At 38.4% G+C, this 64,148-nt stretch overlaps 1 pseudogene; it reads right to left on the bottom strand.

Moving 5' to 3' along the window:
- Positions 1–42,868: 42,868 nt before the first annotated feature.
- On the bottom strand, positions 42,869–43,037 carry LOC127492258 (U2 spliceosomal RNA; annotated as a pseudogene).
- Positions 43,038–64,148: the final 21,111 nt, after the last annotated feature.

The raw sequence follows: 64,148 nt of genomic DNA, 5'->3' as shown, positions 1-64,148 counted from the left end.
TTTGGTCTTTATGGTTAAGAGTTTTTTATAATTGAAGTATAATGCATATAAAGCTAAATGGACAGGGCTTAAGCATGTAATTTGAAGAGTTTAGACAAATGTCAATACCTCTGTGATCCATACCTAAGGAACATTTTGGAAAGGCATTTATTCTTCTAAAGTAGAAAAATTTGAATATTCTGGATTTGGACACTATTTGTTAGGATGTTACTTCTATTTTCTCAACCTTCAAAACATTTATTAACTTCTATAAGTGATGCATGAATTAGAGGTATGCTTAAAAATGAATCTATTATTTGAAATTTTAATTAATGATTGCTTGATAATGTATGGCCGATGCCCCTAAAATAGTGAATGAGTGATACACATGATAACTAGATGGCCACATTTTCTTTTTCAGTGTTACTATGATCTACTTCAATTTAAAGGTAATGATTTGTTCTCCTGCTTAGGATTAAGTAGTTATTAATTCGTTATTTTTATATTCATTTCTTTGTTGTATTTTTTACACCAGTCTCAGAGAAAGAAAACTAAAATGAGTGCAACCTGGTCTACAAACTCCTTGAAACTGTTCACAAAACTCTTTGGTGCAATTTGAAAAACATATTAGAAATTCTAATCTAAACGGGGAGTCAAACACTGCTTTCTTGATTGTTAATGCACATGAAACTTAGGTAAATTATTCTCAGGTCACTCAGTCATGGAAAAAAACACTATTACATCATATTTGAATAATCTTTTTTTCTAAAGAAATGAATACTTTTGTTTCATAGATTTTACAAAGCACTCACTGTAGACAAGAAATAGCAAATTCACTAGGTGTTTGGGTAATGCAGCATAGATCCTGAAAAAGTAAGACCTAAAGATGACTAGATAACTAATTATAATTGTTTCTTAATAGATTTTAAAGGAGCTAAACCCATGAGTAGTAAGGAAATTAAGTGTCCATAAACATTGAGGGACACATTCAAACCCTAGCAAAGGTCAAAACTATATACAATCTTTCCATCTGTCATGGTTGATTTTCATGATGGTTTATTCAGCATGTACCTTTAATCTCAGGAGGCTGATGCAGCAAAAAAAAAAAAAAAAAGCATGTGGAGGAAAAAACTATTCTTATGTTTAAGACAATACTATCATAGGCATTTTTAGGGAGCTGATGTTTCATATAGGGTGTAATTTATGCATTTCTCTGACTCCAATTATTTTGTTTAAGTTTCACCTTGTCCCTCCCCCTTTTTTTGGATATGCCAATGGAGGATCCTTTATGATGTGAAAGTCAAAAGTGATTGGAAAGGGAAACTTGGGGTTTTAACTATCCACTGGTGAATAAAAGAAAGATACAGTTTTTTTTTTTTTAAAGAAAAAGTTCTTTGTAGCACAGAATAGAATATGCTGGGGCCAGCATTATGACACAGCGAGTTAAGGCACTGTCTGCACTGCTGACATCCCATATGGGTGCTGGTCCAAGTATTGGTTACATATATATTATTCTGGCTTTCAAATAAATAAGTAAATAAATAAATATATAAATCATTTTTTTAAAAGAAGAAGAGAGTATGCTAGGAGATACCAAAACAAATTCCCATGGCAGGTTTTTTTCGTCTTTTAGCACTTGTGTTTAATCAATGAGATATTTATATTTCTGCTTACTCTTAATCTCTGGTGATAGAAATGTTTCTAATCAAAATCTGCTGACATTCATAGAAAATATCCAATCATACTTTGAATTTAGTTGTAGGAAAATAGTACTTCTTGAACCAAAATATAAAAGGAAACAATGGTTTCCTGAATGTTTATTTCTTGTACATTCTACAAAGAATTTTATCTCCAGTTTAATTTAAAATGACTGGCTCAGAGTTTTGTCATACCTTTGCCAAGGTAAAGGATCATTGGGGTAGCGGTGGCTTCAAAGCTGTGTCTAACTTTATAAATTGGTTTTTTGATCTTCCTTAGTGATGCATGTACAGGAAATTGCCTCTTCTCTTTTGGGCAAAACAGTTATTGCTACCTGCAGAGAAAGCAGAATGGAATGGCTTTATCAGTCACGGATTATCCATGTGAAATTACTCACATAATCTCACAGCAAATACACAGAATTGTACTGAGTGGTTCCAGGTTGGCATCAGTGAGGGAAGGAGATCCTGCCAAGGCAGCATACAGCAATAGGGAATGCAGAGTGGTTAATCATTTGAACAGATATACAGCTTATGTATTTTTATTGTAGTAGAAAGCACATAAAACTTACTATATTGACCATTTTAAGAGCACCATTCAAAAAGTGTCAAGTGTATTCATATTGTAAAGATCTCCATGCAGTATTTTTTCTTTTTGAAAATCTGAAACTCTATCCATTAAAGAATGACTCCCATTTCTCCCATCAGCAAGGCCCGACAATCACTATTTTACTTTTTGTTTCTATGAATTTGACTATGTTAGATAACTTACAAAAGTGAAATCATGCAGTATTTATCTTTCCATGACTGCCTTATTGACTTAGCATAATTTCCTCAAGATTCATCCAAAACATAACATGTAGCAGGATTTTTTTCCTTTTAAAGGCCAAATAATATTCCATTGTTTGTATGTAGCACATTTTGCTTAACCATCCAGTCATCAGTGGATGTTTGGGTTGCTTTCAACTCTTGACTATTGTGAATATTGCAAAGATGAAAATCTTTTGGCTATATATTTAGAAATGAAATTATTATATCATACAGTAGTCTTATTTTCAATTTTTTAAAATATTTATTTTATTTATTTGAAGCACATAGTTACAGAGAGAAACAGAGAGATACACAGGGAGAGAAAGAGAGAGATCAATCTTCCATCCACTGGTTCACTCCACAAATGGCTGTGGCAGCCAAGGCTGGACCAGCCTGAAGCAAGGAGCCTAGAACTCCATCCAGATTTTTCACGTGGGTGGCAGGGGCCCAAGCACTTAGGCCATCTTCTGCTGCTTTCCAAGGCACATTAGCAGGCAGTTGAATCAGAAGTGGAGAAGCCTGGACTTACCTGGCACTTGTCTGGGATGTCATCATTGTAGGTGGCAGCTTAACCAGCTGTGCCACAATACTGTCATTATTTTCAATTTTTTTGAGGAACTTTGATAGCATTTGTACCATTTTACCATAACACTGTTCATATTTCAAAGCAAACTATATTTAAGAAATTATGCAGTTTAAGAATAAACAAAAGAATAAGAATAAACAAAAACAAGAATGAACAAAAACAGGTATGGGCATTTGGTACAGGGTTTAAGTCACTACTTGGTACTTTGGTATCTCATATTGGAATGACTGCCTGGCTTGAGTCCTCCCTTTGATTCAAATTACTGCTAATGTGCACCCTGAGAGGCAGGAGATAATGGATCAAATACTTGGATCCATGCCACCCACATGGGACATGGGATTAAGTTCTAGGTTCCTTGCTTTGACCTGGCCCAGCCCTGGATGTTTTAGGCATTTTGGTGACTGAACCAGCAAATAGAAGATTTCTCTCTCTCTCTCTCTCTCTCAATGCCTTTCAAATAAAATGAAAGTAAATAAATAAAAATTAATAAAGAAAAAGATTAATAGCTAAATTATAAAATGTCATAGTATATCTATCTCTAGAGGTACTAAGACTGAAATATCTGTTTTATTTTCTCTTCCCTCTATGGTTTCTTACTCTGATACAATAGAGAGACTAATCTCTCTCTCTTTCTCTGTCTCTCTCTCTCACATACACACACACACACACTTTTATTTCTAATGTAATATTATTAGTCCTTGATGATCCTTCCCTCCAGAGCTCACATAAAAGAGGAAATCTTGCTGTTGCAATGGAAAGAATTACTGCTCAGAAAGTCCTGGGTGCGCTTGGCTTTGTAAGATGGTGCAGTGAAAGGGCTGCTGAGAGACCACAGCACTTTTCATTCTCATTACCACCCAAATACATACCCCTCTCTTTGGCTTGTTCATGACCAAAATGTCACAATAGGGAATTAATGAGCTCGTGGTCCTTTCTTGGGAACAGGCTTCGCCTACGGAGAAAGTGAAAAAAATCACCAGGATGGGAAAAGTACAGAAAAAAATGATTCCACTCAGGAGATAGGGTCCTGAAGAGGGCACTCAGATGCCAGTGTATTGGAGAGCTTTCCAGAAGTGGTGGGCACCAAATTCCAGGCAGGCATGAAGGAGACAGTAGAGGGGAATCTGATGATTGTCCATATTGGGCAGATAACATTTAGCAACTTCAAACAACAAACATCTGTTATCTCACAGTGTCTGTGGCTCAGGAACCCTGCCTCTATATATCTCATAGACTATGTTGGGGAGTCACCTGTAACTACAGTCTTTTGATGCTTGAATGGAAGACAATCTATGTTAGTTCACACAGGTGGCTTCAGAGGATGCACTTCTAAGTTCACTCCCAGGGCAGTTGACAGATGGTAGATCCTCGCTGGGCAGACGTCGGTCTCTTGCCACTTGTCTCCATAAGAGAGCTCACAATCCAGCGCCTGGCTTCCTCAAGAGCAAGCAAGAGAACATGAAAGCGCAATGTCCTATCACATTTTCCATATTTTGTTCTTTAAAAGTGAGCTGCTAGATGGGCTGCTTGCAAAAGTAGTAGATTCCACTAGGTAATCCAGGAAGTCAGGATGATTAGGAATCCATTTAGAGGTTATCTGCTAGAAATACAAGGAGGAGCTAAAGAAGGACTATTGCCAAAAAAAAAAAAAAAAAAAAAAATGGGGCTATATATGCAAGAAAAGTGAACACTGAGAAGGGTACCCCTCTCCCCAAGGCTGAGGGAGTGGCTGTGGCTCACTGGATAGTTGTGAATTTTATAGGGTGGCCATGGGCCCCAAGTTGGTCCATAGCTAGCATCCAAGGCCAGTTAGTAGAAGGTCTCCTGCTGGGGAGGTGGTGGGCTAAGGCTGACAAACAGGAAACCAAAGGCTAGCTCTGGACACCTTGGGCCAAAACTTGTAAGCAGGAAATGTTTGCTAAATTTTGACGGCAATTTCTTGAGGGCAGAAGCCACTGGTGTCCTCTGTATGTGCTGCTTGGAGTTGAGCTCTCCAAGATATGAGAGCTCACTTACTGTTGGTTAATATGGTAAATTTCATGTTATGTCTTAAGAGGCAACTCTTCTGAGTCTCAACCCCAAATGGGAGAAATTTACAAGGGCTCTCACTTATGGTGCGGCCTGGTCTGCAGTTCTTATCCTCCTAGGTCTGCAAGATTAGAAAAATGACTGTTTCTCCCTGGAACTAGATTGGGAAATTCCCGAGGGCAGAAAAGTTGCATTCACAATGATAGATTCATTTCTTTTGACTTCCTGTTTCTCTGGTAACTTGACCTAATAAATCTTTTTTTTTAATTGACAGGAAAAATTATACATATTTACCATATATAACATGGTGTTTTGAAGTGTGTGAATATTGTGGAATGACTAAATCTAGTTGATTAACATATGCACTACCTCACATGGCTTCAAGTAGATTAAAATATGAACATTCATATGTATATATGCATATAAGATATGTATCTTCAATGAAAAGATTGTGCATCATTACCTATTTCTCCACTGCTGGTAGTAGAAGTCTGAGGTTGAAGGATCCTTGGGGGAGCACTGAGCCCTCAACTCCTAGATCTGAAATTCCTAAGTTCAGAAATTCCTAAGTTGACTTAGGTTGGGGACTGGGCTCCAACTTTATCCTGCCTTTTTGTAGATGAAAGGAGACTCTGGTCAGGCCTGGGACTGCACAAGAGTATCACCAGCAGACCAACCTGGGAGTGCAAAGATCGAGGGAGTCCTTGTCTAGAAACGAGGTGTTTGAAGTGCCCTTATTTGTATGTGTATTTAATATTATACTTTACTATTATATTGCTGTATTATCAAAGCTGTTATGTTAATTACTGTCAACCACATAACCTAATCTTTGGTTGCCTTGATATACCACCAAAAAATATTCTAAGGAAATATTTTATCCCTTTTGTTTACCACTAAATAGTTTCAGTGTCGTTACCAAACAATTCATATATATATTTTTAATGATAGTGGTCCTTTTTTTTTTTTTTGGTGTAAAATTAGCTAGAGCACATTTTATTTTAAGGAGCTTTGTTTTCAAGAGGAATGTCTTTCCTGCAAATGTTTACCACTGGGGCCACTAACAATGTGTTTGGCTTAAAATTGACTCTGAAACCAACATATTTAAGTTATTAAATCTGAAATATATAAATGCAAATGGATTTGTCTGGAAAACAAAAGTGGCCTTTTCTTTTCAAATTCCAGAAATAACACAGCTTTACTGAAGTCCAGAGAAGATCAAGTCTGTGAACAGTGATATTGTTACCTTTACTCTAGAGAAAAGCTTAATTTGCTTTAGGGGTAAGAAAATAGCAAAATATCATTGTCTTACTAACACTTTCACCAAATCATTTAAGAATGTCCTATTTCTGAAATATTTCTTATGCTTAATTTAACAATAACAAAAACCACTTTCCAACCCTCAATTTTTAAATTAATTTTTGTAGTTAACACATTTACTTAAGCACTAGGCCATTAACAAAAGGCAAAATAAGGTCCAAAGCAAATCTGGTAGTAGGCATTTTCAGTTGAAAAGCTTGCATTCAAGCACACATCAGCTTTAAATCTTAGGTGCAGACATTGATGAAGGTCAAAGTGTTAGTGATTCATTTCCTGTATTTGTCACTATGCTGCTTGTTAGAACAGATTTCTGGAAGTGACTGAATAATCGTGCAAAGATTTTGTTTGTGCAGCATGAGAAAAACCATGAAGTATGATGAAGAGAAATCCGCATAGCATCTGAATAAGAGAACCAGAATGTATGGTCACAGATATGATGTAGGGGGAAGATGGTAAGGTCTAGTCATAGGAGATGGACCTTTTTATCCATATATGTGTGAGACTATTCTTTGACACTTAATGATACTATTCACATACTGACTTCAGCAGGTCTCATAATGTAACTTATGTTCTCTTAAGGTGGCCTGTATTTCACTAAAATGCATAAATTATAATAGATTTCTCCTTATGTGACTAACAGTTGCTATTAATTTTTGGATTAGGAGCTATCTACCTTAGAACAAGGAAATATTTATCTCTTAGTTCTTATGAAGGCTGGATGTTGGCTGAGACAGGCAAATATTCCTACACTTCCCTAATAAGAGCCATCCATTGAAGCCTCTGGGCTAGAAACAGGAGAATCATGCCCTTTTGCAAGGAAGAAAGTCTGGAAATAAGAGAACAGAGTGGACTCTGAATCCTAGCTATTATTTAATGGAAAAGTCTTATGTGAATCATTTTACCTCAGTATATCTCCTGAGAAAAAGGGAGACAAGAACAGTATTTCCATTGTAAGGTTTAAATTCTATAATATTTACAAAACATTCAGTATAGTGCTTGGAATAGAATGATTTCCTATGAAATATCATAGGTCATTTTTAAAATATATTTTCTTGCTCCTGGAAGGTAAATATTGAGATAGGGACATTGTGAGATTACATAATGGAGTCCCCTTAGAAAGGGTGTACTTCTAATAGCCTTGACATACTGAAGTTTGGATTTATAGCTCAGTCTGTGCAGTAACTGGCATTGATGATTGTACTGCATTGCTGTGTTTTGATGATCAACTATATAATGAACAGGAAGTGGGTGGGACTGAAATTCTCAGTGATGGGTTCATTGGTCTGTAAGGACATGGTCAAGGTCTTGATGACAATTCAACAATATCCACTTGGAAGTAAGCCAAGAAAATAAGCCAAAAAAGCCACAGAAACCAGTTCAATAAGCATGAGCTACAGAGCTGTAGATTTAGATGGCTTGTTCACTTCATTGAGCTCTTGAAATGTGTTTACATGCATGAATTGTGCTCTCAACAAGCTGCCTTCTGAGAGGGGTAATAAAGAACTGGCCTGCAATGGTATCTGTTTCAATTCTTACTTTGGAACTGTGGGGAGCAACTCGGACTACACTAAGTTACTGGAATTAAGACTTATTCTATGCATCTGCTCTCCCACAATATGGCACTGGGAGAGGAGTAAAAACAACTTTTACACAGCTGCCTCCAGTTCAACCAGTAACCTGCAGGAGCTGATCCCGCTCCTGATTGGAGGAGAGCAGCGTGCTCGGCGTGTGGGTAGCAGAGTTGGGATTGGTGGAAGAGGACTATAAAGGAGGAGAGAGACAACATGCACCAGGAACATCTATCTGAAGGAACACCTGAGCAGCCCCCGAGAGAGCCGGCCGGCGGTGTGCCGCTCCCCCGCGGAAGTGGGGAAAGTGGCAGGGGGAACCGCCCTTCCACGGAGGTGGAAGGGTCGGTAGCCAACCCGGGAAGAACCAGCAGCAAACCCAGGAAGGGCCTTGCAGACAAAAGAACAGCGCAGGGTCCTGTGTCGTTCCTCCACGAAGAGGGGGAGCGACAGGAACATCTCTTTTTTATTTTGTATTTAATACTGTTAAACATCTGTAACTTGGTATTTCAAATTAGCATGACTGATTTTTTTCATTTTTGGATGCATATTCTCAAGAAGACAATACTGTTAAGATGCAGAAAGTTGTTGGACTGGAAACATCTACAATGGTGGACACAAACCAATCGCATCAGTGTGGATCTCAGACCTCCATTATATCAGAGGGTTTTTTTTTTTTGATTGTAACTTATTCACTTTTCAAAGGTACATACAAAAAGCTTTTTTAAAATTGAGCTCTTATTGATACATCTGTTACATGCCAAAATAGAACTTTTAGCAACTCAAAGATCCTCTCACAAGTAGTGACACTTGGCTAAATGCACGCAGTGCCTTAAGTTTGGTTTTTGAAAAGTTTAAGATGCACAGCTGGATCTTATTATTGGTGCCAGTGGAATTTGTAGCACTATCTATTTTATGACAGTTCCACACCTACTTTTACCTTATAAGGTAAAGACACCAAAGCTTAATGTGTATTATACATATGCTTATTTTTAGCAGCAAAAATCATGATTTTTGCAAGCCAAAGAGAAACAGGAATCCAGATGCTGTTTTTGAAAAAGGAGCATCTAAATAGTTTTTGCCCAGTGTCATGATAATGTTGTTGACTAAGATAGTTTCTGCCCATTTCCCTAAAACCATCATGTAAAGCCAGAGTTCGATTTTTAATATGACATCTAAAGTACATACATGCATAGTTGAGACTAAAATAAAATGAAACTTCAAGTACTATAAGGACATTGATGAAGTGGCAAGTTTTATTAGAGTTTATATTTAAAGTCATGCATCCAAATCTGCCTCTCTTCACATTGTTGAGGAATTTCTCAACTTCTATATAAAAAGCCACATTGGAAAAAACAAAATTGTAATTAATCTGCTTATAGCTGACACTCTTGGAAAAGATTCTTCACATTTTGATTTTTCTTGTTTTCTTGGAACCATCCTGGCCAAAGGATTGGATCCTCCATCCACCCTGAATGACTATTTTTATGCCATGAGGCTCAGCCTTTACTAACGTTAACTAATTGGGAGCATGGATACCCAACTTAAGCTGCCTTATCAAAACCCTTCTTTGAATCTCTTGTTGGTGTGGTTGGTGTGGTGTTTGTTTTAAAATAGACTAGGGATTTAAAATAGATCAGCAATTTTTCATCAAAGACGTTGGTGTTCTCCATCAAATGTCAGGGGCAAGTGCACAACTACTAAGTGAGTAGGCAACTCAGTTAGAGAATGGGGAAAAACTCCTAAGACTTTGAACTCATTCCCCTAGCCTTTTTGAGGACCAACTCAAACCCCACTTTTCCTTAGGCTTGGGATGGTGGAGTAGGGGCCTGGTGCTGTGGCCTGCAGTGTCAGCATCCCAATAAAGCAGAGGTTAGCGTCTTGGGATGCTGACACTGACATGTTAGCTCTCTGCTAACATGCCTAGGAAAGCAGCAGAAGATGGCCCAAGTGCGTGGATCCCTTACCCATATGGGAACCCAGAAGAAGCTCCTAGCCCCTGGCTTCGGCCTGACCCAGCCATAGCCATTGCAGCCATCTGGGGAGTGAAATAGCAGGTGGAAGATCTCTCTCTCTCTCCACCTATCTCGGTCCCTGCCTCCCTCACTCCCGCTTTTCTTCTCTCTCTGTATCTCTGCCTTTAAATAAATAAATCTTAAGAACTCAGAGGGCTTCCATAGCCTTGGAAACTCATGACTGGAGCATAGGGAGATTACTGATGCCATAGACAGGAGTGTCAATTGGTAAAGTCAACAACAGGAGTCACTGTGCACTTACTCCTCATGTAGGATCTCTATCCTTAATGTGCTGTACATTGAGATTTAATGCTATAACGAGTACTCAAACAATATATTTCACTTTGTGTTTCTATGGGGGTGCAAACTGTTGAAATCTTTACTTAATGCATACTAAACTGATCCTCTGTAAAAAAAAAAAAAAAAAAAAAAAAAAAAAAAAAAAAAAAAAGAAAAAGAAATTATCAACTCCCAACTTGACTCTCACTGGGATTAAACATGACAATAGGTCTGCTCTGATTTCATCATCATTTAAAAAAATCATCTATTATTTTTCACTTTATGTTTCTGTGTGGGAGCAAACTGTTGAAATCCATACTTAATGTATACTAAGCTGATCTTCTGTATATTAAGATAATCGAAAATGAATCTTGATGTGAATGGAAGGGGAGAGGGAGTGGGAAAGGGGAGGGTTGTGGGTGGGAGGGACGGTATGGGGGGAAGCCATTGTAATCCATAAGTCGTACTTTGGAAATTTATATGCATTAAATAAAAGTTTAAAAAAAAAATAGGTAGCGTAAAAAAATGCACCTCTTGCCAAATGATTTTCAGTAAGGCATCTTTCAGTGGGTATAGCAATCTAAATAGTAATGGAAGATAAGAACCATGCTGATTGGCTATCTATCTAAAAGAAATACTACTCCATCACTCTCCCTATTACTACAACAAAGTATACACTTTTCTATGATTTGTCTAGTTCACCCCATTAAAATATAAACCTATAAGACCCAGTATTTGCCTTGTGAGATTAGATAGAAAGTATCTTCTCTTTTTTCTCTCTCATCACGTGATCTGAGGAAAGCCAGGTGCTGGGTCATGAATGTCCCAGTAAAGATGCCATCTCTGGGAAGGAACTGGGGTCTCTGGCCAACAGCCAATAGGAAACAAGGCCTAATGACAGCCATGAGCATGAACTTGAAACTGGATCCTTCAGACTCAGTGGATCTTCCGGTGACAAAATACCCAGTCACTGGCTGACTATATCCTGATTAGACCCTGAGCCAGTTACACTGTTCCTGCTATTTACCTCAAAGATTGTATGATATAAAAGATGTTTGATGTTTTACACTGCTGCATTTAGATGAATTTAGATGAATCTGTTTGCAGGAATAGATTACAAATACAATTGCTTAGTAAACATTGAAGGAATACCTAAATTACATTTGATTCCATAGTATATCTAAATGTTTACAAAGAAAAAATACACTTAAAATTATTTATCTTATTGCAGCTTTATGTCAATATGTGTGGTCTCAGCTGTGGCTATGAGAAACAAATCTCCCAGAGTGTTCAAGAAGTATATTAACATCGCAAGTTTTGATACCAGGCTTGAAAGGGTTAGTGGTGCTGTTAGACTCTTGTTTATAAAGTTGACATGATCTGAGCTAAATTCAAAGAAAATCCTTTCTTTTTTGTAAAGTGGTTTATTTTTCACATAGCCATATCTATATACAAGTATATACTCACATGTATGTATACACACATAGAGGTACACATATTTGACAGGCTATTAAAATTATAATGTTTAAAACTAAATGTAAGCTAAAGTCTGAATTACATAAACAACAAGAAGTATTACATATTAATGTTTGCTTTCTCATTAGGAAATAATACACAAGAATGCTTTGCTATACCTTTTATTTGTGATTTTTCCTTCACTCCATAAAATAATTCTTTGGGGGCTTAGATTCCAAATAAAAATTTTTGTTGGGTCACATACAATTTATGCATTCATTTTACTCATTCATTCATCAAGCCTGCAAGTATTTTTGTAGCTGTTCCTAGATGGTACTTCTTTTCCTGTTTCCTTTCACATCCTTCAATCTATTCTAGGTTGGAGGATATGGAGCAACATTAGAAGTAATCCTTTCCTCACCCCAGGAAAAATCAGTTTTCAAGGGCATCTAAGTACTTTTTACAATCACATCCTAAAGCAAAACTTAAAATAAAAGTAAATGCCAGAATTCTATGTTTTGGATTAGGCAACTAAAAAAGGGTTAAGCAAACACAAAACTCATTACAAAGCTCTTAAACAGGTACTAATAAACATTCACAAATAAAAGATTTTAAAAATCACTCTATTCTCTGGACTTTGGCAATATTTCACTAGTCAGCAGCTGGATGCACTTCTCTCAGACCCTTTCTCCCTATGTCCTTGTTTTATTTATGTGTTCTGTAAACATATTAACCATCCACAAGCACAGGAGAAATAAACACTATCCCAGGCATCATGTCTGGAAGAGTGTATGATACAGCTCTGTTCATGTGTCCTAGGTTGCTTCCTCATAATAATGTTGACATTTTGTGTTGCTTCATTCTTGGTTAGGGATTTGGAGACTTCCAGCACCTAGCACTTTTTTCATTTCCTAGATTTCACAAAGATTTTGCTGTCTCCTACTACTTGCTGCAAGATTTTAGTACATTGTTGGGTTAGGTGATTTTTCTTCCAGACATGAATTCTTTCTCTCTCTCTTTCTCTCTCTCTCTCCCACCATGTGTGTGTGTATGTGCTGTTGAAAAAAATCAATCCAATTTTGAGTGAATTTATTTGAAGAAAACCAATTATCCTTGTATCTGGGAACATATTTGTGATGGTTAGAATTTTTCCTTGCTTAAATTTTGAAAGTTTTATCTATATTTTCCTCTTTCTTTTCTTGTGATGGAAAATCATGTCAAATCACAATTTAGTGTCTTTTTAAAAAAGTTATTTAAAGGCAGTGTTCCAGAGAGGCAGAGGCAGAGGTAGACAGAGAGAAGTCTTCCATCCTATAGTTCACTCCCCAAATGGCCTCAACTGCTGGAGCTGTGCTGATTGGAAGCCAGGAGCCAGGAGCTTCTTCTGGGTCTCCCATGTGGGTGCAGGGGCCCAAGGATTTGGGACATCTTCCACTGCCTTCACAGGCCACAGCAGAGAGCTGAATTGGAAGTGGAGCAGCTGGGACTCCAACTGGTGCCCATATAGGTTGTCTGCACTGCAGCTGGCAGCTTTACCTGCTATGCCACAGTGCCAGCCTCATTTGGTGTCTTTTATCAGTCTGTCTAGTGCAGTAGGTGGTTATGTTTATGATGTCCTGAGGAGACAGAGTTCTGATTTGCTGTGATGTATGGTATGAATGATATAAAGAGAGTTATAGCCTGCAAGAGTGATACTGAGAATTTCATTGTTAGGGAACTCTTATAATAATTCCTAGAAATGCTTGTAGGAAGTAATTTTCATATAGAAATTTTCTTTATCATCTTACAAGTTGATTTTGTATTCTCAACATATACTCCATAGGTTCTGTGACCTACAACACAAGGAGTTGTATTGTAATAGAAAGTAAAATTTATTATTTTCTTTTGTATACAAAAATTGAGAATGAAGTCACAAATGAGAATTTCTTTGTACAATGTAAGCATTCCATGATACTTGCATTAAAAGATTGCCGTGCACTGGCAAGCATGTCATGTAGCAGTTAAGACATTGCTTCAAATGGCTCTATCCCTATTGGAGTACCTGGATTTGAGTCCACACTCTGCTTGCCATCCAGCTTCCTCCTCCTAATGCACACCTTGGAGGACAGCAGGGATAGCTAATATAGTTGCATTCCTGCCACTCGTGTGGGAGACCTTGATGGGGCTCTGGGCTCCTGGGTTCAATTCAACCCAATCCCAGCTTTTGCAGGCATTTGGGACATAAACCAGTAGATGGGAGTACTCTTTCTCTCTCTTTATAATTAAAAAAAATAAAAGCAATAAAAATGGCCATGCAAATTAAATAAGATAATGATGTGATAGGATTTGAACATTATGAACACTCAAGAAATGTGTGCAACTATCTTCCCTAGGTTCTTTCATATTATGACAGGACTTTGGACTTAAGATTTTTATGTACAGACACATGATCTTATTGAATTCATGTCATATTGATAATCACCATGTCTACAGCTATTCATTCATTCATGTTTACATACATATACATACAAGTACTTGTTAATTAACCGCTGGATTCCAAAAAATATACTGGGCATGGAACATTGACTATATGGAGGAAAATCAGATATAATCATCACCACAGAAAAGATTCATTGAAAGCATATAATAACGGTATTTATGGAAAGGACAAAGATAAGTCACAAATGAGGAAATCATTAAATACAACCTTAGGTGTTCAGCAATTTTTATGGAGTTGATCATACTGGATCTGAACTGTAAAGTTGTATAGATGCTCTCTAGGGAAAAAAAAAGGCTAGGAACCTCAGAAAAATGAAGCAGCTTACTGAAGTTCTCAGAGATAGAAATTCCCCCAACATTTGCAGGGAGCTTTGATCTCAGCTTAGCTGCAATAGAGGGTAGAAGAGGGACTTTCTGGGTAATAGGTCTGGGAAGGTAGACGTGGATGATCTTGGAAGGCAGATCATAGAGGTTCTGATACACTAATCCAAGATAATTGTGGCTTATCTCAGGCGTGAAAGGCATTTGAACTCATGGTGGACATGGTGAGCAGGTTAGTTTATCAGAGATATTTCATTCAAAGCCAAGTTAGCTATGAATTTGGTGTGTGTGTGTCAGGGATGGGGTAAATTGTGATGCAGAGAAAGCAGTTGGGTAAAGTTGTCATAGACCTACAAGAAGATGAAGATATTTTGATTTAGGGTATTTGTAGGAATGGCTGAATGAAGGTTGAGAATATTATTTATGACAATTCACAATAAGATTCAATAAGACATGGTTCCTGTGTGAGTTGAGGAAAATGAAAAGAGTGGTTGTGATGCTGTTTTGGCATGGGTGTGTAATCGATATTATTTATTAAGAGAAGAAGCCCAAAAATTCTGGGCTGAACATGGCAATTTCATATTTGGAACAGTTTATGATGCATTGGAGATATCCAGGAATGATGTCTGGTTGAAAACTAGAGGTATGAGTTCTAAACTGAGGATGAAGTTTTTAGCCACAAATACATTTTAGGGTGTTAATCGATTAAGTTGGAAGCTATGACCAGATTAGGTATGTGGAGTGAGTGTAGAATTAACCCCACAAAAAGGCTGAAAAAGAACAATCAAAGAGGGGGGAGGAGAATCAGAGAAGCCAAGGGAGGAATAGACTTGGGAAGCATTGCAGAGGCTTAACATAATGTGAACTAAGCCCATTGAAAGAATCTTTAATTCCCAATAGATATTCATATTTATTCTAGAAGTCTTCTTAGAAAGAAAGAGGTGGTACAGTTTGTATATTCCCTGTTTTGAGTAAAACTAATACATCTATTTGTTTCATGAGGAACCAGTTGTTTGAATTACACTATATCATAACTGGTTGCCCTTTTGCATATATAATGCCAACATTACTCTAGTGTTGCATCAAAGAGCGAGCACTTGTATAATATGACAAGATCTTTCCCATTTGCTAGCCTATTTGTCTTACAACAACCTCATATCTGTTTTATAAATGAGGAAGTTTCTCTTAAATAGGTTAAATGAAATGCTACAAATCACCATATTGAGGTAGGAAAACAGAGACAGAAGTATGGTTTGAATTAAAAAGTAAAACACACAAGAGACATTGGTGATTGGAATCTTTTAATATGGATGGAGGAACTGGGACAATTGTTTTATACCCCAGAGTCTGTATGGCACATAATAAATGCTCAATCATTGTTTCTTGAACTAATGCTCAAATAATGCAAAATCCTTGCTGAAAATATCAAGATTGTTAAATATAATACTATTTGTAATAAAGGATTATAGAGCAAGTTTAATATTATGCTGTAATTTTAAAAATAGCAATAAAGAGATAGAGAGAAGTATAGAAGGCTTTGCCAATAAAATGATGCAAACTGATACAATTTTAAGATCATTGTATTGCATAACATATATTTGTTAAGCGTTATATTTAACAAAACCTTGTTTCTGTTGCTTTGTATTACTTCATTTTATCTTAAGAATAGCTCTAAGAGATGGCTAATACTGTTTAGACATGTCAACAGACTTTTCATAGTATTTCTCTTTTTCTTTGATTAGATCACATTACACATATAAACAAAGGGAATGTTGTGAATAATTTTCAAAAATATTTATAGCAAATCAAAGCCAATTCATGTATTCATACAAAGAATTAATAGCAGATCTGACCTTAGAAGTGACTAGAGTTACCCATATCTTATGTCATCATAAAAACTAAAATATCAGTGAGTTTTTATCTACGAATTGCAAAAAATCTGTATGATAAGCAAAATGCTGAGTCAAGTCAATGGAAAAAGGAAATTAAAAGCATTTTCAAAAACATTGTTTTTGATTAATCATTATTTGGTTTACAAATTATATAAGCTTTTTCTCAATAGATTCAGTTATGCTTAAGTTACTTTACATATTACTTAGAGTAATGCATTAATGTTGGTTCAGTGAACATTATATCTTTGCAACGATTTGCCTAACATATAACAAATTAGTATTGCAAGAATAAAAATTCTTTCTTTAATAGAAATGGTTAGCCTGCATTTAAGTGACATCAGTCTAAAATGGAAACCAATTATTGACTTATGCAATTGGTCTGTAGTTGTAATTATTATATTCTAGTCAAATAGTCTTATCATCTTTGTTTTCTACAACGACTATTCTTCAATCAACCTGAAAATGTATAAAACCCTATCCTGGAGAGCGATATTTCATTGTGTGGATATCATAATTGGGAACATTGCCATATCTAATTATCTATGGTACATAGATAGACTTGATTAGATTCTATGGATCTCATTGGATTAAGTGTGGGCTCTCAATACTTGTGAAACGCATGGTATTAAAGAAGTCTAAAGGTCAGGTGGAATCTCCACAACAAGAGAAGCTGCTTGCATACTGATGCTATTCATCTCTCACTTTAGAATCCACAGAGCTCATCTATGCTTTACTGAAACTCTGCGTCAGCCTATTTAACTTTTCTTGTGGCCTAACCTATTAGGGCCACCATTTTGTAAGTTTAAACAATTCATAAGTAGTACAACTTTTGATTTCAATCTCATTTTTTTTTAAAGATTTTATTTATTTATTTATTTGAGAGACAGAGTTACAGACAGTGAGAGGGAGAGAGGAAGAGACAGAATCCATTGGTTCACTCCCCAGGTGGCCGCAATGGCTGGAGCTGTGCCGATTCAAAGCCAAGAGCCAGGTGCTTCTTCCTGATCTCCCATGCGGGTACAGGGGCCAAAGCACTTGGGCCATCTTCCACTGGTTTCCCAGGCCACAGCAGAGAGCTGGATTTGAAGAGAAACAGCCAGGACTAGAACTGGAGCCCTTATGGGATGTTGGTGCAGCAGGCGGAGGAGCAACCGGGACAGAATCCGGTGCCCTGACCGGGACTAGAACCTGGTGTGCCGGCGCCGCTAGGCAGAGGATTAGCCTGTTGAGCCGCAGCGCCGGCCAGAATGATCTGTCTTATTTCATACTGAACTCAACTGTATGAAGGAGAGACTACAAAATGAATTTTTAGAACTTAAAAGTCCATGATCTTTTGGGCTCTCTGATGCCAATCTTGTAGAAGATTTACAAAGTTGTATGATTGTACAGAAAGATGGCCAATGAGTCTCAGAGTGAGCAATGATTCTAAGTGAAATACTGCTCAGAGTTTCAGCCTCTAACCTAGGGTCTAGCCAGCTGTAGAACTTACTCCCTGGATATGTAAATCTAATGTACTGCTGTGAATCTGTCATTGCTGACAGCTCTGAGACATTAACTGTGTAATTCCATGAACTTTATAAACTCACTATTTCCAGCACAAATTTAATCTCCCTCAATTTATTAGATGGAAAACTTCACATATGTAAAGCATCCTAGATAAGCTATATCTTAAAATAATTCTGATGTCACTAACTAGAGGAGATAAAGTAGGTAGACCGAAATTTAAACAAAAGTTAGACAATCATAAGTGTATAACAGAGGCATAAATAAAGGTCTGTGTAGTTCAAAGAAAGAAATTTTACATACAGTTGAATAGATTCATGAATTGTTATCATTAATTAAAAGATGAACAGGCTATCAAAAGGCAGAGTGAAGGCAATGGTATTTTCAGGCAGCATAAATAGCATGAATAAAGGTGCCAAGGTGTATTTCAGGAACAATATGTCATCTATTTTACCTGGCTTATAGAGAACTAGTACTAGTTAGATGGACGCCAATGCCAGAGGCCAAGATGAATCTCATCTAACTTCTAGGTCAGTGGACTATATTTTAAAAGCTGACAATAAACTGTTTTGCTATGGTTGCCTGTGCTGAAAAAAAGAGTTCGTAGGTAGGTAGTAGGCAAATTTTTTTCCAGTATGTGGGGAATATTTTATTCAAATATTCCAATCCAAATTTCATAAAAATAATATGATGCATGTTTCTTAATTTCCTGGCATATAGACAAATTTATCAAAATTAAATGATTTAAAATCAAATCCAAGTGTGAAATTATGGAGAGGGCATAGCTATGGAATTATTGAGTGAATATCTTGCAATTATTGTGAATTCAATGCCTTTTTTTTTTTTTTTTTTTTTGACAGAGTTAGACAGTGAGATAGAGAGAGAGACAGAAAGGTCTTCCTTTTTTCGTTGGTTCACCCCCCCAAGTAGCTGCCACGGCCGGCGCACTGCGCCGATCCGAAGCCAGGAGCCAGAAGCTTCCTCCTGGTCTCCCATGCGGATGCAGGGCCTAAGTACTTGGGCCATCCTCCACTGCCTTCCTGGGCCACAGCAGAGAGCTGGACTGAAAGAGGAGCAACCAGGACAGAATCCAGCGCCCCGACTGGGACTAGAATCCGGTGTGCCGGCGCCACAGGCAAAGGATTAGCCTATTGAGCTGTGGTGCTAGCCAACTCAATGCCTTTTGTTTTAGAAAGGTGTTGGATTTACAATTGGTGTGATCAATTGTCACACCAATTGTAAAAGGTATGACCTTCCTGAGTTGAGACCTTGTGTCTCAGGAACATGTGGCTTTATTGACATGTATGTGCATTTTATGTTTTGTATAGGTAATTTTTGTTTTTATAATTTACTTACTTGGGAAGGGGAGGAGAGAGAGGGAGAGTAAATGAACAAGTTAGAGTGAAAACCCATCTGTTGGTGTACTCCCCAGTGCCTAAAATGACCAGGTCTGAACAAGAAGCCAAGAACCAAGAACACAATCCATTTCTCCTACACCAGTGGCAGAAACCCAATCCCTTATGCCATTGTTATTGTCTTCCAGGATCTGCATTGGCCGGAATCTGGAGTCTGGAGCCAAAGCCAAGAATTAAACTCAGGTACATCCATATGGTACACAGAGGCCTTAACCACTAGGGTAAACCCTTGCTCTCTGATTTTTATTTTCAGCTTTGAAATTATATAAAAACTTCTTATAATTGCTTTAAGAAACCTCCAAGAAACAAAAAGCAATTTTTTTTTTTTTTTTTTTGGACAGGCAGAGTGGACAGTGAGAGAGAGAGAAAGAGAGAAAGGTCTTCCTTTGCCGTTGGTTCACCCTCCAATGGCCGCCGCGGCCGGCGTGCTGCGCCTCATGCACCGCGCTGATCCGATGGCAGGAGCCAGGTACTTATCCTGGTCTCCCATGCGGGTGCAGGGCCCAAGTACTTGGGCCATCCTCCACTGCACTCCCTGGCCACAGCAGAGAGCTGGCCTGGAAGAGGGGCAACTGGGACAGAATCCGGAGCCCCGACTGTGACTAGAACCCAGTGTGGCGGCGCCGCAAGGCGGAGGATTAGCCTAGTGAGCCGCGGCGCCAGCAAAAAGCAAAATTTAAACTGAAACTTTAGGAAGATCTTGGGGCAATCACCTTTTTTTTTTTTTAATTAAATGAATAAACAAACAAACCTGTTTGTTACTTGCCAAGTCAATAGTGTAGACATCCTGTTTCAACTCCAGTATTTTGTAGAGAGCTTGGAAGTCATCAACCCCAATCCTTACAAACTGAAAATCAGCAACTTTTTAAAAAAGATTTATTTGAGGGAGAGTGACAGATAGAGAGAGAGAGAGTCTTCTATATGTTAGTTCACCCCTCAAATGCCCACAAGAGCCAAGGCTAGTCCAGGCTTAAGCCAGAAGCCAGAACGTTCATCCAGGTCTCCCACGTAGGTGGCAGGAACTCAGATATTTGAGCCATTATCCACTGCTCCCCAAGTATATTAGCAGGGAACTGGATTGGGAGCAGAGTAACCAGGTCTTGAATTGGCACTCTAATATGGCATTATGCCTGCCCTTAAAACTTTTTTTTTTTATCTATTAGAGAGCTGATATCACAAGGCAAACTGTCACAACAGAATTTACACATAAAGGCAAATCCAGAGAGTCATAGCTGTTATCAATTTATCTGGCACAGAAGCCACATAAACAGGATTATAGTTGGGAAAGCTGCAAGATTCAATCTTTCATTTAGGGATTATACTCAAGGAAAACCCATATCTTTGACAAAACCAAGAATACTATAAGAATTAATAGCTTCTGTAAACCATTGCCACAGCAAATATTAAACACAATACAATTCCTAGATTAAAATAAAATCTCACACAAAAGACCTCTTTTCCTTGCTTCCTATTATCTTACATGTTATATACATTTTTCAACAAAATGCTGCAAGACATTTGGCTAGGAACGAAGCCAGGATACAATCTGAAGAGACAAGGCAGACATGGGAATCAGACTTGCATGTGACATACATGTTGCAGTTATCAGACTAGACAACCATGCTTTGAGACTATTAGTGGTCCCGTGAGAGATTTGCTATGCCACAAATCCTGCTCATATTTGAAGCATTGATAACTGCAAAATGAGACCCCAGACAAGCCACAAGTATATGAATGATTGAGTACATGTAGAAACATCACAGAAACCCAAATCAGGAATACTGCAGAGAAATTGCACACCTGCTTCCCTATAGAATAGTTAATTAAGGGGAAAGCCAGAAGTGTCCCAAGATAAGCCAGTTGTAGTGCCTAATCTTGCAGTTTGCTGTCTTCAGCGTTTTCCTCAAATGCTGGTATAGGGGGAGGTGAGGATGGAGGGGAGAAAGGGAAGGAAATGATGCATTTGGCATGTTGTGCAGCTAGATATGTCATCACTTTCAGTGGTTTAAAAACTTGAAACAAAAACGGTTATCAACACATAGGAAAGAGTTTATATTTAATATTGTTTCCTTTGGAAATCTCCAGTTTTCCAGCTAAGATTTGTCCTATTGCTCAGTTGTTTGTGGTTCACTCTGATTTATTGCTGAGCTCATGAATCATTTGCCGCTCCTGTTCTAAGGAAAAAAAAATCCCCTTTCCATTTATTTCAACCCTATTTCAGTAGCCGAGTGTGACACACTAGATGATAACCTCGGCCATAGCCCCTAAGTGTGAGATTACAGAACTGATGTACAGAGCACAATGGCAGGAATTCAAGTGAGCATGTAACAGAGTTTTTATTTCCCAAGAGATAGTCCTGTGGAAGACACGGGAAATACGCTGACGTTATTAGTGATGTATTTATAACAGTTGGTACTCCCGCCCTCGCTTCCATTGTTGACCTGCCATTGTTATTTCCATAAAAATCACACTAGGCGGTTTCAAGTTTATACAAATAACTTATTTCCACACTTTCAAGGGTGAGAAATGGTTCTTTAAAGCAAGCACATGCTTGAGAGAGATGTCAAACAAGTCCTGTGGGGACAGAGGATGAAGGATGTGGTTTAAATTTGTTCTTAAGAACCCTTCCCACAATTAAGCAGACTTTTCTAAATAAAAAGATTGACATTGTATTGAGGTTAATGGTGCTCACAACTCCTGGCGTAACAGTGCATTCAAACTGAGCTCTTAGTTCTGACAACCACGTAGTAACTAACGTTGGTGATCACTGCAGGGATTTCATACTGTTTTATATTCTTGTAAAACTGAAAGCTTGTTTTTTTGGATTTCCCACAGGATGATCACTTCAAGTTTCTAAAGGTAAATTTAACTCATTTTTTTCCTTTAAAAATTATTTTTTAAAGATTTATTTATTTGAAAGACAGAGTTACAGAGAGAGGTAGAGTCACAGAGAGAGGTTTTCCATCTGCTGATCCACAACAGCCGGAGCTGTGGTGATCGGAAGCCAGGAGCCAGGAACTTCCTCCGGGTCTCCCATGTGGGTATAGGGGCCCAAGGACTTGGGCCATCCTCTACTGCTTTCCCAGGCCATAGCAGAGAGCTCGATCAGAAGAGGAGCAGCTGGGACTAGAACCGGTGTCCATATGGGATGCTGGCACTTCAGGCCAGGGCTTTAACCCGCTGCACCACAGCACCAGCTCCTCCATTATAGAAATTTTTTAAATATGACAGTCAAATGTATCTAGTGAAATTCTAACTTTCTTAATAGAAATTATAAAGGAGTGGTACAGATTGTGAAAAAAAAATTACCTAGCTGCCTAATCCTTAACTAGACTACATAAAGCTATCTTTAGAATCATATTCAACCAGCATTACCTTCAAGGGTCAACTGGTCCAATTCTTCCAAAAGCCTGATTTTCTAGACAAAAATCTTCTAGAATGGTAGAAGTGATTGACTTATAATTTTTTTAGGTTCAAATAAGCTTTCTAAAGCTAGAGACAGTGGTGTTGTAGGGATAATATGCTTGTGTTAGGGAGTAAAACAAAGTTGTCTTCAGTTCTTTGTGTTAAAATTGGGACAAGGATTTGGACACTCACATAACCTCCCTGAGGTCCATGCCTTATCTGAGCTTGGTAGGAACTGCACAGTGTGGTGCCTGGCATATGGTAAGAGCCCAACATCTGCTACTTCTGAAGCTCTCCATGCCTTCACATATGATTTTTAAGGGACTTTTCAAATGGGTGACAGACAAATAGGGGATGTGAAGGAGTCCACTTGAAGTGGCTTCTACTTTTCCAATGAAATTGAAACTTATCGAAGTGCTTGTATACATTGAAAGAGAGAAAGGTTTAGAATATATGTTGTGTCCCTGTCTATATGCACTTCACATCTTTATTATAAGAATATTGATATTCTGGTTTCCTTTTTCAAACTCATGATTACAGCAATCATATCTCTACTTTTTATTGCTAAAAAAAGGCCACGAATAGTTGGTGAGATTAAATGAATACAAGAGTAGGAAATATGCTTTCTTTGTAGTTTATGTTTTTACAAAGTTAAAGAAAATACTCGTAGGGAGGCTGGCATGTGGCCTAGTGGGTAAAGTCCTCCCACTGCAGTGCCGGCATCCATATGGACGTAGGTTAAAGTCTCCACTGCCCCACTTCTAATTCAGTTCCCTGCTAATGTCATTGGGAAGGCAGAGGAGGATGACAGAAGTTCTTGGGCCCCTGCACCCATGCCGGAAATCTGGCAGAAGCTCCTGGCTTCGGTCTGCCCAGCTCCAGCCATTGTAGCCATTTGGGGAGTGAACCAGTGGTTGGAAGACCTCTCTCTCTCTTTCTCTCTCTCTCTCTCTCTCTCTCAATAAAGATAAATAAAAAAAAGAGAGATTTATTAAAAAACATTGTCTAAAAAATACTTGTAGGAGTAATACATAATATTTTATTATACTGCTTTCTTTTTAAATATTTATTTATTTGAGAGGGAGAGATAGAAATAGAGATAAATAGGAGGAGAAAGAGTGGGAGAGAGAGAGAGATTTTTCTCTTCTGGTTTACTCCTCAAATGCTTGAACAACCAGGACTGCAGGGAACCAGGGACTCAATGTAGAGAGCCCACATCTGTGGCAGGGACCGATTTATTTGAGTCATGCAGGGTGCACATTAGCTGGAGTCTGCAACCTGAGCAGAGCCGGTCCTATATGGGAGTGTGAGCATCCTAACCAGAGGCTTTACTGCTGAGCCAAACACCCTGCACTTAACTATACTGTTTTTCATTGTATTTTTTATTCACTCATGTATTTTGTAAGCGCTGAGCATCTCTCTGAGAATTTGAAGATAAAACACAATAACGTTTTTTCATGTCCAAAATGAACAAATATTTTTTTATTTCTTTTTTATTTTTTCATTTTAGCTTACACATACAAGGGAGAACATGATGTATTTGTCTTTCTGGTTCCAGCTTATTTCACTCAACATGATGCCCTCTAGTTGTATCCATTTTGCTGCAAGTGGTAGAATTTCATCATTTTTATAGTTGAATAATATTCTGTTGTCAAAATGAACAAATATTTAAAAATTTATTTTTTTATTTAAAAATTATATTTATTTTAAGGCACTTATTGTAGGAAAGAAAACAGCAAGTGACATCTGTGATACTGCATGGTTTGCAGCCATACTTTTGTGTTACTCAGATTTCTCTTGGAGAGAAAACCTGTAATAAGGAGGGAATTGTAGCAACTGCAAGGTCTGTTGTAGTGTTTCAGCCAATGGTAAGTTGTCTTGGGCGCACCACCAATGACTGAACATAGCGGGGTGAATAGGGCCTGGTTGCTGCCCAGTGCTAGGCTCTTCTATGGCCATCTGCAATGGAATTATCTGTTGGGCCCATTTAGATTTTCCACTGGCATTTGAGACCCTCCCTGATCAGTTTACCTTCCTTCTCCCTCTCCCATATCAGTTTTAGACTTGCTTCACAGGCTAAAGCCCCTCCCTGCCTCCCCCAGCACTTCCTGCTCTTATCTTCCAGAGACTTTTGTCCCAGTAAATCTCTTCCACTTCCACTGGGTCTTAGACCTGAATTGACACCCTAGGTTCGGTGGGAACATGGAAATCAACGTCTCTCTCCCGGCTTGCGGAAGTTAAAAAAAAAGTTATTGAAATAGTGCTTGAAGTCTTGAGGATCAAGCACAGAGTGACCCTGCTGACAAGCGGGAGATGGTATTCCAGGCAATTGGGACAGCAGGGTAAAGGGCCAAATACAGAACTCAGCATCTGTGGGTAATTACAGGTAGCTTGGGGTATCAGAAAATAGTGGTTACTTTGGACTAGCAACAGCAGATGAAGTCAAAAGGAGGCAGAAGCTGGAGATGAACTTTAACAGCCACGCTGAAAAGTTGAAAACTAATCCAGCATGTGAGGAAAGCCTTTTTGAGAAGCCTTTTAAAAAAAATGTTGTCCATGGCTATTCTTAGACATTGGTTGTTTCCAGTTTCTCGTGATTTTTATACCGCCATACAGAACTTTATGCATACTTTATGTTATATTTTTAGGAACAAAATACAATTTAGCTGTGGGAAATTTGTACACTACAGAAGAGAATAAGATAAATCATAAAAATCACCACTATCTCAGCCATTTAGTGGAAACCCCTATTCAGTTTTTGCTCTAATTCTCTTCATTTTTAAAATAAACATTTATATTTACCCATGCCCTTTGAAACTTTTTTAACTTTCTTTCCTACAGTCATGGTGCTTTCCTTATTAATTTGCAGGAGCTAGTTATATATTGTGGATGGTTCAAGAGGGTCTTTTTTTTTTAATATTCCTCTGTTTTTTATTTGCTTTTTAGTTTTGTTTTATTTTTGCTTGAACTACATAAATTATAGACTTTATTCAATTAAATATTTCAACATTTTCTATAAAAATTTAAATTAATTCTCTATTTAACTAACCCTTTCAAAAATGTAAGTATTCACTAAATTTCCCATTTTCTTCTGTTTTTAATTGTTTATATATCTTCCTAATTGCATTTGGGATTAATTTCAGTGACTTTAAAGAAACAAAGATGTAGCTTAATTTTCTATTGAATAATATATTTCTAATGAACCTTTTTGAAAGAAAATTAAGAATGAGTTACAATAGAACTGATAAAAAGAAAAGACCCCACAAAAACCAGACAAAGTAAAAGAGGTTCTCTTCCTAGGAAAAAGACCATGGCATGAAAATTACAGTTAGTGACTAGGTAGGGCAGGAGTAAAAGGGAGTGGAGCCCCAACTATGAAGGATGCTGGAATTTGAATATTACACAGAAAATTATGGGGAACTATTTTCAGTATGTGCAAAGTTTTGGATCTAATTCCCATTTCATAGTATTCACCCTGCTAGTAATCATAAAGATAGGAGAGGTAAGTGTTAAACCTAGGCAAATTATATGAAGCTGTTACAATAGTCTGGGACACTTTGATATCACAGGGGATTGTCAGAAAAGAGGAACTAACCAAGGAAAGGAAGCCTATGATAGGGTGGAGGAATTGCCAATGACAAGGTAACAATACTGTATCATGCAGAGAGAGGCCACTGTAAAAACTGGGGGTGGGGGACCAGTGCTGAGGCCTGGGTGGGGAGGGGTGGAGGGTTGCTGCCTGTAGTGTTGGCATCCCATATGGGCACCAGTTCAAGACCCAGCTGTTCCACTTCCAATTCAGCTCTTCACCTATGGCCTGGGAAAACAGTGGAGGATGACCCAAGTCCTTGGGCCCCTGCACCTGCGTGGGGGACTTGGAGGATGCACCTGGCTCCTGGCTTCGGATTGGCACAGCTCCAGCTGTTGTAGTCATCTGGAGAGTGAACCAGTGGATGGAGGACCTCTTTATCTCTCTCTACTTCTCTTTCTCTCTGTGTGTAACTCTGACTTCCAAATAAATAAATAAATCTTTAAAAAAAAAGTAGGGGGCAGGTGTGATGCCAATGATCAATGGTAAATAAGAACCGCTGTATGTTAAGGGAAGAAAGTTTCTACTTTATCTGGTACTGTGGAAGTAATATTGCCCACATGGGGAACCTTTCAGTTGAGTGCTAGGAGGGAAGACCCGATTTCAGTGTGGGTTGTTCTAGTTTTTGCCCGGGTCATTATCAGTATTTCCTTCATCCTTGTTCTTGTAACTGCCACCATTCACATGGTTACTTAAGGCTGCTCTAACAGTGTATGACCTCTTCTCTGATCTCAGTTGCTTGGCCCTGTGTGCCGGCCTGCAGCACAATGAACTGGGTTTTCCTGAAACAGAGAGTGGGAATGCGGGGACAAGGACGCAAAGAATGGAGCCAAGACAAGTCCTGATCAAGGCTCCTTTATTGAATAAATCCAGTAGTATTTAAACATGACCAGTTGTTTACAAGAAGGAGCACAAAAGATTTACATATCAAAAAGGCTCTTAAGGTTACAAAGAGTTCCCAATAAGGTTCTTAATTCTTGATTACAAGGGTACAATAAAACACTTAGGTGATAAATGCAGGTTACAAGTGTGACTGATTATCTGTATCATCTCTTGTGAAAGGTTTAGGTTCTTCCTGCCTCTTCCCAGAATCTCCCCTAGCCCAATTGTCTGTGCCGGAAAGTCTCCATTCATATGTTTAAGTGTAAACAAAGGGAGTGACTACCTGTGGCTGCCCACAGCCCTGAGCAATTGGACTCATTTCCGCCCATGGGTCAATGCTTTATCATGTTAAGCAACAGGGCCACACTAAGCTAATGGAATATGGTTGTTGATGTTGTTGTTGTTTCCAGTGAATTTAATGTGAGATTCAGAGAACAAAGGTTGGTCCCCCCCTGCAGTCAGAAGTGGCTATGGATTAAATATTAGTGTCCTCCCCTCCCCCACTCCTATACATATATGTTGAAATCTAATCCCTAATGTGACTCTGTCAGGATGTGTGGTGTTTGGGAGGTGATTAGGTCATGAGGGTTGAGCCCTAATGAATGTGATTTGATGCCCTTTATGGTCTGAATAGATCAAGGTTCTTTCCTGCAGCCATATGAAGACACTGAAAATGGACAGCAGTCCATGAACCAGGAAGTGAGTCCTCATTAGACATCGAATCTCCTGCACTTGGACTTGCCAGTCTATACAACTATGAGGAGTAATTTCTGTTGTTTGTAAGTCACACAATTTATAGTATGTATAGGTCATAGCAGTATACACAGACCAAGAAAAAAGCTATACATTATACAGTTTAGGAACCTGATTTCCACCCAGTAGGGAAAGCTCACCTACATTGAGAATAATGAAGCCAACATGCAGAGAGGTATAGAGGCAAGACTTGAAAGAGAATCGAAGCAAGAGTCTACTTGTTCCTCAGTCTTGGCTCTGTTCCTATCCTTCTCACACCTTGGTGGTTCACCATTTGCTTGGGTGGCAGGAGCAATTAAATTCTCCCTGTTGTCTGAGGCAATTCAAGTTGGGTTTCTTTTACTTGCAATTAGAATGTCCTAATCCTTACAACCAAACTTTGCTCATAGCTTTTCAGTAAACAGTAAGAGAGGTGGGGTCAATAGGTTGTTTCCTTTGATGTGGGACAGATCTGAGTGTGTCTATGCCAAGAGGGAAAGCCAGCTGAGGGAGAGCAGGACTAAGACCACAGTAGTCTGAATGATGGGTCAGGGCCACGGTGATCAAAGGGGATTGACTCCAAGATATTTGACTTTGGGCAGAGAGATGGTCCCTTCTTTCATGCAGGTGGAAGGTCTGGGTTTGGGATAGTGACTTAGGGAATGGGAATAGATACATGTTTGTAGATGGTGAGAAAGGAAGTTGATGAAGGTATTACGTATTAATCTTCATTTTCTCAGGCATTATTGTTTTGTAATGGATATGGTTAAATAGGAAATTTCAAGAGGTCACTTTGGCTTATTTGTGGAGAAGAAAGCAAAAGGAAGGTAATCAGGGATGTAGACCTACACTGGTACACTGTGGGCATGATGCAAGTATCTACAGGTACCATAGGCAGGCTGTTCTGTTCTTTCAGCAGTGCTAAGCAGCCCTCAGCTGCACTGGTCCAGCTTGATCATTTTTCATTTTTATAAAATTTTAATTAATAGATTTTTTTTAGAGCAGTTCATGCCAAAATTGAGTGGAAAGTTCAGAAAGTTCCCAGATTCTACATCCCCTGCTCCTGACCACAAGCTTCTTTTGCCATAAACATTTTGCCTCAGAGTTACACATTTGTTACAATTGATAGACTACATTAACACATAGTTGCCACCCACAGTTTATAGTTTACTTCGGGATTACCTCTTGCTGTTGTTCATTCAGAGTAGTTGCACTGCCTTAAAATTTCCCTGTAGTTCACCTATAGGGCCTTCATTCCCTCCTATTCCCTAGAAATAATTAATATTTTTATTGTCTCCACAGTTTCACCTGTTCCAGAATGTCATATATTATTCAGCCTTTACATACTGACTTCTTTTATATACCAATCTATACTTAAGTTTCTCTCATGTATTTTCATGGCTTTATGGTTTATTTCTGTTAATCATAAATATTTATCCACTATACACAGTTTGTCCATGTACCTGTTGGAGGAGATCTTTGAGTAATTATGAATTGAGTTGCTCCAAATATCTGTTTAGATGTTTATTTAATGAAAGCTTTAGTTCATTTGGATCAATAACAAGGAGCAAGATTTCTGGGTAAAATGGCCAGAATATGTTTAATTTTGTAAGAACTTTCCAAATTGTTTTAAAATGTAACTGTAGCATTTTGCCTTTCCACCAGCAAGCAACGAGAATTTTCCACTGTTGCATGTCTTTGTCACAGGAGATGAAGCTAGGCTAGAGCTTACTGAGAGAAAATGAGTGCTTCATAACTGGATAAACTGGAAAAGTAACTGAAAGTAAACACCCATTAGACAGTTTATTAAGCATATACTATAGACTATATTCTGGAGAATCAACATAAATGGATAGAAGTTTGAAATCTAAGAGATTAGGAGGAGAACAAGAAGAACACTGTCAAAATTACCAAGGGAAGAATTTATCAAAACAAAAATTGGGGGATGACTTAACAATATTCATTAGATTTCTTGTAGAAGTCAATCTATGGGGACCAGCATTGTGGTATAACAGGTTAAGCCAATGCCTTCAATGGTGGCCTCCCATTGGAGCGCCTGTTCATGTTTTGGCTGCTTCACTTTTGACCCAGCTCTCTGCCAAAATCTACAAAGAACAACAGAAAATGGCCCAAATTCTTGGGCCCCTGTCACTCATGAGGGAGACCCAGATAAAGGTCCTGGCTCCTGCTTTCAGCCTGCCAAACCCTGGCCACTGCAGAGAACCAGCAGATGGAAGATTTCTCTCTCCTTCTCCCTCCTCCTCCTCCTCCCCACTCCCTTCCCCTCCCCCTCTCCTCCTCCTCCTCCCCACTCCCTTCCCCTCCCCCTCCCCTTCTCCTTCCCCTCCCCCTCTCCTTCCCCTCCCCCTCCCCTCCTTCTTTCCCTCCCCCTCTCCCTCTCTGTAGGTAACTCTGACTTTCAAAATAAATAAATAAATAAATAAATCTTAAAAAAAAAAAAGTCTGTGACTACTCAGAGGTTTCAAAGTAACCTATTTATACGTAGATTCCAAGGTTGTTCATGAATTCACTTACATTTTTCCTAGTAGCCAAGTTCTCAAGAAAAGCAAAAACACCAATATAGCTCTTATTCAAAAATGTAATTTAACCCAACAGAGTTAAATTTAAGTACTACAAAGTTTATTGTTTTCAGATTAAAATTGTGGGTGAAGAAACATTTTAATGGGGACAGATACCCTCTGGTAAATAATGTAAACATGTTTTTAAGTAGAAATACACCCTTAATCTCATGATGCCCTGGACTGAAGATGTTTATTCTATTAAGGGGCCCTTCTATGCTCTGTGGGTCGATATGGTATACCCTGCTACATTGCTGGCTTTCATGGATGTGCTGTAGAAGGCTTGGCCTCAGGCAAACTGCATTCCTTTGAGGTTAGCACCAGTAGGCTTAATGGAAAGCATTGTACAAGGGACAATGGCCCCAAAATAAATGCTTAGAGATAGCCTGTTCACCACTTTCTAGGAAGCTTTAATCCTCAGCAGCCAAAGGTGTCTCAAAAGACACTGAAATCCAAACTATGTGAGAAAGAAAGTGCACCCATCTTATATTTTTCAACTTCTTCATTCAGTTGTTTATTCTTATAGATACTTTGAAACAATCAAAAACTAAACCAATAGCAACACCTCAGAATGGTAAAATTTTCAAGTCTGGTATTAGATTTAATGCCAAACCTAGCTTGAAAGACACTATCCTTTCATGTTGAATTATTAATTGACACTAAGTTGGTTCAATTAAGTAAATAGCATAGACCTATTAAAATGAAATATATGAATATTATGTTTTAATGTTTAAATATATACATATACACCTTTTATAATCCTTTTATTTCACTATCCTAAAATCAATTATTCAGAGAAGTGAAGCAATCTTTTTAAATTTTAAATTTTTTTATTATTTATTTATTTATTTATTTTTGACAGGCAGAGTGGACAGTGAGAGAGAGAGACAGAGAGAAAGGTCTTCGTTTGCCGTTGGTTCAGCCTCCAATGGCTGCCGCGGCTGGCACGCTGCAGCCGGTGCACCGCGCTGATCCGATGGCAGGAGCCAGGTACTTATCCTGGTGATCCATGGGGTGCAGGGCCCAAGTACTTGAGCCATCCTCCACTACACTCCCTGGCCACAGCAGAAAGCTGGCCTGGAAGAGGGGCAACCGGGACAGAATCCGGTGCCCCGACCAGGACTAGAACCCGGTGTGCCAGCGCCGCTAGGCGGAGGATTAGCCTAGTGAGCCGCGGCGCCGGCAATTTTAATTTTTTAAAATTTGGATTGACATGTAATATTTACAGGGAAACAGTTTAATGTTTCAACACATACATACATAAATAGTGTAAGCTTATCAAAACAGGCAACTAGCCTATTTCCTTATCTTTCCTTTGTGACTGGAGCCTACAAGCTCCTCTACAAGCTCCATTTCTTTGTGTAGTATATAACGCATTGTTGTGAGCTATAGCCACCCTAACATGCTATGGAACTCTAGAATTTGTTACTTCCGTCCAACTCCATTTAGTTAGCCTTTATCCACCATCACCTTATCTCCCCACCCCTCACCTTTTCCACCTGTAGTAACCACTATTCTTTTGCTTTTTTTTTTTTTTTAAAGATTCATTTATTTGTTTGAAAATCAGAATAACCAAGACAGAGAGAGAGATAGAGTGAGAAATGTCTTCTATCCACTGGTTCACTCCCCAGGTGGCTGCAATGTTCAGCACTGGGCCAGGCTGAAGTCAGTAGCCAGGAGCTACTTCTGAGTCTCCCACATGGGTGGCAGGGGCCCAAACTCTTGGGCCGTCTTCCACTGCTTTTTCCAGACCATTAGCATGGAGCTGGATCAGTGCCCATATAAGATGCCAGTGTTGCAGGAAGTGGCTATTCCCAATATGCCACATTGCTGGCCCCCAGTAAGTTCTGTTTAACTGTTTTATTAACTTCCACATATGAGAAAGAACATATGGTATTTGTCTTTCTGTTCCTGGCTTATTGCATTTAACCCAGTGATCTCTAGTTCCATCTATTTTGCTGCAAATGTCAGAATTTTATTCCTTATTATGGCTGAATAATATTCCATTGTATATATAATGAAAAATTTGTATAGCAAATTTTCTTTGTCCATTCATCCATTGATGGACACCTAGGTTGATTCCATATCTTGGCTTAAATACTAATAGCATTGCAATGCATGGAGAAGAGAAGGTTTGTCAATTTATAACAAAAGTGAACGTGGTATTAGGACCTTCTAGTATCTATTGGGTAGAAAAGAGTAAAGTAAATGATTTGGGCCAGGGGATGGAAATCTTTAGATGTCTGGCAGATGAATTTATGTACAGAATGCCTGTGGATTGTATACACCAGTTGGTTTTGGCATAAAGATTAAAGTGGTAGTGTTAAAAGGGGTGTATTTAAGGAGATATTGAGATTTTTCAGAAATGTGGGTGTAAAGTAAAGAACATCTGAATGAACGTGTCTGTGACAGGGAAAATGAAAAGGAGAGGACAGATAAAATAATCAATTCATAGGAAAAGATTAGTTGCTTTCAACTTTCCTTTACCATTGCTACAAGTATAGGGGTACCATTGTGGTACAGTGGATTAAGTCATTGCTTGAGACAACTATAAAATATTAGCATGATAATTTGAGTCCTGGCTGCTCTGTTTCTGATCCAGCTTCCTGCTAATGTGCCTGGGAAGGCAGGGGAAGATAGTCCAAGTACTTGAGGCCCTGCCACCCATATAGGAGACCAGGATGGAATCCTGGCTCCTGGTTTTGGCCTTGTCAAGCCTTGGCTATTGTCATCATTTTGGTAGTGAATCAGCATATAGAAGATATCAATCTCCCTCTCTTTCTGTGTGTGTGTTTGTGTGTGTGTCTTTCTATCACTCTGCCTTATAAATAACTACAATTTTAATAAAAATTAATGGCAAGTATAGAAGATATGGTCACTCTTCATAATCTGTAGTATTTTTAAACTTTATTTTATTGAGAAATTCACACATAAACAGAAACAGATATTGTAATGAACTCCAATACATTCAAATTCAACATGCAGGCAATGCTGCCCCTATCCGTTTCCTCATATATCTCCTTTATTCCCATATATGTAATACATATAATATTTATCTATCCATATATATCTATATATATATATATATACTCTGCCATTCCAATATTATATCCTTTTGTTTTGTGGTAACACATTGAATATGAGATATACCCTCTTAATTCATTTTTAAGTAGAAAATATATTATTATTAAACTGTAGGCAATACAACAGATCTCTGGAACTTACCTTGTATAACTATAACTTTATAGTTACTGAAAAAATTCTCCATATCTTCCTACCTTCATCCATTAATAATAGTATTCTACTTTGTGTTTCTATCCTTTCAGATAGGTTAGAAGCTTCATATAAGATGAATCATGTAATATCTGTTCTTTTGTGACTAAATTCACTTAGCGCAATGGCTTCCAAATCTATCAACATAGTCATAAATTGAATAATACCTTTTTGAATGGATATATCATATTTGCTTTATTCATTCATTTGTGGTGGACATTTATGCTTTTCTGTATCTTGGCTCGTATGTAATGAACATAAAAGTGCAGATAGCTTTTCAAGACTCTGATTTCAATTGTTTTGGATATATATCCAGAAGTGGGCCTTCTAGTTCATACAGTTCTAGTTTTTATTGTTTGAGTAAGTGCCATGCTTACTTGTTGGCTGATGATTTTACTTTCTTACCCACCGTGTACAAGGACCCTAATTTCCCTACATCCTTGTCAATGGCTCACTATTTTTTGTTTTATTTTTCTTTCTTTCTTTTTTAAAATTATTTTATTAGTTTAGGGATCTGATGTTGCAGTGTAGGGGGTAAAGCTGCTGCCTGCAACACCAACATCCCATAAGGGCATGGGTTGATGCCCAGGCTGTTCCACTTCTGATCCAGCTCCTTGCTTATGGCCTGGGAAATGCAGCAGAAGATGGCTCAAGTGTGTAGGCCCCTGATACCCACATGGGAGACCTGGAAGAAGCTCCTGGTTCCTGACTTCAGCCTGTTCAGCCCTAGCCATTACTCTCTCTCTCTCTCTTTCTCTCTCTCTCACACACACACACATACACACACACATACTCTGACTTTCAAATAAATGTTGAAAAGAATGCAATGGCTGGGTTTGGGCCAGGCCAAAGCCAAGACACTGGAACTCCATCTGGGTCTCCCACGTGTGTATAAAGGACCCAAGCATTTGGGCCATCCTCTGCTGCTTTCCAAATCACATTAGCAGGAAGTTGTATCAGAGGCCGAACAGCTGGGACTTGAACTGGCTCTCTGATAGGGATGCCAGTGGTGCAGGCATTAGCTTAACCTGCTCTACTACAATGCTGGCCTCTTTTTTTCCTTGATAGTAGCCATCCTAATGGGTATGAGGTGATATACATTGTGGTTTCAATTTGTATTTCCTTGATGATTAGTGAATTTGCCACTTTGTCACATATCTGTTAGCCATTTATATATCTTCTTTGGATAAGTGTCTATTCAAGTCTTTTGCCCATTTTCAAATTGGATTATTTTCTTGATAGTGAGTTTTAGGAGTTTAATATATATTTTGGATACTAACACTTTAACAGATATATATTTTTCAAATATTTTCTCCTATTATGTAAGTTGCCTTTTTATTTTGTTTCTTATTTCATTTGTTATGTAGAAGCTTTTCAGTTTGGTGCAACCTACTTGTCTATTTTCACTTTTGTTACCTATGCTTTTGGTGTTGTACCCAATAAATCATGACTCATTATCAAGAAGATTTTTCCTGTTTTATTCTAAGAGTTTTATAGTTTCAGATTTTAAATTTAAGTCTTTAAACCAGCTTGAATTTCTCTTTGTCTATAGTAGAAGATAAGGACTCAAGTTCTTTCTTTTACATGTGGATATCCAGTTTCCCTAGCATCATTTATTGTTTGGCTCTTTGGAGTCTTTTGTGGTATATATGAATTTTAGGGATTTTTATTTCTATTTCTGTAGGGAAATACCACTGGGATGTTTTTCAGGGATTGCACTGAAACTTTAGATCACTTTGGATAGTATGGACATTTTAACAGTATTAATATTTCTAATCCATGTATACAAGAGGTTCTTCTACTTATTTGTATCTACTCTAATATCTTTTATCAGTGTTTTATAATTTTCGATGTTCAGGTCTTTCACATCCTTTGTTAGATTTATCCCTCAATAGTTTTTCCTTTTGATTCTGTTATAAATGGGATTGTTTTCTTAATTTCCTTTTCAGATGCATCATTGTCTGTTATGAAAACTCAACTGATTTTTGTAGGTTGATTTTGATGTTGTAACTTTACTGAATTGGTTTATTAATTTAACAATTTTATATGGAGTCTTTCTACACATAACATCATGTATTCTACAAACATAGTTACTTTACTTTTTGCTTTCTCATTTATATGCCTTCTATTTCTTGTATTGGCCTAATTCATCTAGCTATGACTCTACTGAATATAAGAGGCAAGAGTGGGAATGCTTGCTTTGTGTTAGTTTTTTATTGCTGGTGTAACACATTATAAAAGAAGTGGCTGGAAGCTGCACAAATGTGTTGTTTTGCAATTGGTCAGATGATGACTCGTGAACTCCAATTGCTGTGTCAGAAGGGTTCTGCTCTTTCCCGGAGGCTCTAAGAGGAAGTAAGTTCTATGCTTTTACCTGCTTCTACAGGCTTCCTGCATTCTTCGACTTGTGCCCCCTTCCTCCATCTTTAAAATCAGCAAAACTGGTTTGACTCTTATCAAACCACATCACTCTAACACCATCTTCTGCTTCTTTTCCTGCTTTAAAGGACTCATGTAATTAGGCTGGACTCATCCAGAAAACTTAAGAAAATCACTTATCTTAAGGTACATAGTTTTAGTTACATCTACAATGTCACTTTAGTTATGTAAAGTACCATATTCACAAGTACTAGGGAACAGATAATGGGAATCTTTGGGAAGGCAATCCAATTTATGTTGACAAATTTAGTGCATAGTTGGGAAGCACCTGTTATTCATACAAAAAACCCAATAAAGAGTCAGCAAGTATGTTAAACCTTAAAGACAAAATTATTTGATTTTTTCTTATACTTTTTGAAGAAGATATTCCATTTCTAAATTCAATTTGGGCTGGCCCTTTTTAGTCATTTTTTTATTAAGATTTATTTATTTATTTATTTGAAAGGCAGAGGTACAGAGAAAAAAGGAAAAAGAGAGAGAGAGAGAGAGAGAGAGAATGAATCTTCCATCCACTGGTTCATTCCCAAATGACTGAAGGCAGGAACCAGGAGTTTCTTCCAGGTCTCCCACATGGGTTTCATGGGCCCCAAGAACTTGAACCATCTTCTGCTGCTTTCCCAATCACATTAGCAGTGAGCTGGATTGGAAGCAGAGCAACCAAGACTTGAACTGGCTTTGCAGGCAGTGCAGGCAGTGCAGGCAGTAGTTTAACCAGTTGTATCACAATGCTGACCCTGTTTATGGAGCTTTAAAATGTACCCAAGATAGTTTGTGGTAGTCAAAGTCATGGAATTTGTTGATCATAAATGATTTTTGTAGGAATCAATTATTCTGGACACAGGGATTTCCCACTTTCTTGTAGGAATTCTATGTTTGCTCAGTTAGGTGGCATTGAAGTGGTGTTCTTCCCTGTGCTCCTCAAAATCATGCAGTCCTTTTTGTTTGTTACAGATTATGGGATCTCAACATCAAATACTTGTCTTACTGTCATACTACAGAGTGAGCTTCCCTTTGTACTTACCCTGGGTGTAAGGCAGAGCTTGATAAATGTAAGGCAGTGCTCAATAAATGCATCTGATGAGCAAAACTTGATTGATCCGAACTGGATTTAATGACAAAATACAACTGATTCTAGAAGGTATTTTTCAGAATGATGTTACTCTGAATGCATAAAATGACTAAAGTCTTAAGCAGTGAAATGCTAATTTTAAATAAAAACGTGGGAGAAATGTCCAATGGATATCCTTTTGCATGCCTTTTCTCATAGTCTCCTAAAAATAAAATTTGGAACTTCTTTTACGCAATTGGTCTTTCAACATAGATAAGCATAAATTTGGCTGGGCTTCTTACAGCAGTAAAATTATTTTTCAGTCTCTCATATTTATATTTTCTTCTGAGAATGTCTAGCTGAAATGGTGACATTTGTGCAGTTTGTTAACAGTCAGCTACATATGTATTGGAATATTGTTATGTAACCCTAAATAGTTTGAATCCCCAAAGGGACAGCAAAAAATTTTTTGGATGACATGTCGTATTTTCAAGGCTCTTAGGAAATCCTCTAAAATAGTCCATCCACTGACAACTGTGGCTTAAAATCCTACTTTGTATTTTTTTCCTTTCTAATGAAGAGCTTAATTAAAATTTTAACATTAAAAAATACAAAACAACCTATGTGGAAACTATTCATGATAAAATTTGCTAAAGAGGTGGTAAAGTGACCTTAAAAAAAAGGTATGGTTTCTCCTTTTGAGGATGCTTCAGTGTAATTTTGGAGTCAGATACACAAACAAAAACATACACAGCAATTGCAAACTGAAATGTAAGATATTTTATAGTTATTTGTCCAATCTTGCTTTCCGACTCCAAGCCATTTTCCTCTTTCCTTTTCTGTAGAAGTAATATTTTCCTTGCCTTTAAAAGTTTTATGTATTTATTTTCATTTTTATTTAAAAGTGAGAGGGGTAAAGAAAGAGGGAGAGAGAAGGAGAGAGGAAGAGAGAGAGAGAGAGAGAGAGAGAGTTGGAGAGACAGAGAGACAAAGTTAGTTTTTCTGCGCTGGTTCATTCACCAAATGTTTACAACAGCCAGGGCTGGGCTAGGCAAAAGCCTACAGCCTACTTCTCAATCCAGGTCTCCCCTGTGAGTGGCAGTGACCCATGCATTTAAGCTATCATGTGCTGCCTTCCAGCATACATGTTTGTAGGAAGCTGGAACCAGGACTGGAGCCAGCACTCATATGCAGGAACTCTGATAAGGGATGTGAGGATCCCAAATGGCTTCTTAACCTTTGTCCCAAATGCCTTTCCTCCTGGCCCTTTTTGCAACCAAGAATGTCAGAGGCCTCACTGAAGATTGGCTACTGGGATCTGAGCAGAACTTCAGAGTGAACTTTTCAGTAACACCATTGCATTTTTTTCTTTAAACCTTGGGTTCCCAATGAGGCGACACTTTTCTTACAATCATGAGTGGAAGGCAAAGAGAACCACAGAGATTACAGTCTGAGTATTTCAGTCCATTACGTTATTACCTGCAGTCAGCTACCGTTAGATTGCTTCCCACAAAAATATCTCCTTGTTAATAAATCACTGCAAATTAAAATCTTTGCTGCTTGAAGCTTAATTCATTCCTAACTGGTATAGCCATCTCAAAAGTACAATCTAGTCTGGGGTTTGGGCATAGTAGTTAAGATTGCTCTACTTGGGACACCTGTATCATATCTGGAAGTCCTTGGGTTTGAGTCTTGGCTCCACTTTCCATTCTTTCCTGATAAAGAAGACCCTGGGAGACAGAAGACGATGGCCCAAGTAGTTGGGTCCTTCCGACTCATGTGGGAGACCTGGACTGAATGTCTGACTTCTGGCTTCTGCCTGGCCCAAACCTGGCGGTTGCAGCCATTTTCGGAGTGAACAATATATGGAAAATTTCTCTTTCTCTGTGTGTTTCTCTGTCTCAGATAAAATAAATATATACTTTTTAAAAAAGTGCAACCTACTTCATTAGATAAATCTATCTTCTATATTAATAAAACTTCTAAAACTTTAAAAAAATAATAAGTGTATTTTAAATTTCTATTGAGAAGTCTAGCTTGTTTTTATTATTGGTTGATAAACCTGGATTTTCTGTCCTTGCTCAGTCCTTCTGCCTCTCCCAAAAGTTATGCAGATGCCTATTGGGTATTACAATCAGACCCATGTCTTAGGTGAGCTGTCACTGCTGAAAGCCATCCTCTCTCCTCTTTGCTGCACTTGCAAGGCTCCCCTTCAGCCTTATGTGGGAATCTCCAATGACAATGTGGGAATCTCCAATGACAATGGCCTCCAAGTTTATTTTGCACATGAGATGCAGATGGTATGCCATGAGCAGTTCAAATTTATTCCCTAAATTCATGAAGCATTATCAAAACTCAGATAAAATATTGCCATGTAAATTGTACTATACAAAATCAGTTCTGGTATTAAAGAAAAGAATATAGAATTTTCTACCATACATGTACACCCTAGAATAAAATTATCTAATTTTAAAATGTGGAAGTTAGTTCATAGATTGGAAACTTGTCTGATGTCTCTGGTTATTAAGCAACATTGATAATAATTACTGCTTGAATATAGAAGAATATATGGTGTTTTCTCTGGAGTTAGAAGACAGTTGTGCAGGATATATGAAAACACCTACTTCTTTTAACTCTACACTTTAATGTATGAAGTTATTCAATATTTTTAAAGTATATTGTGAAGTAGGTAGTATTTCCCCAAATTCATGATTGAGAAAAATGAGTCTAAAGACTCATTCATTCATTCAACAGATATTTACTAAATGTTTATTTTGTTTAAGTGCCAGGTCTGGGAAATAGAATGTTAATAAGACAAGTTTTCTTCTCTCATATAATTCATACTTTAATGATAGAATCAGTTAATAAGCAAGAAAATTATTATAAATTTTATGAAGTGTCAAAAAGGAAATAAAGGGAATCATGTTAGGACTTAAGGGGTAGGCAATAATTTTTTTTTTTTTTTTGTATAAGACCACAGAAGTACAGGTAACAAAAGCAAAACTAGATAAATGGGATTCTATCAAACTCAGAAGTTTCTGTGCAGCAAAGGAAACAATCGCGTGAAGAGATATTTGACAAAATGGAAGAAAATATTTGCAGACAGAGAATATTCTTCAGTGGCCAATTAGCAGCAGACTTGAGTCACAGTGTCGGCTGGTCATTGATGCAGCAGACCATGCTCAAGCCTTCTGCCTCCTGGGGTGGTGCTGTGTCAATTCTTTATACTATACGTGGACACAATTATGTACTACCTCTAAAAAAGAAGTTAGGCCTTTTGAGAAATGGCAGAGACTTTTCTCAGGTCTCAGATTGCTCTTGAAGCTGGATGACAGAGCACAAGTACGAGAGGCTGATTTCTGTCCCCTTCCTCCACTTGGGAGATTGTTACAGTTATTCCAACACTTGGTGATGTGGAAAGACCTCTCTCACTGGTCCCTAAAGCAGGAGTGTTTGAAAACTGCTTTATGAAAAGCAGTAAGTTTTATTTCATCTGTGTGGTACCAGTGTTCCTGGTAGTTGTATAGCAGCAAATTAAATGAGTCTTGTGTCATTACCTCTCTTTTTATGTTTTAAATTGGACTAGGCATTTTTCATATAACAAAAATATTTTCAGGTGAGAAGAAAAAGTATTTATTACAAAGGCCAATTGTGTAGCTAGGTCTATGGCTAAACTAAAGCTCAAAGCAAAATTTGCAAGCCTAAGATCACAGTTTGCAAAGGCCATTTGTTCTTTACCAACAGAGCAGGGAAAGCAGCTGAGCAAAATGGAATTCCAGTCTTTCGGGAGGGTTGTTATAACGACAGGAGTTTGGTATAATAATGTCTATGTGCTCATCCCGATGCTGGGTTACCTCCCTTGTGACCCTGTGGAGCCTGAGGTAATGCATTCTGCACGGTAGCTTGGGTATGAGAAGGTTCTAAGAACTTGCTGACAATTGTGCATTGTGTTTCATTATTCATCATACTGGGGTAATGTGAGTCTCTCTGATGTCCACTGCAGGCTGATCTGAGGCTGCTATTCACAAGGAAAGTCATGAGGAACCCTAATCCTACTTTCAAAGCCCTTCCCGCTGCCACCATTTATTTTCATTTCATTCAGTAGGGGATAATAGCTTGTAACTCCAAACTGCCATCTTGCTTTCTAGAGCTTGGCTCTGTTTTAATCTCGTGTGTTTGTTGTACATAAAGCACCTCATGTTATCAGTGGTTTGGGATATTGGCTCTGGAAAACTTGAACAACTTCAAAGTGTAACTGAGCAGCCAGAAATGGTTCTATGAGGTCAGCTGCATTCCACCAACACCAGAAGCCTGCAAGTATCTGGTCTTGTAAACAAATAAGGGACATCATGTTTGAGAAACAGTTTTTCTCGACCTGTGCAAAATTGATTGGAATGTTTCTGCAATATTCCCACTCGCCTTTTCCATCTGTAGATTAAGGAAAAATTCCAAGACTTTTCAGGAACTGATGCCTTCATTTTCTGATGGGTCTGTGCAACTCATTAAGATTGGTTGATGAGTTACACTAGGAAAGAACATTTGTTAACAACATTTCTAAAATTGGTAATCATACAAAATTGAATTTATATGCATACTGATTCAAGTTTCAGTGATTTCAATTACAGGGAACTTAAATTCTAGACCCAGCTAACAGGATTTAAAAAAAATTATTATTTTTTATTTATTGAAAGGCAGAGTGACACAGAGAAAAATGGGTAGGGAGCTTATTGAAGAGAATTTTATTACAGGGAGTTCTTTAGTCTTTGCAAAACTTTAAATTCTTTAATTACAAGTGTTATTGACAGATTATAGAAAAATAACATACACAAATATGACCTGAATATAAAATCACTTGATCATGTAATGGAAAATCAAGAGTTCTGAAACCTGGAAACTTGGGTTTGGATTTCAGAACTATCACTTGCTTGTTGTTGAAGTATGAGGCACATACAAAATCAAATAAAAGATCAGTGACTTTTTATAAATGATACATATACATATAACCAGCATTTCTGAAATAAAGAATCCGAATTCTAGAAACATCTCAGAAAACACTCTGGTATTCCTTTTGTGTTACTGACCTTTAAGTGTAACTGTTCTTTCCATCTCTAACATCGCACATTTAGTTTTTGACTGCCTCATCATCTTTTTATTTATTTATTTATTTATTTATTTTGACAGGCAGACTTAGACAGTGAGAGAGAGAGACAGAGAGAAAGGTCTTCCTTTTCCATTGGTTCACCCCCCAAATAGCTACTACGGCCAGCACTGCGCTTATCTGAAGCCAGGAGCCGGTGCCTCCTCCTGGTCTCCCATGTGGGTGCAGGGCCCAAGCACTTGGGCCATCCTCCACTGCCCTCCCAGGCCACAGCAGAGGGCTGGACTGGAAGAGGAGCAGCCGGGACAGAATCTGGTGCCCCAATTGGGACTAGAATCCAGGGTGCCGGTGCTACAGGTGGAGGATTAGCCAAGTGAGCCGCAGTGCCGACTACCGCCTCATCATCTTTTCATATGAACATTTATTATGTATTCCTTTATGCTAGTTTATTTTGCTTAATGTTGTGTTTGTGTGATACATTCATGTTGCTGTGTCTAGCATCAATCCATTGGTTTCCATTGCCTACTTGTATTCTATTATACAAATTACCTCCATAAATATACTTGATAGACATCTGGACTGTCTCTAGGTTTTGGTTATTCTTCACTTGATACTACACTTGAGCTTAGCCAAAAGGCCGAGAAGCGATAGGTTTTGGTTATTCTTAATAGTGTTTCTAGAAACATTCTTCTACAAGGCTTTTTGGGAACGTCTGAATGCATTTGTGATTCTGTTTTGATTTTCATAACAAAGTAGCAGATACTGGGTAGTTTAAACAAGAGCAGTTCATTTTCTTACCATTCTGGAGGCTGAACATTACAGACAGGCATCTTCTCATTGTGCCTTCACCATCTCCGCTATGTGCACATTCCTGCTGTCTCTGTCTCAAAGGACAATCTAGCCATTGAATTAGGGACCTGTTTTTATTCCTTCAGTTAATATTAATTACCTCTTTGAAGGCCAGATCTCTAAAAACTGCCACACTGGGTGTTAGGACTTTAACCGATGAATTTTGAAGAGATATAACAGCATTTCTGTGGATTATTTACATATGAATAAATGCTGGGTCATTCTGTGTGAGCCCATTCAGCCTTAATAGACATTGTCAGTTTCTGCATTGGTTGAACCAAGTTGTATTCTCAACAGCAGTAAATGAGAGTTCCAGTTGCTTCATGGTCTTGAGAAATATGATACTGTCTTTTTCATTTTAGCCATTCTGTGTGGGCATGTAAATGGTATAACACTGATTTAATCAGCATTTCCCTGGTAATACTGGAATTTAATACTTTTCATGTGTTTCTTAGCCACTGTGTAAGGAAAGAGTGGCAGGACAAAGAGGAGACAGAACACAGCCACACAGCCAGAACAGATTTTTTCAAAAACCTGAGGTAGCCAATTGCTGGCCTGTGCATAGGTTGAACATGGCAGAAGGCAAGAACTCTCCCGCAGGCCAGCTTGTTATTTCCTTCTATCCTCATAATCATAGCACTTTTATTTCTGCCATGTTTAATTAATGTAGCTCAAAAGTTCTCACAGGAATGAATGAGTGCTATATCCTGAGCCATCTTAAAGGAACATGACAAAACTACTCGTCCTCGGTCCACCTGATCCAGAGTATGGATGCCCCATCCCGCATCAATGCCTTTCAGCAGCAGGAAGCAGCCAGAAAGATACTGGTGCACAATCTCCCTATCTAAACTCAGAGTCAGGATTGATTGGGCAAGGACAAACAGTATTCCCTTGCATTCTTAGCCAGCTCAACCTCACCCTCTGCATTTATCTTCCTAAGCCAGGTTGGTTATGATACACCCTACCTATGTGGCTGAGAGCCCTCAAAAAGCCTATGCAAACCAGCTTAGCTCCACCCAATGCCCTCTCCCTTGTGGCCCTCAGCTGCCTTATGTTTAATAAAACCTGGCCTGAGGGAGAATTCTTGCTTTCTGCCACGTGTTTGTTCTATGTACAAACTGGCAGTTAGCACCCCTCAGGTCTTTGAATAAACCTGTTCTGGCTGTGAGTCTGTGTTCTGTTTCCTCTTTGTCCTGCACCTCTTTCCTTACAATTTGTCCTCATTTGTGAGATGTCTGTTCAAGACTTTTAACCATTTTAAAATTTCATTATCTGCTATTTTTTAAATTGAAGTATAGGAGTTTTCAAGTATACCAGAAATAAAATACTTGCTGTTGAATATATGTCTAACAAATATGGTCTTCCAGTTTATATATTGCCTTTTCAGTCTTTAACCATATTTTGTTTAATATAAATTCTTAATTTTAACAGAAAAATTCACTTTATAACTTTTTTCTTTTATGACTAGTACATTTTTTTTTTATCACAGTTAACTAATCTTTGCTTGGATTAAGGTCATCATGATTTTTGTTTTTGAAACGATTTTGTGATTTTACATATTTAGATCTCTGATATGTCTAAAACTCATCTAGTGTACAATGTGGTTAGTGAGGGGGTCAGGAGTCACCACTGCCATATTCAACTGACTCCAAACCATTTACATTAAATGTTAAAAAAAAAATCTTTCTTATCTGCACTGCAGGGTTGCCTTTGTCAAACATCAGGTGATGTTGCTAATCACAGGTTGATTTTTGAAAATGCTCTCCTTTTCCACTGCTATATAATTGTACATCTATTCTTAAGAGAATCGTACATAGTTTTAAATGTGACATCTTCACAATAAGGCTGGGCTTCTTATAGCAATCATTTGCAATTGCAAACATATTTAAGGATTAGTTTATCAATTTCCCTAAAATACCAGGATTTTTAAAAATTTGTTTTTTATGTTTTGACAGGCAGAGTGGACAGTTAGAGAGAGAGAGACAGAGAGAAAGGTCTTCCTTTTGCCGTTGGTTCACCCTCCAATGGCCGCCGTGGTTGGCGCACTGCACTGATCCGATGGCAGGAGCCAGGTACTTATCCTGGTCTCCCATGGGGTGCAGGGCCCAAGTACTTGGGCCATCCTCCACTGCACTCCCTGGCCACAGCAGAGAGCTGGCCTGGAAGAGGGGCAACCGGTACAGAATCTGGCGCCCCGACTGGGACTAGAACCCGGTGTGCCAGCGCCGCAATGTGGAGGATTAGCCTAGTGAGCCGCGGCACCGGCCTTTACCAGGATTTTGGTTGGTACTATCTTTATAGATGAATTTAGGAAGAACTGATACTTAAAAATGTTGAGTCTTTCAGCTCATGAATAAAGTCCCATTATTTGTTTGTTTTCTTTGACTTCATTTTATTTATTTGAAAGTCAGAGTTACAGAGAGAGGTAGAGACAGAAAGAGGTCTTCCATCCTCTGGTTCACTCCTCAGATGGTCGCAAGGGCTGGAGCTGCACCAATCTGAAGCCAGGAGCCAGGAGTTTCCTCCATGGGTGCAAGATCCAAGGATTTGGGCCATCTTCTACTGCTTTCCCAGGCCATAGCAGAGAGCTGGATCAGAAGAGGAGCAGCCGGGATTAGAACTGGCACCCATATGGTTGCCGGCACTTCAGGTCAGGGCTTTAACCCTCTGTGCCACAGTGCTGGCCCTGGCTAGGTGTTTTAATTGAAGATATTTCCATCCACACTTGTGTATGTGTGAGCATTTTGAGAATTTAAGATAATACTGACATAAAGAAGATCTAGTCAAATTATAATTAAGCAATGTCTTCATTCCTTCCTTCCTTCACTTATGAGTTGAATAATTATTGATTGCATGTTTCTTAAGTGCAGGGCATAATACTAGATACTAGGCACACAAAAATGAGACAATCTCCTAGAGGGGTTAACAGTCCATGACTAAACAATAACAATACACAGTGACAAGCTGACATAGATTCAAAAGATTTTACAAAAGCATGAAAGAGATATGACCATTAGGAAGCCAAAAAAGATACTGAAGGATTATCAGAATGATCATAGAAAACATATTGAAAAGTAATATCAGAAATAGTGTTAACAATTTTGTAAGGGACCAATAAAGAACACTGAGACATAAGCAAAATGATGGGTAGTTTGAAAGAAAATTGTTAATATTGCATGTGAACTTTCAGTTGTAGCAAATAAATGAAAAATAATAAAAATTTCATCTCACCATGTTGGTGCTGCAATAAATTCAGGCAAGAAGATAGGAGCCTGGGAATACTACATGGTCAGGATGGTTTTGATTTAAGGTTCACAGATCTCAGGCTGGGGCAGTAGCAGAGAGAGCCTATTTCGGTCACCAGGAGGAATTTATCTGGAAGTGCTGAGATGGAAACTGAGCCCAAACCAGCTCTAATATTTATTTACAAGGCTAATGTAGGAAGTGTGGATTTTTTGTTTTCCAGAAAGACTGTAAACAAACTTCTCTATTTGCATAAATAGAACACTGAATTAAAAAAAATAGATTTTACAGATAAAGGATAGTTTGATTTAGGGTATGTATCCATTTTCTAAGATGAATTATGGTGCTTACTGACATTGATAAAGTCAAGACATCTTAGCTAATGTAAGAGCAACTAAAGTAAGAAAATGAAAGTACAATGCACTAAGTAGTGAGGATTTGGAGCTTCTGCTACCTAAACTAGAGATAAATGAATATACTGGAAGGAGCTTTGAACTAGGGGTCAGAACTGGTCTCAATAATCACAGTACTAGCAATATTATCTTTTAGGCTAATTAACCTCTTTGGTTCTTAGTTTGTTATGTAGAATATACTGTTTTCCTCCTCTGTCAGCTCAAATAACAATTGCATCTATTAAATGCAAAAAAATGAATGAATGTATAGAAAAAAATGAATTTTTGGGGTCTTTCTTGGGCCTTCTTAATGTTCTTAATCTAAACATTTTCCTTAAACAATCTTACACTCTTCTGTAGTTTAAGTTTTATCTCTGTTATTGACTCTGAAATCCTGAATACAGCCCAGGTCATTCTTTTGAAGTCTAGGGGTACATATCCTTTCTCCTTCTCCCACTGGACATCTCCAATTGGATATTTCATGCCTAAAGCCTGGTATGCACCATCTGAGCTCATTGATTTTATTTCCCTCCCAACTCCCTTCTTCTCTGCCGTTATTTTAGTTAACAGCATTCAATGACTGACTCCTTTGCCTGACATAGAGTTGATCCCGGTTCCTGAAGATGTGGTACCCTAAGTACTTCAGGGAAGTATCCATTTCTCTCTATTCATACTCCCATGATCCATGCTTAGGCCACCATTAAATGACCTGACCAACTCTGACATCTTTCCAATGGGTTCTTTAGTTTCAGAATATTCCCTTTGATTTTATTTCAGACAAAATGATCATTTTAAAATATAACTTGAATCCCATCACCTCTAAAATCCTTTGTTGATTTCACATTCTTTTGAGGATACAATGTAAGCTTCCTAACATGGTTTAGCATCCTCATTACCTAAAAAATCTTCCTCCTTCTGCTTAGGACTCACCTCCAGCTTCCACATTTTAGCCTTCTCACCCTTACCACCTAATGCATTATTTCTGGAAAACAGCATTTTATGATTGCTTCCTGCCTTTGATACTTCCTATGGCTGCTACCACTCCACGTCCTCATTATAATACAGCACTAGTGCAATGTCTGTCAATTGTCTGATCCTCTTATCAACGAACCTTTTTCAGTACATGAAATGTCTATCTGTCTGGTTCACAGGTACCTGTACCTAGGTATCTGGCTCAAGGTAGACTATAAGCAAACACAACAATAATGCATCATTAGACTGCTATAATGGAACTTTAAATAAAAAATTATGGAAGCTGAGTATAGAGTTTAAAATGACTGAAGGAACTGAGATAAAAGGAACTGGGAACAATCAGAGGTGCATGTTCGTATGACATCTGAACAAAAATGCAGTCGTGCTCGTTGTGTGGGGTTTGGGGGATGAGTCAGAGCACAGCTCTTTCATTGTTGCTTTGACGGATGCCCTAGGGACCACAAAAAAAGGGCTGGGATCTGAGAAAACCAAACTTTTGGGAAAAGGTCTTGAAATATGGGATGTTACCCAAGAGAATATGAGATGTTTTGTCCAGTGAGTAAGGTTAGGCAAAAACATCCACAGAGGGTCTGCATCTCTTCTAGCAGTATACTATGGAACTTTCCAATATTGGAAGACATGTCCTACAAGTGCTGTTTGCTCCAAATTCAACATTATGACAACAGAGTTTTCTAATTCATTGTGTTTATTCAAATATCTTTGCCTCTGAGTTCCTAAGTGGGACAAAGTTCATGGAGGCAGATGAAGTGCTGGAGACCAAGAAGGAATAAGAGAAAGATTTGTGTGTGAGTTTATTTTTTTTTTAGTTTAGAGATAGGGTGGTGAAAGGTCTCTGTGACTAAGAGAAAGCTGTGTTCTTTCTCTTGAAGCATATTCTGTTAGGGCAATTTTTATATAAAAGATGACAGTGGTTACAAACACAGTATTCAGTCTGCTGTACTGCAGAGGGGAGTGTTCTTATCTGTTGAAGCGACTATCATTTTTTCTTCATTATTGCTCTTAAGGATGGAAATTTGTCTAAAATGTGTTAATCTGTTCTCTGCCTTCTAGATGCCATTATTTTTTAAAACCTGTCTTTTCTTTTTTCTCAAGATTTATTTTATTTACTTATTTTGAAAGTCAAAGTTACACAGAGAAGGAGAGGCAGAGGCAAAGGGAGAGAGAGAGAGAGAGAGAGAGAGAGAGAGAGAGAGAGAGAAAGAGAGAGAGAGAGAAAGAGAGGTGTCTTCCATTCGCTGGTTCACTTCCCAATTGGCCGCAATGGCCAAAGCTGTGTAAATCTGAAGCCAGGAGCCAGGAGCTTATTCTGGGTCTCCCATGTGGGTACAGGGTCCCAAGGACTTGGACCATCTTCCACTGCTTTCCCAGGCTATAGCAGAGAGCTGGATCAGAAGTTGGAGCAGCTGGAACTTGAACCAGCGCCCTTATGGGATACCAGCACTGCCGGTATTGGCTTTACCCTCTACACCACAGCACTGGCCCCGAGATGCCATTGTCTTGAACATGTGGTGTTATTTTATAAAATGAACATGTATTTCTTTACTATATCATAACATAGGTCAGGATTTTTCTGTTTTTGTGTGGCATGTGTGCCTTATATGACTTCTTGCCTTGCCTTTAACGACTCACACCATCAGTCTCCTATCACAGTGATTCTGATTCCTAGGTTAATCTACATTAGCTGAATAAAGCAGATAAGATCAACACATTCAGAATTATTATATAATATTATCAGCAAGTCATATTTTTAAGAGTATCTATAGAGAGTACAAGATTTACCAGATGTGGACAAATTACTTGACCTCTATTTCTGTGTCTGTAAAATGGGTATAATAGGGGCAGGCATTTTGTGAAGAGGTTAAGATGTCACTTAGATTGCCTGCATCCTATATTGGAGTGTGTGGTTTGAGTTCTGATTCTAGCTTCCTGCTAATGCACACCTTGGGAAACAGCAGAGAATGACTCATGTACTTGGGTCCCCGCCACTCACAGGGGCGACCTGGCTAGAATTATTGACTCCTGACTTTAATATGGCTCATCCCTGGCTTTTGTGAGCATTTGGAGAGTGAACCAGCAAATGTAGGGTCTCTCTCTGTCCATGTCTATCTGTCTCCCTGCCATTAAGATAATTCAATAAAAAAGTATTAAAAAGGTGTTATTTGTGGCACCCTGTTATTTTAAAATATACATAAATTAAAAAGGATATAACAGAAAAATGTACTTCGTCATGTTCTTGCGTTGATTAAATTAACTGTTTATTTATAATGAGCTCTTAGAATGGTCCTGGAACATGTAAATACTAGATATATGTTTACTGTTATTATGGTGAATGTGGTTAATTTGACCCTAAGATAAGAACTAACAAATAAAGTGAGACACTATCGTGTGGGCATCTGCAGAGCGGCTTGAGTTATCCAAAATTTTCCAGAGTTGGGGACACACATAGGAGAGCCGGGAATGGGTTGTTGCAGCCTGACTCTCAGGAGGTGGATCCTTGCTGCACTTCTTTTGCTCGAAACACCTCTGAGTCTTCCTGTCAGTCAAGGATCCTTCACAGGGGACTAAGCAATTAATGCTGGAAATACGCAGTGTGGAACAAACGTTATCACATTCAGGATGGAACCCTGATGCTTTGTGGAGGGAGGTAAAGCTGAGCTTTCGCCTACTGGGAAAAATCAGCCAAGGGAAGACCACAGACATCCCTCTGCGGGCAGCCATGAGTTCCAGGCCTCTGGGATGCACTGCTTCTTCAGGGTGGCCTTTGTTGCCATGCTTCCTCAGCCTTCAGATTGTGGGCAAACTGGGCCAAAGGCACTAGGAGAGCACCAGGAGCCAGCTGGCACAATTCACCCTGCAGTCACTGCCAAAGCCCAGGCTCTCTAGGAGGCTGCAGAGCAAAAACCCTCAGCCTCAGGTGTTCGTTGGAGGCAAATTTGAATGGGATTGGCATGAATCTGTGTTAGGTGGGCAGCCAGTCTCTGGACTCAAGCACTAGCTCAACCCACTTTGAGAAGGACTATCACAGGCTTTTTTGGGGAGTTCCCAGGGCAGGTGCAAGGTGGAGGCAACAGTGGAGGCAGCCAGCAAACTCGGCCCAGGGTGGTGCTCTGTCTGCTTGTGAACAGGAAGAGAGTTCTTCCCAGATGCTGACCTACTTCGGAAGCCAGGAGTGTAATCATTCTGGAAATGTGCAGCTTTTTAACCCTGTGTGCAGGAGGCTGAATAATGTAAGAAAACATTTCTACATAGGTAAAAACAATTCTAAAATAATTTCATTTTATTGAACATTTAACACATCTTTAAAAAAATGCCTGGAAAATTGAAAGACAGTATTTCTCAGAACTAACTGAAATTTCAGTGTAGTCTCAATACTTTGGAATCAGCCTATTTATTTCTGTAGACACTAACAGTGACACTTGCCACTTTCCTAGTTACTAAGGGACTCTAAGGAAAGTATATGTATTCATATTCACGTCATACACATATTTAGAATTCGTATATGCATATGGGTTATAAAATATAAATACATATTTTCTACCCCTCCCCTCCTATTAAAAATCATTAATTCCTAGTAGTAACTCCCAAAGCATGTACTCCGCATTTTTTGAAAAATTATTTATTTATTTGAAAGACAGAGAGAAATAGGTAAAGAGACAGATAAATGGTAGAGTTCTTCCATTCACTGTTTCACTCCCCAAACGTCAGTAACAGTCGGAGTAGGGCCAGGCCCAAGGCAGGAGCCTGGAACCCCATCTGGATCTCTCATGGGGATTGCGAAGATCCAAATACTTCAGCCACCACCTGCTACTCCCAGGGTATACTTCAACAGGAAGCTGGATTAGAGGGAGAACCAGGACTTGTACCCCGGGACTCCAATATGGGACGTGCTTTAACTGCTCTGTCCTAACCGCTGTGCAGTGCATCTGCTCCAACAAGGCGTGTATTTAATGATTAGGCTGATGTTTAAAATTTTTTACAAAGCATCTTATCTGACTATGAAATAACCACGAGTGACTTTGTAGTTAGCCTTTGGCTTTATTTCTGTACTGGATTAATGGTGTTCTACTGATTGCTCTGTTCGAGAAATTACCCCAAATAAACTGATTATTAAATTTATCTGACTTTTATTGTAGATATTAAATGGGAAAATTAATTTTCTCTTCTTCACTTAGTTAGACTGTTTGGACATGTCCCTGGATGGCACCATTCCTGAGGTGGCGCTGTCTGTCTTTCCTCCCCCGCAGGTTGTCACAGAGAAGGGTGTGGTGCATGTTTTCTGAAGAAATGGCCCTTCAGAAATACGCTCCGTGTTCCTGAATCTTGTTTCTCAGTGTTAGTTTAGGGTCTTGTGGATAATGGTAGCCTTGGAGAAGTAAATTAAAAAGTCAGAAATCATTAAAATGGATGTAAACATTTCAAACTAAGGCTCCCATGTGCTTTGAACACAGTGTTCATCTATTCCCATCATTGTGTTTTGTCCCCAGAAGTCCCACAGAAACTCCCACAATGGTAATGCTCCCTGCCTTTCAATCACACACTCCTGCTAACTTGATGAAGTCTCCTTCTCTTAGAAATGTGATATAGATAGAAATTTCCCAATGGCAGAAAACTTCAATGTTATGTCCCAGGTAGGTGTCCATGAGACTGGAACTAGCACCAATCCTTTGACCATCGTTGCTCCATCATTCCCAGGATCTTGCAAGCTCTCTAAGGCAGGACGGGGGAAAGATGAGCACTGTTGGATGCCAGTCATCTACTGGCAAGGATGGGAATGCTCTACTCAGGAATGGATGGGATCTGCTGAAAGCCTCACTGGATATTGGTTTCTTCTGGCATTTGGCTCCGTGGTCCCAAATACCAGGTATGCTAAGGAGATTCAGAAAAACATGAGCAAGGCATCACAGTGATATGTGCATACAGGACCTCTGCAAATCCAAGTACATTGAAGGGTATCTCTATGTATTCTCCCTAAACAACTGGGCCAAATAGTACAATTATAAAATTAACATTGACAATTTGGAATGGGGAGGGGTGGAGAAGAAATGATGGGATGTAATGTTTTCAAATCTGTCTAATGGAGTGAATGTAGGAACATTAGTTTTTCAGTTGCTAAATAAAATGGCTGTAGAATTGAGCTTCAGAGGTGGGAAAAAAGTTTTACTAGGTATACCCATTGTTGCCTAAAAGGCCATTATTTATTTATACTTTCTAAGGCTATTGACTACAAAATTTAATAGCAAAACACCAGAAAAGCTGTTGAGAATGGGAAATATGTGCAATACTTGTTTACTGTCATAACATTACAGCACACATTCCTCTCTTCCTCTTTCTCTCTCTTGAATTTTAACAAAAGCAAACAGCAATAATGTGTGTCCTTGTTATTGGATTATGCCCTAACTTAAAAGACTGAATGTGCACAATTTAATGATGAGAAAGTACCCATAATTCTAGTAAAGTCAAATCTATACATTTAAGTTGTTCAAGGAGCTAGTTCATTTCTCTCCCACACTCATCTTCCAGTACAATCCAACTAGATAATTGCCACTGTAATTGTTGACAGAGTTTTTCCATTTTTGGAGAAACCAGTTGCTGGTTTTAACTGAAAGAGTTCCTTTTCTCCTCTCATCTGCAAGCAGATGCAAGCAATGGCTGTTTCACAAACAGTACTTTTTCCTGTTTGTCCCCACCCAGAAGAGCTTAATCTATTTAAGAAATTGGAAAAATGAAGGGGTCCGTTTTCTGAATCTCTTGGAGTCAGTCAAAAATCCTTTTACCATCAAATCAATGTAGGCTGGCACCGCGGCTCAATAGGCTAATCCTCCGCCTTGCGGCGCCGGCACACCGGGTTCTAGTCCCCATCGGGGCTCCGGATTCTGTCCCTGTTGCCCCTCTTCCAGGCCAGCTCTCTGCTGTGGCCAGGGAGTGCAGTGGAGGATGGCCCAAGTCCTTGGACACCTGCACCCGCATGGGAGACCAGTAGAAGCACCTGGCTGCAGTGCGCCAGCGGCAGCAGCCATTGGAGGGTGAACCAACAGCAAAGGAAGACCTTTCTCTTTGTCTCTCCCTCTCTCACTGTCCATTCTGCCTGTCCAAGAAAAAAATCAATGTAGAAGGACTTGGCTTTTTCTTTTCCTTTAGTACACAATTCTGAGCTTACAATCTTTGAAATCTTATTATAAAATTATGGCAATTACATTATCAAAATTGGAAATAATGCAAATATTAGTGATCTCCATACTTCATAAATTTTTCCCTTTGAGGAAAAAGATGATAATTTAGAATATCAGATCCAACTGAAGAAAACTAAAGCCATAAAAAAGAGGAATACAGAATATGCACTCAACTAAAACATTTTGAAATAGAAAATTAACAACCAGTGTTTTACAGCAAATACTTACATTCGATCTCATGAGAAAGGTACAAAAATGAGTAATTATCTTTATTTTTTTTAAAGATTTTTTATTTGAAAGTCAGAGGAATACAGAGAGAGAAGGAGAGGCAAAGAGAGAGAGAGAGAGAGAGGTTTTCCATCTGCTGGTTCACTCCTCAACTGGCCACAATGGCTGGAGTTGAGCCAATCCGAAGCCAGGAGCCACTAGCTTCTTCTGGATCTCCCATGTGGGGGCAGGGCCCCAAAGACTTGGGCCATCCTCCAGTGCTGTCCCAGGCCATAGTAGAGAACTGGATCAGAAGTGGAGCAGCTGGGACTGGAACTGGTGCCCATATGGGATGCTGGCACTGTAGGTGGTGGCTTTACCCACTATGCCACAGTGCCAGCCCCAATAATTATCTTTAAGATAGTCTTGGAATAACAAAGCTGCTAAAATATGTTTATATCAAACTGCCTGATTTTGAAGCCAGACCTTGCCACAGGACTCCAAGATCCTTTGCAAATTGCCTCAGTTTCCTTATCTTTGAAGCAATATTTGTGATATCTCCTTTATTGGGTTGTTGTGATGCTTTGATGTACTAATAATGAGAAGCATTCAGAAAGGAGCCTAGAATTTAATATTTGATTAAATAGTTATTGTTACTATGTTTTAGTTTCTAATATCTTAAAATAAATCCTGACCCCACACTGAAGAAGAATTGTGTTTCTGGTCTCTGAAATGTTCATTAGATAAAAAAAAGAATAATAGAATCTTTTTTTTCATTGAGAAACAAAATTTAATAATTCTCCTAGAACATGACAGTAAACTGTTTCAGAATGGATAGACTTCCCACACAACTAAGAGCATATTTTTTCTGTGTTCATGCCCTCATTTGAGAGGGAGATGCTGGTGCTCCAGTTGAAAACTTGGCCCTCAAAGCCATACCTGCCCACTGCAGGTACCCTAGTGGAGTCAGATCCCACTATGATTCCATCACTGATAAGTCTATGAATGATAACACACCTGTTTAGGGCGGGGTCTAGAGAACAGTCTCTCATATGCAAAATCTTTTTGCTAATTTTATACCCTATAGCTTGAGGATCATTTCTCATAATTCAGAATGGATGAGGCAGTCAGTTTCCTGCCCTATAGATTTATCTTTCTGTAAGATGAAACTCAGGTGTCCTTTCAACTTACGTCATGATTATAATCTTCATTGTGCAAGAAAAAGGACTGTTATGAAATTATCTGTAGTGACATGCATGACTTGTTTCCTCCACAAGATATTCAGGTTTTGAAGCTATTTCTTCTTTGCTCCAGGTGAATATAAATAAACTTTTCCTGTTTGACTATTTGGTTTTCTCCCAACTATGCCAGCCCATATTTATTGCAGCCATGTTTTTCTTTTTCAAGGAGAGATGATGCCATGCCTGTCTTAATTTAGCTGCACTTTTTGTTCAGATTTTTCAGATAAGGCACAATGCGGGTTTTAAATAAAGAGGGTAGGCTGTTTTCCACAAGGCACTTTGGTATTCATGGGATGAGAAACTGGCCCCCGTGGCGCATTTGATAAAAAAGGAATTCCCAGCATGGAGATATTTTTAGCACATCTGATGAAACCTCGTTCCATTCACATTTCCTTAGCATGTTGTGCTGTGGTGTCCCTGCCATGTCCCTGGACTGGCTCTTTACTCACAGTGACAGGCAGAATCACTGAAGATCTTTCACTCATATTGCTTTTCTCATATTGACATATGCTTCTCTTTATCAAATACACTACAGTGTTGGGGCCTTTACTAAAATTTTCCACACACACACAAAGATGAACCTTGCTAACAAAAGGTGAACTCTTAAAAGTTTTATTTATTTTGTGACTAAAACATCAGCATGCTTAAATCACATGTTTATGCTGCCTCTGTTTCAGATATGGTTCCTACTGACAGAATTAGAATTTCAGATTTGCTTTACTACCTATATCTCTTTTCTTAGTAGCTTTTCAGTTTATACCTTGTTCACTGAGATCTTGTTAAAAAAAATATATATATATACACATACATACACACTCATATATATATATGTACATATACATACACACAGAGAGAACACATAAAATAAGAAAGATATATTTTTAAAAAGTCTGTTAAGCAACATTTCAGCCAAATTGAAAGTGAGTTGCCTATATATAGAAAATTTATTATATTTTAATTGTTCTTTTTTAAGTAATAGGTTTTATTTATTTGTTTGTTTGAAAGGCAGAGAGAGAGAGAGAGAGGAAAGAAAGATTCTATCAGCCTACTGGTTCACTCTTCAAATTGCCTGCAACATCTGGAGCTGGATCAGGCAAGACCAGGAGCCTGATCTCTCACATAGGTTGCAAGGACCCAACCACATCAGCCGTAACCTGAAACCTCCCACAAAGTACATTAGCTGGAAGCTGGATTTGAAGTGAAGTTGAAACTCAAACACAGGCACTCGGCAACCCAAGCAGTGTCTTAACAGCTATGCTAAATGCTCACCATGTAGTTGTTCATAAACATAGTTTATAACATCTTTCACCTTTGTAAACATGAAAGTTTGATTTAATGCTAGATTAGTAATCACTTGGCTGAAACTAGATTTTTTTTTCATTTACAGGCATATTTCAAATTTATGGGTCAGTAATGTAAATAGGAAAACTTATTTTGAGTAATTTTCTTTTGCCTATAAATATTTCTATCACTGCTTAATAACTTTCTTATTTCTAAAGCAAAAAGAGATTTGTCAGCAAGAAAATCTGGATTATGGAGAGTAGTTGGAAACATTATATACTTATACACATATACTTATAACTGTATACATACCATATAATGGAATTGAAGTTGGAGTGTTCATGCGTGTGTGTGTGTGTGTGTGTAACTATATATAGGACCACACTATAAAATAGTTTTTAAATATTAGGTATTTGAAGGTTGAAAATTATATAATGAATTATTCTTAGGATTGTAAGAAGTCACTGAATTTTTTTTAGATTTGACGCTTTAAGCTTAAAATTGACAATTGCAATTTTTTAAAAATTCTAAATCAGTTGCAAAAAAGAAGAGCTTCATAATATTGGAAAAGTGAACTGTCTTCTAAAGCAAAATCTATACAAAATGGAAATTTTAAAAATTTAAAATCATTTACACTGAACAAAAGTTTTGCAAGAAGGTGTAGTCTTACCAATCATCTTTGCCTTTCAAATATTCAGGGTTCATTTTCAATACATTTAAATGTCAGTGGTTCATTATTTTCAGTAAATCATCTCTTTTAAATGTGTAACTAATGTTAAAAGTATAGATCCTATTCCTTTCCTATGGCCTCAGGAGCAAACTTTTACAGTTTATAGAATCAACAGGGTGATACTTACAACAACATTTTTCATTGCTGGGAAGATTTGAATGTTCTTGTTAGAATTCTGTGAGGAACAGGAATTATTTTTTTTCTTTTCTGCTTGAGAAATGTTACCTGAGAGTGAGGTACTTTTTCTGCTGTTATGACTTCTTAAAACATTTTTACATTTTGTTTATATTGGTTCTCCAGCTCCCTTGGTTGTCTAAGCATTGCTGAGTACTTCACTTCTTTGTTTTGGTTCATGGAGCAAAAATTCCCTTTTTATGTAAAATGAAGACATTTAATTCTCACTAAGAATAATCCTGACCTGTAGATACACTGTCACCTTGTCAGCTGTACTAAACCAGAAAGAGGACCTAAAGGTCACCGTTCCTCCTTAGGAACAACATGTCACATGTGAGTCCCTGCTGTGAGTTAGGAAAACATCCTGGTATGTGCATTTGTAACCTATTGGTTTCCTGAGCTAAGATTAGGGATTAGGACGAGAGGTGTGGCTCACATCTCTTCCTGAAGATTATGACTCTGGGACTCAGAGGAATCAAGATCCAAGGTTCCCACAGCAAAGCCAGAAACATAAATAAATAAATAATAAATAAATAATAATCAGACCCACACTTTTGACATTTAGCCTCTTGGGTATTGTATCTTGAGCCCGATGTATTTTGTTTTCCTACTGTTCCTACTATAACTATTTACAGCATTGAGCAAATATTTTGTTATTGCTAAGTGCATACATATTTCCTGAACTCTACACACTATTAATAGGAATAATAGCACTCACCTTACAGTCAACCAGGCATGCATTGCCCCTCTCCCTTGCTAGATGATTTACAGACCAATATTTTCTTATAAATTGCTTCAGTAGTGATTACAGAGTGATACATTTGTAGATTTCACCAGAATTAGTTTGTGTTAAAGCTTTATTTAACCAAATCCTCTTTGGGACTCTGTTATTTTCACAGAAGATTCACGAAGGGCTTAAAGTCAGCCAAAGTTTGCCTACTCAATTCAACAAAGTAAAATAGACACTGATGATGTGCAAAGCTGGATATAGCAGGAGCTATTGGAAGATGCATAAACATTCTGGTTCCTCATTGCTTGCTAAAACTTACTTCAAGAATAAAAATGTGCACCCCCTTGAAGGAAATATAGCAGAGTGTTTGGAATATGACATCTCTGTCCTCACCTCATCAATACCCAACATGCGACCTGGGACCTCTGAGGAGGATGATGGTCAGCAGTCACAGGCAGCAGAGTTGTGGCCAGGGCTCTGGGGACCTGGACCATGTGCAGTGAAGGGCACATAAGAAAAATCCTGCCAATGGTAACTGCTCTCATTGTCAATCATCAAGCAAGGTCAGATCAATGTCCACCCTCCAAAATAGAAAACCTCTAATTTGCTACATATGTTGAATCATTCAATAAATGATTCCTTTTTTTTTTTTTTTTAAGATTTACTTATTTATTTGAAAGTCAGAGTTGCACAGAGAGAGAAGGAGAGGCAGAGAGAGAGAGAGGTCTTCCATCCACTGCTTCACTCCCCAATTGGCTGCAACAGCCAGAGCTGTGCCAATCCAAAGCCCAGAGCCAGGAGCCCCTTCCAGGTCTCCCATGCAGGTACAGGGGCCCAAGGACTTGGGCCATCTTCTACTGCCTTCCTGGCCACAGCAGAAAGCTGGATCGGAAGTAGAGCAGCCAGGACTAGAACTGGTGCCCATATGGGATGCCCACACTGCAGGCAGCAGCTTCATCTGCTATGCCACAGCTCTGGTCCCCATGTAGAGTAAAGCAGATATGGATGTTGGCTAAAATAAACTAGCCTAGTGGTTATAAAAATTCTGATAAGATTATTTGGTATAATTATGCCTTAAAAGCAAGGCCCATGCTTGAGCAGAATTGAGAAATTGCCTCAGACTGTTTTGGTCAGATGCCCACTTCCCAAATAAGTTCCTTTTACCCTTCGCACCTAACTTTCCAGAAACTTCTTTCTCTGCCATGATACTGTTAGGTGCCCTATTTCAGTGTGAAGTAAAAATCTCCCTTAGGTGCTGGCTGATGCTCTCTGAACCCCTGAATTCACCAGGTGCTCTACATTTTAATAGGGCTTTCTCGAATACAGGACTCTTCAAACACAGGAGACTCCGTCTCATGAGGGGCAATTGTCTTCCCTATTGCAACTTTCTCCCTTTGAAAGCTTATCCATTCTTAGGACATTATCTTCTATTTATGTTCCTGTGGTTCTTAAAAATTGGAGTCAAGGCTACCTGCTTTTCTCTTCCAGGGTCTGGTTCTGCATCTTCTTTTTTTTTTAAAAAAAAAAAAACAACTTTTATTTAATAAATATAAATTTCAAAAGTACAACTTTTGGATTATAGTGGCTTTTTCCCCCTAACTTCCCTCCCACCCGCAACCATCCCATCTCCCACTCCCTCTCCCATCCCACTATTCATCAAGATTCATTTTCAATTATCTGCATCTTCTTAATTTCAACTGATTCAACAGATATTTCTAAGGCGTCTCTTCTGTGCCAAGCAGGATCAGTACCTGAGAAGTATTTTAAAAACAGTACAATTTCCGTGTGTTTGCTCAGAAATCTCTTGATTCTATTCTTAATTATTCTGCATTTTGATTTATTACTAAGTCTTATCAGTTCTTCCTTTGAAGAGCTGCCATCATTTTATACTTTCTAGATACAACAATAGTCTCAGAAACATGGATCTCCTAGGTCCAATATGTTTCATGGAACAGGTAAAGGCAAACTCATTGCTTTCACCTCCACTTTCTTACTTCACCAATACAGCTTTGGGCTTGGCCACTTTAGTGCCCAGTGACTTGAACAATTCGCTTATATTTTAATCTTGGTTTATTTATCTGCAAAATACATGACGCTCGCTTCGATTCACTCTCAGGATTATTGTAAGATCAGCTGAAATGATGCTTAGGACATAATTGTAGATATCATGTGTCTTGTTTTCTACCTCATCCTGACTTGGGGATGACAAACTTAAATTCAAATCTGGATTCCTCCTCTTATTCGTCATGTGAATGTCAGGTAACTCACCGTCTCTGAATCTCCATTTTCTCACTCATGAGATGAAGATGTGCATCTTCCCACAGCTCAGTATAAGAATTAAATGGAGGCCGGCGCCTCAGCTCACTAGGCTAATCCTCCGCCTGTGGCACCGGCACACTGGGTTCTAGTCCCGGTCGGGACCTGGATTCTGTCCCGGTTGCCCCTCTTCCAGGCCAGCTCTCTGCTGTGGCCTGGGAGTGCAGTGGAGGATGGCCCAAGTGCTTGGGCCCTGCACCCCATGGGAGACCAGGAGAAGTGCTTGGTTCCTGGCTTCAGATCAGCATGGTGCGCAGGCCGCGGCGTGCCGGCCACCGCGGCCACTGGAGGGTGAACCAACGGCAAAAAAGGAAGACCTTTCTCTCTGTCTCTCTCTCTCTCACTGTCCACTCTACCTGTCAAAAAAAAAGAAAAAAAAAAAAAGATTAAATGGAGAAGATACTTGGGAAAGTACCCAGGACTATATTCCATTGTATTCCATGCAACTTGCATGCCTCAGTGCTGAGTTTTCTTTCTGTTCCCATTCTTTGGATAAATCTTTCTTAACCCTACCTGTACAATATTATTTCTTTAATTTTGACCAATCAAGTATTTTCTAGGCAGATTAGTGAATATACTCATTCTCTATAACTGTTATAACAAACAAGTATAAACAATGGTTAAAACTATGCAAATTAATTTTCCTGCAGTTAGTTTTAGAAGTCAAAAGTCTGAGGTTAGACTGACTAGCCTAAAGTCAAGGTGTCTGTTCTTTATGGAGGCCCAGGAGATAATCCTTTTTACTTAACGTATTTTGTAAATTCATCCATGTTGTTAACTGGATGTACCATAGTTGGTTTATCTATTCATCATTCAAAGGTAAATTGACTTATACCCAATTTTTTACTATTATGAATAAATGTATTCCTGTGCTTATCTTTGTGTGGTCATATGGTTACATTTTAACTTGTGAAAATTCCAAGGCACGTGGTTTCTGAGTCTTTTAGGTGTATCACTATGCCCACAAATTCCCACAATGACCACAGCATTGTGTACTCCCACTAACAATCTATGAGACTGCTCACAGTCTCACCTCACCAAAACTTGTGATTGATAATCTGTTAAATTTTTGCCATTCTAGTGGGTGTACAGTGCTATCTACCTGTGGTTTTAAACATCATTCTCCAAATGATTAATGATATTGGATAGCTTTTCATGTGGTTGTCAGTGATTTGTATATATTCTCTGCTGAATTATCTTTTGAATTTTTTGACCTTTTGATAGAGATACCCATTCTGACTTCTCATTGATGTGCTAAAGTTTTTCTCTATATAGTCTAAATACAAATAGTTTATCACACATATCTTATAAATCTTCTCTGTTGCTTAGGAATACCAGTAACAATTGTAAATTCTACTTCTCAGCTAAAGCACACAAATCAGTATCACCTATTTGAGAGGCAGTTCATTGTCAAATACATTTTCATGAGTTAGTAAAACTTCTTTTTTAGAACTTATATTTGAAGCCACTATTTGGTATCTTTTCCCCTGGCATCTTGACATCCATGGCATGTCTTTTCCAATCTGTACTCATACTGACCTCTTGAACCTCCCTCTTTTTAAGTGTTCTGGGACATAAGTACTTAATAATGTGCTTAATATGACACCACATATTTAATTTTGAGTGGCATGTAAACTACATGCTTTTTAATATGATTAAATTATGCCAGACAAGTTTTGTATGGAGCAATAACAGGTAATTACAAAGACAAGAACACATTATATAATAAGTCTTTCTTTTTTTTCCCCCTATTTCCATACTCATTGATAGTTATCTTCCTCAAATTTGCCTTAATTTTCTGTTTCTTTTTGTTTTGTAACTTCTGGCAATGAAACCTGAACTCATTAACTTTTCATTTTTAATTGAGAAAACAAGGCATGTATACATTTAAAATTAAATTATACATTTCCTTTTCTTGTTAGCTTTTAATTTGATTTTGCATTGTAGTAAAAGAATATGATCTTCACATTTTCTTGTTTGCAGGTTGGAGAGACAATTTCTTGGTCATTCTATTGTGATTTTATATAAAATTAATATTTGGGGGAAAGTGGAAGATGCTGACTGGGATCACTACATCTCATCCTAGGGCACCTGTATGGTTTGAGTCCCAGCTTCTGTGCTTCCAAATCCAGCTTCCTGCACATGAGTGCTCCAGAAAGCTGCAGCTGATGGATGACTCAGGCTGGATGCCTGTAACCCAACTGAGAGATATGGATTCAGTTTTGTGCTCTTGACTTCAGTCTAGTCCAGTCCTAGCTGTGCTGGGCATTTGTGATATGAACCACTGGATGGGAGCTCTGTCTGTCTGTCTTTGTCACTCTAACTTTCAAATCAAATGACAATAAATTTAAAAATATGTTGAAATTTAAAAACTAAATATTAATTTTCATTTCTGTTTTGTTATTCCAATACTATATATTTTAATAAATTGTAATAAAAGCTTAAAATCCACAGAGAAAAGTGTATACTTAAATAATAATTATACATTTCAAGAATGATTGCAAATAGAACACAACACTGTCAACAAGTCTAGAATTTGTCCTTATGTCTTTTTGAAAGCTTATTTGGGAGGCAGAGAGACAGATAAACAGAGAGAAAAAAAGAAAGGAGTTGGAGAGGAGAGAGAAGGAGAGGAGAGAGAAAAAGAGGTGTTCCATCTACTGGTTCACTACTCAAATATCTGCAACAGTAAGGACTGGGATGGAAGTCAGGAACTCAGTCCAGGTATTCCACATGGCAGGAACCCCATTACATGTTACCAGTGTCTGGTGAGCAGGAAGCTGGAATCAGGAGCTGGAGGTGGGTGTGAAATTTAAGCACTCTAAAATGGGATGGATGCTAGACTAAATGCTCATCCCTGCCCATGCCTTTTCTATGCATTTGACCTGTTGAACTTTGAGCCTTATATGCAATCATTGTTCTTAAATTATTGTTCAAAATAGAGATTCTCAGGTCCTTCCCAGGAGCTACTAATTAGAATCTCTGTGGTGGGTATCAGCATCTGAGAAATTCTGGTACATCCTATCCGCTGACAGAATTTGGAAACAGATGTTTTTCTCCTTGAATTTCAACTGCTTTGAGCTACCTCACTTATGCATATTTTAATGAAGCTACATTTCCTCAAATAATTTATAGAACTGCTACTGTTGCCCTAGTTTAATGCTTATTATGTTTTCCTCATACTGCAGTGCAAACTCATCACACTGCCTCCAAAGCTGTCTTCCAAAAAGGAAGTTAAGTGCTCTTAATCTCCTTGTATACTTAATGCCAATAAGTGTCTATAGATAAAGTTTAAATTCTTCATGAAGACTCCAAAAGCATGTCATTATTTGGGTTTATTGTGTTTCCACTTATTCCTCCTCTCATCCTTGGCTTACTTGTCATTCCTCAACTATAGCTCTCCCAAATTCCTAGAAGTGGCCCATGAGGTTTAT

Source organism: Oryctolagus cuniculus, chromosome 9 (assembly GCF_964237555.1).
Source record: "Oryctolagus cuniculus chromosome 9, mOryCun1.1, whole genome shotgun sequence".
Classification (NCBI taxonomy): domain Eukaryota; kingdom Metazoa; phylum Chordata; class Mammalia; order Lagomorpha; family Leporidae; genus Oryctolagus; species Oryctolagus cuniculus.
Note: the sequence above shows the minus strand (reverse complement) of the source record. Positions and strands in the feature narration are given on the sequence as shown.